The following is a 72,089-nucleotide window of genomic DNA, read 5'->3' as shown; positions in this document are numbered from 1 at the left end:
AATATATGGAGTTTTATTGACTTCTGATTAGAGTAGGGCATGCAGAAAAAAATAAGGAGAAGGTTGCTAATTATATCAGTGGGTTATGACCTAGCATCCTGGAGGAATTAAGTTTGGTAAGAATGACCAACATTTAAGAGGCATACCAATTTTCCCTACAAGTTGAAGAGAAGCTAAATAAAAAGTTTGAAGGGAGGCAAAGAGGGCTTGGTCAAGGAGATAGCAATAGTGGTAGGTCATCTGGAGGTCAAAATGAGACCCAAAGGAAAAATGAAGATGTGGGTACTAGCAGGAACCAGAGGAATGAGGATTTCAACTGCTCCCATGATCAAAACTTTAGAGATCAGAGAGGAAGAGGTAGAGGACATGGACAAGGTTAAGGAAGAGGAGGTTTCTATGGTACCTATTTCCATTGCAATGAACAAGGCCATCGTGCCTTTGAATGCCCTCATCGACAAGGAAGAACAGATAGGAGAGCTGAGAGCCAAGCTAGGCTTGCTCATATGGATGAGGATGCAGAAAGAGGAGAGACTGTAGTAAGTGAAAAGGTTTTACTAAGTGGGGAGATTGAACCAGGAAAAAGGAGGAGTCTATTTTGTATCAGGTGCAAATGTGAGAATAAATGTTGTGATGTGATCATTGATAGTAGTAGCACTAACAACTTGGTGTCAAAAGAGATGGTCTCTAAGCTGAAGCTCAAGAGGGTGAAACACCCCCAGCCCTATCGGATCACTTGGGTGAAGGATGATCCTAAGGTCCTAGTAAGTGAACAATGTTTAGTGAAGTTCAAAATTGGGAATTACCATGATGAAGTTCTCTATGATATTATTCCAATGGATGTCTACCATCTATTGTTGGGAAGACCATGGCAATTCGACAGGCATGCAGTACATGATGGTCATGCAAACACATACTCTCTAACAAAGGATGGAGCTCACCACAAACTAAAGCCCATGGTAAAGGAAGGTGAAAAAGTATGCAGCAGTGCTAGGATCTGTCTTGTTGATGGAAGAAATCTTTTAGATGAAATGAAACATTAGCGTATGTGCTATGTTTTGATTCCTAGAGAAGATAAGGAAGGTAGTAGTGAAATACCACTTGAAGTTTCAGATTTATTAAGTGAGTTTGGAGATATCATTTCTGATAATGTTTTAGAAGGACTATCACTAGTAAGGTAAATCAATCATCAGAGAGATTTAATCCCTGGAGCTAGTTTTCCTAACAAGGCGGCTCATAGGATGACTCCTACTAAAATTGAGGAGCTAAAAAGATAGGTTCAGGAGCTATTAAAGAAGGGTTTGATTCGAGAGAGCCTGAGTCCATGTGCAGTACCTGTAGTACTGGTACCAAAAAAGGATGGAGAGTGGAGAATGTGTACAGACTCTTGAGCTATAAATAGGATATCCATCAAGTATCAATTTCCTTTGCCAAGAATGGATGATCTTATAGACTTCTTGAGTGGAGCTCAGTACTTCACAAAGATAGATCTCAAGAGTGGCTATCACAAGATATGGATTTGAGAAGGATATGAGTGGAAAATTGCCTTCAATACCAAGGAGGGTCTTTATGAGTTGCTAGTCATGCCCTTTGGATTGGCGAACGCCCCAAGCACCTTCATGTGGCTTATGAATGAGGTACTTAAGAAGTTCTTGGGAAAATTTGTTATTGTCTATTTCAATGATATTTTAATTTTTAGAAAGACTTTGGAAGAAACTTTATTGCATATTCGTAGTGTCCTTGAAAGGTTAAGGGAAGAGAAATTGTTAATTAATTTGAAGAAGTGTAGCTTTTCTAAAAAAGAGTTAGTCTACCTGGGGTTTGTTGTATCACTTGAAGGTCTCAAAATGGATCCAGAGAAGGTAAAAGCCATCTTGGAATGGCCTACTCCAAGGTCTGCTACTGTGGTGAGATCATTTCATGGTCTGGTTAGTTTTTACAAAAAGTTCATTAAGAATTTTAGTGGCATATGCACACCCCTAACTGACACAATAAGAGGGGATAGAAAAGAGTTCAAATGGATTGTGGCAGCTGCAAGAAGTTTTGAATTGCTGAAGAAGAAGGTGACAGAACAACCTATGTTGGCACTTCTTGATTTTAGCAAGGTGTTCTAGGTGGATTGTGATGCTAGTGGCAGTACTATTGAGGCTGTATTAAGCCAAGAAGGTAAGCCTATTGCATATTTTAGTGAAAAATTGAATGATGCAAAAAAAAAGTATTTAATTTATGATCAAGAGTTCTATGCAATGGTTCAAGCCTTAAAGAAATGAAGGCATTATTTATTGCCAAAAGAATTTGTTTTATATACTGATCACCAGGCAATATAGTATCTAAATAGCCAAGGTAAATTGAATCAGAGGCATATGAAGTGGGTAGAGTTCTTGCAAAGCTATACATTTGTGTTGAAGCATAGAAGTGGAAAATCTAACAAGGTTGCAGATGCATTAAATAGGAGATAGTTGTTGCTTTCAGTAATGCAAGTTGAAGTAGTTGGGTTTCCTAAACTCAAGAATTTGTACCCTAAGAATCTTGATTTTGTTGAAGCATGGAAAACTTGTAAAGAACCTATTGTTGTAGATAGAACTAAGTGGTTAGACTATCTGATTCAAGATGGTACGTTGTTCAAGGGCAATCAATTGTGTATTCCAAGGAGTTCCATGAGGGAAAATTTGACTAAAGAGAAACATAGTGGAGGGATGGTAGGACATTTTGGTTGAGATAAGACCATTTCCATTCTTAGAGAACATTATTTTTGGCCTCAAGTTTCACAGGATGTGAAGAAGTTTGTACAAAGTTGTTAGATTTTTCAAGTGGCCAAGGGATTTAATCACAATACTAGACTTTATCAGCCATTGCATGTTCCATCAAAGCCATGGGAGGACATAAGTATGGATTTTCTTCTTGGATTATCGAGGACACAAAGGGGTAATGACTTAGTATTTGTGGTGGTTGATAGGTTCTCCAAAATGCACATTTCATTCCATGCCATAAAACTCATGATGTTGTCCATATTGCAGACTTGTTTTCCAGAGAGGTGGTAAGACTACATGGCCTCCCAAAGAGTATAGTTTCTGATAGAGACACTAAATTTGTGGGGTATTTCTGGAGAACATTGTGGAAGAAGTTGAGAATAGACTTGAAATTCAGTTCCACACATCATTCGTAGACTAACGGCCAGACAGAAGTGGTAAACAGGAGTCTAGGAAATTTGCTGAGATGTTTAGTTGGGGATAAGCCCAAAGGATGGGATTTGATTCTACCACAAGCAAATTTTTTTTACAATAACTCTATTAATAGGAGTACTGGTAAATCACCATTCTAAATTGTATATGGAAGTAGCCCAAGGACTTCACTAGAATTGAGGAAGATGGAGCAAGGGGAGAGGACAAGTGTTGAAGCAAACAAGTTTGCTGAACATATCAAGTGCCAACATGAGGAGGTCCAGGCACAAATTATCAAGATGAATCAACAATATAAAGCTAGGGCTGATCAAAGAAGAAGACATAAGGAGTTCCAATGAGGGGATCTAGTCATGGTACACTTAAGAAAGGAGAGATTTCCAATAGGTACTTACAACAAGCTAAAGATGAAGAAATTCGGCCCCTACAAATTTTTTGAAGAAACATGACTCAGGAAATGCATATGAGGTGGAGATGCCAAATGGAATTCACATTTCTCCTATCTTCAAAATTGTAGACTTGACAAAGTATCATGATGATGGTGTAGATAAGAGGCTAATGTTAGAGCCATGTCCAATTCCTACTTCTAAGGAGGAGAGAAAACATTCTTGATCATCGTGTGGGCAAGAGTACCAGAAATAGGTAGTATGAAGAGTGTCTGGTTAAGTGGAAAGGTTGACCGATCGAGGACTCAACTTGGATATCAACAGCTGAGGCTTCCCATTTGAGATTTCCTCTACCATCCATAAAGTGACAGGGTCACTTTTCAATCTACCCTGGGTGTCTAATGTAGGAGCATCTAGAGGTTAGAGTATTTGAGCACCTTGGGATACGTGTAAATGTAAAAAAAAAGGACTATATAATTGAGCCATAATTATGGTAGATTAGAAGGTGTAAATTGGAGGGAGAATTAAAATTGTAATTTAGAATATTCTAGAAAATGAATTAGGTCAAAAAGCTACACTGTTTGAAAGTTGTCAGAGTTTTTGATTTCTGGAGACCTCCTTAGAATGCTTCAAAGTTAGGTTCAGAGCATTAAATGACCTCATAAAGGGCTAAAAAATGGGAGAAGAGAAAAATTTTTCATGGGGCTATAGAGACCTTCAAGAGCTTTCCAGAAATGTAAACGTTTTGTCAATCAGAGCTATGATTCAAAAGTTATGCCTCTCGAAAGTTCGGTTACCATTTTTGGATTCTTCTAGTTTTGGGCTGACTTCTAATGCAACTTCTGGAGCCTTCTATTTGGTTGGTGGATGCCAACTAGCACTTTCTAGAATGCATTCCTAATCCTTAACCCTTTGGGGTCTATTTAAGGACATTTTTGGCATTGTAAAAGGTGGTTTGGAGTGGAGTTTGAGAGAAGGTACTGGGAGAAGAAATTATCTCTAGATTTATGCTATTGTAAGCCCATAGGGCATGTTTTGGAGTCTGTTTCTCTGCACTAAGTGTGCTAGCATATTTTCATAGTTAATAAAATTTTCCCTTTCCTATTGTGTCCATTCTGTGCTTGGGTTATGTCCCCATCAATAGTTTGTAAAATTACAATATGATTGATTACCTTATGTCCCTCTGGGTCCTAGGAACCTCAGGGACACATGTTGCAATGAAATGGGTCGAATGGGGTTCTAGGCTAGCCTACGACCCTAGATTCGACCCATTACATCAATTTCCCTATGTCCCTGGTGGTCCTAGGACCCCAGGGACACATGTCACAATACAACTTATGACTTCATTCAAACCATTATATTGATTACCCTATGTCCCTGGGGCTCCTAGGACTCTAGGGACACATGTCACGAAGAAATGGGTTGAATGGGGTCATAGGCTAGAATCATCAATTACCCTATGTTCCTAGGGATCCTAAGGCCCCCAAGGACACATGTCGTGATGTAATGGGTCGATTTGACCCGTTGCATCAACTAAATTACTATATAATATAATAAATATTAATATTATATGACTATATTATATAATAACAATAATATATTACTATGTTACATAATTTTATATTTCCCACACTAATTGATTTTATATACTAATATATAATAGTCGTTGATTTTGAGTACCCAATATCATATTAGGTATTTGATCTTGAATCGGATACCTGATATGGGATTAGGTACCTGAAATTTTTATTGGTAAACTTTTCCCAAAATATTCTTTGTCATTGTAGACCCGAATTTTTTTTTTTTTTTGCCATTTTCATGGGTTTGGAGAAAAATGTTTGTTTGGGGCCCATTCAACCAAAAAGGTTGCTACAAGATTTGATTAGGTGTCTGATATTGTTTTTTGAATGGGGAATAATAGTCATCGAAAGGCTAAATGCAAAAGGAAGGTATCAAATGAAGACATTGTAACATATAGGGAAAGAGATAGGGTAAATCACCAAAGGAAGAGACAAGGTATGTTAAATGTGAATCAAGTTGATGATGTATTGATTGAAGGTGAAATCATAGAGTCAAAAAATGAATATGTTCAGATGGGGAATGAAAATGTACCAATTGATAATGATAATGCTAGGATTTAAAATTTGGAGAATGAAAATTTACCAATTCATAATGTAAATGCCATGATTGACCATGTCAAAAATTAAAATGCATAGGAACATTAGATATCTCCTAATCATAACTGAAATGAAGTTCCTAGAACACTAAAATGGATAATTGAAATTGATGAAATGATTATTAGTAATTTGGAAGGAAAACAATCAAAAAGAACCATTCAATTATGGGCTTCAAGACTATATAAGATATTTTTTAGCAACAAGATAGTGGTGGAGCAATGTCAACTTTTTATGCACTTATTAAAGATGCAAAAGATGAGACCTATGTTTTCCAAATTGAAGATTTTTTAATAAGAAAATGGAAAGAAATGTCTTTATTGTGAAGAATCATTTTAGTGCTCTCAATAGCATTAGGAAAAATAGCACAGACAAGGATAAGAGAGTTGCTCAAATGGTTATTACAATCTCTTTGGTAAGTCATAATTTTAGAAAGGGTAACTATATGAGACAAACTTGTATTGACTTGAACCTAAATCATACTACTTTGAGAAGAGCACTTACTAGACGAGAGAGAATTGATGGTCATCTTGAAAATGATACATGGGCTTTTGGTGGGAGACTTCCACATTTTTATAAGAGGCTAACCAATGATGTGAAGTAAGAAATTATACAGTTTTGGCATTCTAGCTCAAGAGTCTCACCCAATGCTAAAGATGTGTTGAAGTTGAGAATTGGCATTAGAGATCGCATGCCACATCTTAAACATTATTTGGAGGTAAGTCAAACTATGTTGTTCAAATAATTTAGAGAGAGTCATCCAAGATTGCATATATCACAAAGAGCTTTTATTTGAATCCTTGAAGCCATTTTATAGTGTGCCACTTAAGAATCAAAATAAATGTTCTTGCAAATATTATGTGGATTTTTCTATGCACCATGAACTATTATGCTCCATCCATTCTATTATGCATAGTAATGATATGTTGAAGAATGGTGGTGCTAGTGGACTTCCAAAATCATCAAGAGAGTTGCTAGATCAATTTTTATGTCCTAGAGTTGATGGTTGTTTCTTTTATAGAAACACTTGCTTAAATGAAGTGTTCAGAATGTGGTGGCTTATCCAAGTTTGACACATGTTTCCATGAGGGGTGAAAACAAGATTTTGGGAGAAAAATAGTAAAAAAATGGTATATGAAATGGTGAAATACACATTGAAGAGTGGAGGTGAGGGCTCTAGATGTGAATTGGTTTCAAAAGAAATCAATGTGGCTAGTTTTATTTTAGATGTCAAGACAAATATTTTAGATGCAAGGCATAGTCATAGGTCTCAATGGTTGGATCAAAAATTTAGAATATGTGAGGATACTTTTTCTAGTGGCACTATTATATTAGTTGTTGACTTTGTGAAGAAATACACATTGTACCCCCAAAATGAGATAAAATCTTAGTATTACAACTCCATTTAGATTTGTATTTTTGTCCACATAACATACAAACATGCTCCTAATAGTGCGAAAGATAATCAAAAGATTATTAGAGGTACAATTTTTACATGAATGATAATAGATCTCACTCTCAAGATTTTGAGCAACATTATTTCAAGAATTATTTTGATTTCTTACAGGAGCATGACATTACTATGGATAAAGATATCTTTTGGTCAGATAATTGCATCGATCAATTCAAGAATGCTCGCATGTTTCATTGGTTGTATAGGATGCATGTAGAGAGGGGGATGCCTCATATTTGGAGCTTTTTTCATCTGGCCATGGGAAAGGGGAAAATGATGGAGCAAGGGCATGTTTGAAGAGAGCTCTAGTTAAGGAGAAATTGAAGATTTCAGGAGAAGAGCTTCTTGATGCTTCTAGCATTGTTGATTGGTGTAGTTCAACATTATCATAGAGGGAGACTCTTGATTTAGTAGTACATAGGTTCTTTTGGTTGGTTGAGGAAGGGTCCATCTATAGGTGATAGATCAGATTGTGCTATTGTTAGAGATTCATAAAAAATGCATTCATTCTAAAGCTCTGATTCTAGTACATGGACCATTTGGATATGACAACTAGCTTTCTTTTGTCCTAGTTTTTTTTAGTGTGATTGGGATCACTGTGAGTTGAGTGAGTTGGTGGACACATGGGCTCCATATTATCTTACTCCATTTTCCATCATACCCTCTATCAAAAATTATAACATAGAAAGTTCAGTTGAGCATAACCATCTATTAGAGCTTCTTCAGTCAAGACATGTCTTTGCATTGGTTGCACCATAGGGGAATGATGAGAAATCAGATTATTGGTTAGCATGTTGTGTAATAGGTAAAAAAAATCTTGCACAAATGATCATAGATGATGATGGATTCACATATTCTACTAGTTTAGTTATTATTGATGGAACATGGCTACAAACATACATGCTTAGAAGGAGTGGAATTCCCACATTCGAAGACTATCAGAAGTACAAAACAATTCTAATATATTCACATCTTATTATAGCAATAAACATGAAGTTGTTGAAGCATCAAGGAAGACCAAAAGTAAAATAACTATTTACTATTACTAATTTTGATCATGAAGCCCTGTTGGAGACCCCAAAATAAAGAGAGGACCCTATAAGAACACTCGACTAGGTATATTTACTTCTTATGTTCTTTTGTAAATAATGATTTGGTGAACTAGTGATTATCTTGTTTAATACAATTATTTAGTGATATTTTTTATGATATTGGAATGTAGGTACATCATGAAGAGTATTTGTGCATGAAGATAAAAACTAAACAAGTAGAATTAAAAAAATCATCTATTCTATATTCGATACTATGATTTTTTACACAAGGATTTTTGATACTACAATTTTTGACACTATGATTATTGGTAGTTAATATATGTAAGATATTATAAATGTTTACTTGTTGATTTAATGTAATAAAAGGATTTTTTCACTTATTGTAATTAATGTGGAGGGACCTAAAAAATGATGAATTTAATTAATACTAATAGAAAACTTACACTATGCCCAATGCCAAAAACTTGGGGGAGCTAATTAATAATGTTTTTTACTTAATACTAACCATAGTGACACCCTTTTTCTAGCCACAAAGAGCCTCCAACATTCATAGCCACCCTGTACCGAAGAGTCTCCAAGGTGCTTTAAGTGTGTGTGGAGGTCAATCTTTTGAGGGTTGTAACTTGGAGCTCATGGGGGCTATTGGCGAAACGTTGAATACAAAAGGATAGTTATGTTGAGGTCTAAAATAACCTATCTAATTTCAAAGAAATCACATTCATTTAGATTCAGCACAATGATCTCACTCAATGCCAAAACTTGTAGTATTATGCCTTAGTTCATAAGTGCATCACTATGTAACTTGGAACCACTAATCTTGGCATCAAATTGCTAGTGCCATTAGCTCTAGATGGATGGTCAAACCCTAGTGAAACCCTTGTTCCATCCATGAAGAGCCTCTAACATTTGTGGCCACCCCATACTAAAGAGTCTCCAAGGTGCTCTAAGTGCGTTTAGAGGTCGATTTGCTAAGGTTCATAACTCGGAGCTCATGGGGGATATCAGTGAAACATTGAATACTAAAAGATGGTCATGGTGAGGTCTACAATAACCTATCTCATTTCAAAGGGATTACATTTCATTTGGATTCAACACAACAATCTCACTCAATGCCAAAAACTTGTAGTGTGCCTCAGTTCATAGATGTATCACTATGCAACTTTGAAATCACTAATCTTGGCATCAAATCATTAGTGTTATTAGCTCTAGATGGGTAGGTGAACCCTATTGACACTCTTTTTCTAGTCACAGAGAGCCTCCAACATTTGTGGCCACCCCATACCAAAGAGTTTCCAAGGTGCTCTAAGTGTGTTTGGAAGTCAATCTTCCAAGGGTTGGAGCTCATTGGGGTTATCGGTGAAATGCCAAATGCTATAGGATGGTCATGTCAAGGTATAAAATAAACTATCTCATTTTGGAAGAGATTGCATTCCATTTGGAGTGGGCATAGGAATCTCACTCGATGCCAAAACTTGTAGTGTGCCTCAGTTCTTGGTGCATCACCACATAAATTTGAAACCATTGATCTTGGCATCAAATCATGAGTTCCATTAGCTCTATATGGGTATTTGAACCATAGTGACACCCTTTTTCTAGTTGTGGACATCGTCCAACATTCAAGGCCACCCCCTACCGAAGAGTCTCCAAAGTGCTCTAAGTGTATTTGGAGGTTGATCTTTTGAGGATCATAACTTAAAGCTTGTGAGGGCTATTGGTGAAATGTCAAATGATAAAATATGGGTCATGCCAAGGTCTAAAATAACCTATCTCATTTTGGAGATATCATATTCTATTTGGATTTGGCACATCGATCTCACTCGATGCCAAAAATTGTAGTGTTCCTTAGTTCATAGGTGAATCACTACATAACTTTGAAACTATTGATCTTGGCATCAAATCATCAGCACCATTAGCTATGGATGGGTGGGTGAACCTTAGTAACACCCTTTTTCTAGCTACAAAGAGCTTCTAACATTCTTGGCCACCTAGTACCAAAGATTCTCTAAGGTGCTCTAAGTGAGTTTGGAAGTCAATCTTCTAAGGGTTGTAACTCAGAGCTCATGGGGGCTATCATTAAAACATCGAATACTACAAGGCATTCATGTTTAGGTCTACAATAACCTAGTGATACCTAGTGACACCTCTATTTTGACCATAAAGCCCCAATAATTTTTGCAATCAGTACATATTGAAACATCTCATAAGACCAAAGATGGGCTCCTAAGACCAAATTGACCATGGATTTGGCTAATTGTAGACATCTTAAGGGATTGTAGAGATCATTTCAAATTAAACATTGCATCAAGTTTTGATAATAAATGTTGCTAAAATTTTCTTCAAAAATTATTGCATTTGAATCAAATATAACAAATATGATCAAAATGAATGATATTCCATAAACATGAACAATATATGTGATCCATGATAAATTTAACAATACTATACTAAATTAATATGTATATTCTTGTGCACATAAATTATATATATATATATATATATATATATATATATATATATATATATATATATATATATATATATATATATATATATATATATATATATATATATATATATATATATATATACATACATACATGTGTCCATAGACAAATTATGCAAATATTTATCAAAGTTCATGTATCCATAGAAGATTTATGAAAATATATATCAAAATACATAGATCCATATACAAAATGTGGTTGATCATGCCATCAAAATGTGTATAATATCAATGTTTCTATATACAATGTGGCATATGCCATCTCAAAATTTCTCATGATGCATCGTATGACAATTATGTTATCCTATGTTGTTGGTCGATCATCAAAATACAACCTCTTTTCTGAACTAGGTGGATGAGATGCCTCCTACATAAACAAAAAAGGAAACCCCACAGTTAGACTACTAAATTTATATTATTCTATGTATCTAACATTGAATTACTCAAATGTATAATGATCCTTTTTAAATTAAGATTTATAGTATTAAAATTTCATCATAAATACCTCTGGTTGACCTCCTGCAGTGGTCAAGAGTCCTCTCATATGTCAAGATTTATGGAACTTGGTTGGTTGTGGCATGTATATGTTAAAGTATGTTTGTCAGATAAACCTACAACTTATACTACATTATTATAATTCATATCATACTAAATTTATAATATATAATCAAGAAGTTAAACTAAAAATTACCTCTATTGATTCCTTCTCTAGATATAATGGTTGCATGAACAAAGATACAAAACTCTAATGTCTAGCCTTTTATGCACTAGGCGTTTCCTATGAGATACAAAAGCCTAGTTGTCAATATTATGGAAATTGTATTTTAGTTTCTTAATGAAAATAAGGAAAATAAAAAATAAATGATACTTATACATACAATGGGGATCTCACTATAAATGTAAATACAAGAGGGTCTATGATGTTGAATCTGCCTAGACTCATCACTAGTAGCCACACCTTGTACAATAAAGAATGTAATTAAATTTTATTAGCGCAAAATTTTTACTAGAATGTATCAATATTTAATCACTTAAAAAAAACCTAATTACCTTTCCCTTGTTAATGGGTTGTGCTCACCACCTGCACTCTATCCCCCACTAATAGGTGATACTGCAAGAGAAAACAAATATTAGAAACCATATATGTTCTAATATCAAATAGAAAAATAATGAGAATGTAACATAATGTATCATGGATTTCTTAAGGCCAAATGAAATAGTTGAGAGTATTACATCATCAACCTATTTGAGTTCCTCCTTGGTTATATCAACTAAACATGAATGAAGATCACATACATGTATAAGTCAATATGGGTTAAAATTACTCTATTATAAAGATTAACTTTAAATCACATATGTCATAACAAAAAAATGTATACATATACTAACATAGAAGGATCCCATGCCTCTTCATGCCCCTCCTCTCTAACATCAAGGTGTGTAATCTATGTACATGCATCTAGTGTATCATCCCCCTCAAATAAAAGTTGATACTAAGAAAGATCACCTATGGGACCCAGACAAATATTCTTGCATGTTATGCAAGTATGGGGGATATAAACATGTGATGAGCTCACCGATGATGAACTTGTGTCATCATCATCAAAACGAGAAGGAAACACTAACTTAGCCTAGAATATCAATAGGCTACTTAATCTATGGATGGATCTAATAGTCTAATAGATAGCCTCTGCAATTATATCAGGATGTCACACTAAAGGAGGGGGGAGACATTGTTAATCTCAAACTAGTTTTGACAAGGTAGTGACAAAACACTTAGTCATTATCTATCAATATTATAATGCAAGTTGATTGATTAGAGCAAGCCAAGCAATCAGTGCAAGTTGAGTGATCAAAGCATGTTGAGCATCAGTGGTCAAACAATACATGTTGAGTAATATATCTAGTATGTGTTGAGTCACTCATGAACTAAGTAGACTATACATGCTAAGTGATTTAGGAGCTGAGTAAATAGTATATGCCAAGCCATTTGGAAGTCAAGTTACAACATTGAGAATGTAGTGATAGTCAAGCATCTAAGCCTTTAGATGTTGAGTGAATGGTTTTGGACATAGTTATTTGTAATACCACAAACTTCTATGTAAACTATATTTGGACCAACTTAACGATTGTTTTATGATTCTAGAAGATATGTATAGAGGTATATCAAGAATCCCTATGTAGTACATGCAACCAATCAAATTTAGGGATGTTATAAGTGGCAATATGGATTATAATCAGCTATTGATTCTTACCTAACCCTAGCCCACCTATGTTTACTTAAGGAGACAAACCTTAAGGAGTTTGTAGAATGTGTGAATGCGTGGAAAGAGATGATTGTTAAGTGTACAAAGAGCATTCATGGTGGCTATAGAGGTTGTGATAATGATCTAAATTGAAAAATTAGTTAGAGAGAATAGAGGAAAGTAGAGAGAGAATATAGGAGACATATTTGATTAGAAGGATCAAGGATTTATCAAGAAAGAGAAGATTTGACATCTAACAGTAGAGTGCTAACCGAAGGATCATGCTACTAAATCATTTAAATAGGTAATGTGGAGTAAATATTTTAACAGTTTAGTCTTAACACACTTTTATAAATCTCTTAACCGAGTTCTTGCTTTATTATTAGTTTAAGTCCTCTAACAAGGCACACTTTTAGCAAGGTGTTGAAATCCTTTAACAAGGTGAGACCTAATAGTCTTTGTAAGCCTTTAACAGGGTAGATCATAGTTTATGTTCAAACTTATTGTAGCCTTAATTGGCTACACTTTACAGATGCAGTAGTGAAGATTTGTGGGTGTCATTCCCACCCTAGTTTTACCTTCTAATTAGAGAATTTATGGGTTACAAATTTATTATGTTATGTTTTATTTGTTTCATTCTATGGATGAACATGTGTACTTAGCTATTTTAGTTTACATGCTAAATGGTGAGATGAATGTGTGGTGAATTTTTTATGGTTAAAGTTTTGAAGTGTTGATTCACACACCCCTCTCAGAGTTTACTTTCTCATTTTTATTTCCAACAATTGGTTCAAAGCCTTGTTCTCTGGAAAGGAAAGCTTTATAGATTTGGAGGAAAGATCTTGAAGATGGAAGTCTACAAGTTGGGAAAGGTTATTGAGAACCAGATGATTAAAGTACATCTTGCCCTACACCAACTCAATGAAGTAAGAGATGAATAGTAGCATTCATTGAAGAGAAGAAAGGAACTAGCTATTGAGTTAAATGACACTCATTACCAAGAGGAAGACACTACTAAATTTTTTGAGAATAGAAACTCAAATGAGTTTGATGCAATAGTAGTAGATCTTATGGAAAAGAAAAATGCCCTAACTGAAGAGGTAAAAAATCTTAAGATAGAACAAGAATTCCAATCAATATTTCTATGTGAGCTGACTAAATAGAAAAAGAAAGTTGAGGAAGAAAAAGTCATGACTGAAGATGACAAAAGAACATTGACAACTAGACTAGAAGAGAAGACATCTGATGTGAAAAATCTTTCCAACATGAAACTAGATACAATGAATCAATTGATGATTGCAAAACATAAATTCAATGGAAAGGACATTGAGATCACAACCCTAAAGTTATAAAATGATCAATTAAGGAATGAATTGAAAATAGAAAAGGAATTTGCTAAAAGTTTCAACAAAGTGAAGCCATCAAATACTCTGAGAAATTGATGAGATCTCCAAGACCTAAAAATGATATTGTTGGATTGGGGTACACCGGTACTAAGGAAAGAGAATTATCTAAAAGTGGTGAGCAAAGAAAGAACAAAGGTAAGAACTACAAACCCACTTGTCATAATTGTGGAAGTTGGGTCATACAACAAATGTTTGCAAGAGGAGCAATGCAAATGAGAGCCCTAAGCATAAATTCAAGGGTTATTGTCATAAGTACAACAAGAAAGGACATCAAGCATGTGAATGTAGGACCAAGACCATGAGCACTTAGATATTTGAAGGATATTTTCACAATTGTCAAAAGTACAGGCTTAAAGCATATGAATGTAGATCTAATGCCAAGTGGACATCAAACAAGCAAACAAAGGTACAACAAAATGGAAAATCCTATGATTAGGATTACAATGCAAGGTATAGTTATCACTATTGTCAAGAGTATGGGCATGTTCTTGAGAATTTCATTAGAAAACATTTCAAAGGAAACCATAATAGATGGTGTAAGAATTTTCCTTAAGGAAAAATCACCCAAGATCAAGGAACTCAAGCACAAGTACAAAATGGACCAAAAAGGTATGATCAAAATAATATTACGATATTCAATTGATGTACATACAAACTAGGAGTGCCTGAATATAAAGGCCTCTAGAATGCTTCTAGAATGTTTAGGAGTTAGCAACCTGATAAGTCTTACAAAGGGGCACATGTCCACCCTGAGTGAATTATCCTTCATTAAACACAGGAGTTAGTGCAATGATGAGAGGATAAGCCTACAAATGTGTAGCACATAAAATTATGTTGTAGACACCATGTGCTAAAATAAGAGTGTGAATAACTATATTGCCAACATGACAACTCATAAGAGTACCCAAAATCCTAGGTTTTAAACTAATAAATAATAAAAGAATGCATTGACCTAAGTAAACTTAAGCAAATTTTAATAAGTAAATGCTTATTTACACCAACACCCCCCATTAAGTGCAACTTAGGGGAATGCACTTAAGCTTACATAAGCTATATGAAAATGCATAATGGGTCCTGACTATGAGGCCATGTTACATACCCATGTACAAATGCACTGCAATCTCTCATAAAGTGGAGAAAGTGGAAAAACCTCATGGGAAAAACCCTCCCCCAAAAAGAGAGATGAAAAATCAAGATGCATGGATGGATGGAGTAATCAAGACCCCCCTATTATACATACATCACGTATATACAATAGAGAAGTATGAGAAGAACATAATCCCAATAGAGGAAAAGGTCCCCCACATAAGAGACAAGAAGAATGGAGACAAGGTAGTCCTCCCCCCCCTCCAAAATGTTGAATGCCCATCAGTGATAGCTACTCCAATGTAAAAGCTAATCCATGACTACTGAATAATGTTCCTCCCCTTTCGAAGAAATAATGTCATAGGTACAAATGAGATGTTTCCCTAATGTGTAGAAAGAATCTTGATGATGAATGGTATCTCTAAAACCTTCTCAACTATCCCTATATCGATACTGACTGTCACCCCTTCCAACACTACTAAAAAGAACAAGTGCAAAACTAGTAAGGATGGATGTAGAACCTATCCCAAAGAACCAACTATCTCCTCAAATGATAAAGAGACCTCCTACAAATTTTGTACATAAGGATCCACAATCATATCAACCTGGTAAGATCGATCATGTAGAGAATGGACAAGAGGGTCAGAGTAGCCCTCGCAAAAATTGAAGAAGGACCTTCTTCATCAAAGAGAACATGTATATCATCAATGATGTCTCTAAAATCTACAATGTGTGACTCCACAAACAAACCTAAAATATCTATTATGTAGTCATCTGCTGATGCTAGAGTTGGAAGACTAGGTGTACCCTACTATGCTAAATGACATGGACCTATCACTATAGTAATGTATGAATGTGGAATTTGCTAATGTTGTGACCTCTGGTTGTAGCTGTCAATAGGATCCCACATATTTGAATCTATTGAATCACTATCATTGTTGTCACTATTAGTTTCCATGATGTATGATGTATGAAGAGGATTAAATGATAAGCTAGGTGAACTTTCCTCAAAGTGAACATTCCTCACTATAAAAATCTCATGAGTCTCAGGATCCATAAGTCTATATGCCTTAACATTGTCTTCATATCTAATGAAAGTACAAGGCCTTGGTGGTGGTGCCTTGCATTCCCTTGAAGATATGTTTTCCATGCTAGACAACCAAAGACTCTAAAGTGTTTCACAACTAGTTATTTGCCACACCATGCCTCAAAAAGAGTCTTTCCATCTAAGACATAATGAGGAGATCTATTAAGTATGTGATTGGCACCACTTATAGCTTCGACTTCAAGTGATGGATCAAGAGACTTGGCTTGAATAATGCAACTTGCCATAGACTTAAGAGTTCTAATCCTCATTTCTATAACATTTTTCTTTTGTGGACTAAATACTACTAGATTCTGAAGATCAATACCCTCAAGTTCACAAAAGTCTCTAGGTCTTGAGTTCACATATCTATTTTCATAGTCCATACAAAGAACCTTGATGGTTTTCCTTGATTTATTTTCAACATGACTCTTGAAGGCTAGAAATTTATCAAACACTTCATTCTTGTGATCAAGAAAGTAGACTCATGTGTAGCGTGAAAAGGCATCAATGAAAGTGAGGATGTATCGACCCTTGCTAACTGATGTTACTACAAAAGGACATGCTAGAACTGTGTAAACCAACTCAAGAGAAACTAATGCTCTCCAAGACTTCCCTTTGTTATACTTTCTTTGAGATGCATATCCATTGAACAAGTTGAACATTCACCCTTAGAAAAGCTTATTGTAGGTAGACCTTTGACCATATTGTTTGAGCAAAGTTGATGAAGACCGTAGAAGGGAAGATGTCTATACCACTCATGCCATAATTTTCTTTGTGATTAAGATTGTGTAAACAAGGCATGTCAAGGAGACTTAAGCACAAAGTGGGAGAAGGAATCAAAGCCTTCTATCATGATTGACTTTACCCATTGTAACCAATGAATCATCTTCAAGATTGTGCACCATTACTAAATATAGAAGGAACTCAACTTTATTGCTATTTCCATAGCGAGTGGTTTGGTAGATTGAAAGGAGATTAGAGCTAAGGTTGGGAGCATAGAGAACTTCTTTGAACTCCATATTTTCCATCTCAACTTTTCCTTTCCCTTCAACTTCCATTTTTGTATCATCTCCTACAAAGATGAGTGGTACCTTAAATTGCTTCAATGAAGAAACGTGTCCTTTTGGAGAACCCATATGATATGAGGTACTTGAGTCAAGAATCCATTCCCCTAAAGAACTTGAACTAGCCATAAGTGCTTGCCCTTTTCCTTTAAAGTGGGTGGAGTTGAATCCTTGGAAGTATTTGGAAAATTTATTTTGTTCTTCCTAAGTAGGTTTTCCAACTCATCAATTCTCTTAGTTTTGCAATGATGCTCATCATGATTCAGTTTCTTGCAATATGCACAAAATAGTTTATACTTATTGTCATTGTTTCCATTCTTGTTGGAAGAAGAATTGCCTTGTTGTGAGGTGGTAGATTTTTGTGTCTCTGATTGTTATTTTTGCTTCCACTTCTTCTTCTTGTTGGTAGAACTTTTACCTTTTTGATTTGATTGGTTCTCATTTATAGCCACCAATGCTTTGGTCTTTGATGACGTGATAATTCACATATCTGTCGATTTGGATTGTTCCAACATAAACATTTTTGCAAATGCATCAAATGAAGGCTTAGTGAAGGCACTTCCTATGGTCAACTTGTGAGTGTTGTAACTCGAAACAAAAGATGCATGCTCTAAAGGTAGCCTCTTCAAGATGTGATGAATCAATCGATCATCCTTCGTATGATTACCATAATCTTTAAGTAGTTCTCTCAATTTATTGGCTTTGTTGACATAGTCTTGAATTGTGTCAAAATTCTTAGAATCTAAGAGAAGTAGATCATCCTCAATTTGGAATCCCTTTTCCTCATCCACCTTACCATACAACCCTTCAAGTTTTTCCCAAGCACCCTTGGCATCCTTAAAGCTGGAAATGTGGAAGAAGAGATCTCTATGAACACAAATCCTAATAATACCTAAAGCCTGGTTGTCCTTAACTTGCCAATCAACTTGTGCATCAACATCAGTGGGTTTTACAATTGTACCATCAGGGTCAGTGTAAGAAGTTGGGTCTCACTTTTGGCCAAAAAGTGGAAGTGCTTTTCCTGTTTTTCAAATATTTTGTCAATTGATGCCAAAATTTGAGCCATTTAGAGAGTAAATATTAAAAAAAAATTAAAAATAAAAATTGTAGTGCCTGGAATTTTCTTTTTGAATATGTAATTTATTTGTATACCCATATGATGGATTATTTTTTTGATATGGATCTTCAAAAACCACTTTTTCAAAATGCATGTTTCAGGACCATACCATGCTCGTGTATGGACACCATAATTTGACTCAAATGAATGAATTTTTGTGAATCCTTTTAAATTGAGTTACTTGACACACCAAAGATTGATGAGAATATTTTTCTTGAATTTTTTAATGAATATATTTTTTTTATTAATTTGTAATTGGCTATAAAGGAAAAATTTTTAACCTCTCATGTACGGACACCATAATTTGATCAAAATTTCACTTTTTTCAATTTTTTTTTTTTTTTTAACTTCAAAAGAATTGAATGTAGATTGATGACATATAAATTAATTTAAGAAAAATTATAAAATAAAAAAGTTATTAAAGTTTTAGTGAACGTTTCTATTTTACATTTAGGTACCACCTTTGATTAAAAAATAATACAAAGATAGTAAATAAAATCGTAACACTATAAAATTTATATTTTTGAAATCAGGACAGTGAGAGCTCTAATGGGTTTTTGTTTTGTAAAAAAAATTGATCAGGAAGACCCTCTAAAAATTATGGCAAGGCATGAATTTGTTAGTTCAATGCCTTAGCCAAATCTTGAGAGGCCAAGGCATAGGCTTGGTCTCACCAAGCTTGTCCCAAACCAACATCCGAGGCAAGAAAAAAAAATCCCACCTCATGTTGTAAGAAACAGGCACCCGTTATTTGAATTTCAAAAAATGGGTACCCATTTTGAAAAGCTAAAAGAAACATGTAAAATCTACCGAAAACTTAAAAAATTGAATTTTTAAGAAACGGGTACTTGTTTTTTATTTTTTTTAAATGGGTGCCTGTTTTTTTAAAATTCAAATTTTTAATTTTTTGAGAAACGGGTACCTATTTTTTTTTAAATAAAAAATGGGTACCCAATTTTTAAAAATAACGGGTGCCCATTTTTAAAATTTAGGGTCGGGTGCCCCAGCCGAAAATGAGTGCCCATTTTTAAAAATTGAGTACCCATTTCTAAGAGGTATCATTCCACGGATTTGAATTCTGCGAAATTGCGACCCAACTTTATGCATTCACCCATCAACATATAGATTTAAACCTTTTTCCATTAATCTACTCCATACAATATATTTTGATGTAATATAATTGTGTGAAGTTATAAGTGGAGTTTTAGGTGAACCCATGATGTAGAAAATTAAAAGAGCACAAAAGAGAGACACAAGAACATAAGACAAACCCCCCCATTCACTCAATCAAAGAACCCCCCCCCCCCCCCCCCCCCCCACCCCCCCCCAAAAAAATGATGCTTTTGGCACTTTATATGTAGTGCGTTTACAATAGGCCACTTGTCAAAATGTATAAAGTAGACTTTTGATTTTTCTATTTACAACTACCTTTTGAGGTTGAAATCTAGTACTAAGAATTGTAGCTCAAATGTACAACAATTTTGAAGAGTAATCAAAGCAATACAATGTAGAAAATGACCTAATTTTGAAAGTGATATTTTTGTCCACACAACCACGGATTCAGCTCACTAGTGTTGGAATATGTAGATTAAACCTATTAGTGTATAGTGAAAGAATATTCCAAAATTTTAGTGAATATTCCCTGTGGGGGCCAGGATTTCATGACCCGGTTCCTGCAAAAAAATTCTCTACAAGCCTAGTAGGCTAAAAAAAAATTCAAGAAATTACTTTGAAAATGGTAGAAAAAAAATTGACAAAAATTACAGAGAAAATAATATTGATCTAAAAAATTAATTAAATAGACCTAATAAATGATCATACCAAATTTGCAAATTGAGCCTTTTGGTGCTGATTTGAACAAAAAATTGCCTCAAATTTGACTATGTCCTAGGGTAGGTGAATTTAAAGTCAAATTTTACCAAATCAACATTCTGAATGCAATGGCAAGGTCCACTTTGGCTCTAGATGCTCCTAATGACTGTGATACTCCAGATCTGGGTCGAGATCCTCTAAGAGGTGAAGCAAGAAAATGGTCTCCAATGGCTATGTGAAGAGAAATTACCTCAGCTCTAATACCATGTAATAATTTTCCTTAGGGAAACATCACTCAAGATCAAGGAACTCAAGCACAAGCACAGAATGGACCAACAAAGTATGATCAAAATAACAATATGATATTAAATTGATGTACATACACACTAGGAGTGTTTGTATATAAAAGCCTCTTGGAATGCTTCTAGAATGTCCAGGAGTTTGCAACCTGATAATTCTTACAACAAGGCACATGTCCACCAGGAGTAGATTATCCTCCATTAAGCACATGAGTTAGTGTAATGATGAGAGGATAAGCCTACAAAGGTGTAGCTCCTAGGTGTCAAACTAATAAATAATAAAATAATGCATTGACCTAAGTAAACTTAAGTAAAGTGTAATAAGTAAATACTTATTTACATCAACAAATGGTTGAGTGAGACTACATGCTTTAGTTGTCTCAAGATTGGTCATATGAGTAGAAACTATCAAACAAGGTCACTAGCACCGAGTAATAGAAACAATAAAGGAAAAGATAAGGTAAATGTTGAGAAGCTCAAAGTGTAGATGAACAAGACATGGAAAAAGATTCTAGCACATCAAGTTTAGATGAGGTCACTTCATCCAATGGATTAGGTGATCACATCATCCCCAATTAGGCAATCAAGAGGTATGTATGGGACTGATATTTGAAATGTTATATTATACATTAATTCCAAGAATATAAGATCTAAAAATATTATATATGCATGAATCAAGATGCAATGTATTGGTTAGAACCTAGAAGAAATCTTTAGTTTTGTTGTTTTCCATGTTGTTGTCGAGCATAGAAAGCTTTACAATTATTGCAAAGTAATGGAATTGTGATTAGTATTGACTGAGCTTGCTATGTTATGGAAATCATGTATAAGTTCAATGAGTGGGAAGTCCTATGATAGTTGAGCTTATAGTTGTGTAAGCACTGAGCATTTATTGCCAAATATGAAGTGTTATATTGTCAACTTTTGACTCATTTTCATTCATCAATGATTGAAGAGAGTATGAAAAGTGTGAAGGAAAATTGGAAAAGGAGATTCTAGTGTTTACAAACTAGACTTGACTGCTACTCAACAAAATTCATTAGATTGAAAGGTATTTAACTAATACTAAGTTACATTATTTGATTTTTCGTAAACCCTAAGTAGTCAATATGGAAGCCAGCTCTTCTACAAATGTTAGAAATGAAGGAAAGGAGGTTTTTCTTGCTCAACTAATAAGTAATGATGTAAGAAAACCATCTTTCCAAGAAATATCTGAGATAGCATACATAGGAGACCTGTCTAGTGTGTTATCGATGATACCACCAAAAGTTCTCATGATCCAAGATGTTAGGGCATTTCTACATGGGAAAGATAGGATACGTAGGTGACATGGAGATAAGAGATACATACAATAAAATGTGTGATAATGGAGTCTTTAGGGAAGATTATAAAACTATTGAACGAAAAGGGTTAAAGTGTGCCCTAGATTTTCCCCAAGTATGTAAGACTGAGTGGATATGAATTGTTTTGAGTTGCATACATGACAACTATATTTAGTTAGAAGGTGGACCAATTAAGCTCACAAAGAGGATCATAAGCTGAGTATCAGGGTATACTATCCTTGATCAACCTAAGAGCATGTGTAGTGATCCAAAGGAGGTGATTGAGAGGAATACAGGTGTAGTATAGAACAAGAGAGGAATGTCTATTGAAAAAATCTCATATCCCTTAATTTCCTTTCCACTGAGAGTGATTGCTCACAAGTTCTTTCATTTTAGCAAACTTAATAGTGTTTCATGTATGGTTATTGATTTGGGCTATAAGACAGTAAAGAGGGTCCATACTTATGACCTTGCTGAGTTGTAACTACAAAAAATATCAGAAAGCTTGGAGGCTATAAGGAAAGTAAAGAGTGCATCATGCAAATTTGGCTCTTTACTAGTTTACATATTCTTCTATGTGCAAAACAAATTTCCTACCTTTGGCACAGTTTCTTGGAAGACCAACTGATCTATTGCAATACAAATTTTAGAAGTCTATGAAGAAGCCATGCTAGAAGCCTATAGTACCTACTACTAGGTCTAGTACAAGGGCAACCATTGCTCAAGAAAAAGAAGTTACAAAGCCTAAAGGCAAGAGGAAATCTAACACAGTAGAGCCAAGTGAGAATGTTAAGAAAACATATAAAAAACTAAAGAAGTAGTCAGAGCCTAAACCAAATTCAGATGAGAAGAAAATAGAGTCAAATGACATAAGCCAATTCAAAGTGGCAAGCCACAGTCCCTCCTTTCATTTGGACAATTTGTACGAAAATATTGTTACAAATGCAAAATTGTTTGGGTTGACACATGTAAATTTTGATAAGCTAGGGAGTGAAGATAAAAATAATATTGAAGAAGCTATAAATGATATGAATGCTACATTCAAATCCACTCCACCAAAATTTTCCAACTCATTTCCTAAAAGTCTATATGATTGAGTTGAGCAAAAGTGGAAATTTAGTTTTACACAAAAAGGCAAATAAGAGAGGCTCAACTAGCTTGAGTGATGTCTACTTTGAACAAGTACATGATAGCTAAAGACATGAACAAATATAAGGGAATATTTTCCCCCAAATATTGAGATTTTGAGATTTTGATGAACAATTTAGAAGAAGTGGTAACTCAAAGAACATCTCTTTGGAAGACTATCTATGGGATACCTAACAAGATAGTTGAAAGGATGAAAAATGAAGGAATAAAGGAACCTGAGGAAGGTGATGCAAATAAAGATGTATACAATACTAAAGTTCCAGTTAAAGAGGCTGATGTGGAAGTTACTAAGGAAATTTTAGAAGAGGCCATAGCTAAGTATGAGTAGAAATATGCACAACTGTCGAGTAACAATCCACCACATGTATCACAGGAGAGTCAATATGACTTAGTGATTTTAATCAAGGATGTTGCTAATAATTTGGCACAAAAAATCAATCCTTTAACTAAGGAAGATTTGAAGAAGATATTGATAGATTTCACTATGGAAATACACTTGTGTAATAATCCTATATTGGTGAGAATAGATGAGATTAAGAAGGAAGAACTTACATCTGTAGAGGAATAACCAAAAGAAACATCCAATGTCCCCTCTCAACCTACAGATGAAAAGGATAAAAAACCATCATCTACAAGTAGATCAAAGTGCACAACTTAAATAGACAACAATTACAAAAAAGACACAATCTATAATGCCCACAGTTACATTTCATATTAAAGAGGCTAAGGCACAAAAATCAAATATACTAGTGCCTAGCTTACATCATTTAGGTATGCTAGCAGTAGTGACAATTGAGAAAGATGGAACTAAAGTTCATACAAGTCAGAAAGCAAGTATTATACCTACTCCATAATCACAAGGTGAAGCATAGAAGGAAGAGAGTAAAGATGATATAACTAAAGAGTTGAAAGTTACTACTATGCCCGAAGAAAAAATTTCCATACACACACTGGTTATCCTACTAGCTTTTGTCACTCCTCCCAATAGTCAAACTTTTTAGATGTCTAGAATACATGCTACACCTTTCCAACTATCAAGGCTAAGTTCTAGTACATGAAGGAGCAAAGATAATACATCTTTTGTGGATGTAACTTTAGATGAGGTGATTGAGTTGCCCAAGTTTGATTTGGCAACAATTACAATTGAAGAGATGAGCATTCTATAGGAAGCTTTGTAGAGAAAGAAGATACAAGAAATGATGAGAAGGGAGCATAAGCAAAAGAAAGTATTGCATGAAATAAAAGACATATTTTTTGATCCTTTCAATCTCCCTAAGATGAACAAAGATAAGCCAATCATTGGATAACTTGTCACCATTGTTGACAAAATAAAGGATGAAGACCTAGACACAAATGTTAAACTTTTAGAATGGTCTAAAAGGAAATTTCACACTAAGGTACTTGAGAAGATATCTAGTGTTATTGCACTAAGATAGGTTGACTTAGCAACCAAAATGGAGAGTGTGAAGGAGGTGTTAGAGAATATTTTCTCTCTCTACACCAAGCTATCTAATGTGAATCTTTTCACATAAGACATTCAAAGGGCTATTGACTAGATGTAATGATACTTACAAACTACAGGTACTACTCTTAAGTTATCTCCTGGTCAAGGCAAAGCTCATTTTCAAAGATTACTATCCACTCAAGGTATGCTTTTTAAGCTACCCTGATCATTATTCAATCCATGTTGACCCCACACATGGAAGTGTTTCATAAGGAACTAGCCTATTTTGAGACATTGATGAAGAAAGATAACCAACTTTCAACTCATGATGGCTTAGTTGACATTGCTGCCCAACTAGACATTCAATATCAATCTCTAGAGGTAGCATGCAATAATTGGGATGCAACCCTAAAGATAACACTGGAGATCCATAAATCATTTTTGGATAAACACACTATCAGTGTACCACCCATGACATAAGTTTCAAAAAGGAGGATTATGAAGTTTTGGCTGATAAAGGGATAGTGAAGTTTTAAGTAAGGGGGAGTAATAATGTAAAAATAGGGTACAACAAATCTACTAAGCAAGAGTATCAAATTCAAATACAGAAAGAAAATATTTACTTAAGCAGATAAATGGAGAAACAAGGTATGATAGTTAGCCATCCATTTTACAAAATTTTGTATGAGAGTCGAGTCATAGATATATATTGTTGGAGTTATGCTCATAATAAGGATTGTACATACATGATAACATATTTTTTCTCCTCATGTTAAAGGGGGAGATTGTTATTCTTAGATTGGTTTTGACAAGGCAGTAACAAAACACTTAGTAATTATCTATCAGTATTACACTACAAGTCAAGTGATCAGAGCAAGATGAGTCATCAGTGCGAGTTGAGTGATCAAAGCATGTCGAGCATCAATGGTTAGACAATACATGTTGAGTAATATATCTAGTATGTGTTGAGTCACTCATGAACCGAGTAGACTATCAATGCTAAGTGATTCAGGAGTGAAGTAAATAGTGTATGTCGAGCCATTTGGAAGCTAAGTTACAACATTGAGAATGTAGTGATGGTCGAGCATTTGAGTCTTCAAATGCTGAGTGAACAATTTTTGACATAGTTGTTTGTAATGGCACAAAATTCTATGTAAACCATTTTTGGGTTGACTTAATGATTATTTAATGATTCTAGAAGATATGTATGGAGGTATATCATGAATCCCTATGTAGTACATGCAAGTAATCAAATTTAGGGATGTTTTAAGCGATAGTATGGATCAATCTCAATTGTTAATTCTTACCTAACCCTAGCTCACCTATGTTTAATTAAGGAGGAAAACCCTGAGGAGTTTGTAGAATGTGTGAATGTGCGGAAGGAGACAAATGCTATGTGCAAAGAGAGCATTCATGGTGGATATGGAGGTTGTGATAATGATCTAAATTGAGAAATTAATTAACGAGAATAGAGGAAAGTAGAGAGAGGATAGAGGAGACATATTTGATCAAAAGGATCAAGGATTTATCAAGAAAGAGAATATCTGACATCTAGTAATAGAGTTCTAACTGAAGGATCATGGTGCTCAATCATTTTAATAGGTGATCCCAAAATTTCACATGCATAGCCTCATTTGTGCACCATTTAATTGATAATTTGGGCCTAAAATAGAGGCAATGCATATCAAGATGTGGCCACAAATGTCCAATTCATTCTTGACTTTTAAAAAAAAAAATTCTAGCCATAAATTTCCAATATTCAATATGATATCAAGTATCTGGCCCATTATTGAGTACCCGATAGGGTTTGGCCCAATGTTTTTACCTTGGTATCAGGATGGGTGAGAAAAAGTCAGAGTAGATTTTGAAACACTTTTAGACATTTTTTAACTCTATTTTTTCACATCACCACTTTTTGGAACACCATGATCCTTCACATACCCAACCCTAGGATCATAATGGAATGCATGGATGAATGAAAGTGTGTATGCACAAGTGAAGCAGTGACCAATGATAGAAAAGAGAAAGAAAGGCTAAGTTTGAAAGGAAATCAAATAGATAAATCCAAGCAATGAAGGATAGAATGGAGACATCATATTAAGAGATCAAATTAAGACATTGAATGGAGAAGATCCCAAATTATCTTAGAGAGAAATTTGAGGGTTAGGTAATAAATTAGTTTTAACATATGAGTCAAGGAAAATCTCATAATTGAGTGATCCTAATAGGTCTATGTAAATCTCCTAACATAGTCCTTACTTAATTGTAAGTGTAAAATCCTTTAATAGGGTAATACCTAATGATCTTAATAGCTTTTAATAGGGTAGACCCCTCACAGGGTAGATCATTTATTATGGTCAAATATTGTAACCATAATAGGTTAACTGTATTGTTACAATAGTGAAGATTTGTATATTTCATCCTAACCCCATTTTTACCTTCACATTGAAGTGTTTCTGGGTAACCAAATCATTTTTGTTATGTGTTGAATCTTTTCATGGATGTGATGTATTCATTTACAACTTAACATTATAGTTTTGAAGTTAGATCAAAGATATGAGATGAATTAGGTGTGAATTCAATAATTTGGTTTTGTAAGTAAAATTTTGAGATCCTGATTCACCCCCCTCCCTACCCCTCAGTACATTATTTCCCATAAATTCTTCCAATAATATGTACATATTATATTAACAAATTTGTATATTGTAGCAAAATTTGAATCTACAAAAGCATTCAATTGGTTAGCAATGCAACATAGTACTTGTCACAATGTTAAGTTCATTAGGAACTTTTTTAAAGTGGACATGCAAAAGGAGAGCATGATGGAGCAGGAGCATGTATAAAATGTGCACTCAAACAACATGAAATTCAAAGTAGAAAGATATTGGTTTCACGTAGCTCATTTGTGTTTTTTTTGTAGGTAACATGATAGGGTATTCAAATAAAATTAATGAATTTTGTCAATCTCATTTTCCTAGTCAGGACACGAAATACAACAAATGTTATTTTTGGGAAGTGAAAGGTAAAAAGTGTTGAATTCATTTAGATATGTTAAAGTAAAATTTCTACTTTTTTATGAATTTTAACTTTGTATATATGTAAAAAAAATCTTCTCTATTGTTGATAGATAATTTAATATCATATTTTTATGGACATGCTTGACATATATTGATCGATCTAATCCATGTAATTGTTAACCCATTGTTGGAATAATAAATATGAATTAATTAATGACTAGAACACAACATAACCCTCCATTGATTCAAGTAAGAGATAAACCATGTCTTTATGATGACTGTGATGAAAATAATCCAATGATTCAATGCAAGACCATTGCAAATGGGTATGTTTTAGGATGGGATTTGAAAGAGATAGTTAGATATTCTCATTTTGAAAAAGATGATGAAAAACTAGATATTCATGATCCTATATATGATGTTGATTATGCACATGTCTCTAATTTAGTTTTCACACATATGTTATTGTGCACACACACACACACATGTGTGTGTGTGTGTACATACATATATATATATATATATATATATATATATATATATACATGCATTTGTGCATGTATTTGACTTTTTTTATTAAAATATAAATTTATTTATCATGCACAGTAATGAAGCTAAAATAATTTATGTATATCTAATCTAGATTCATGTGTGCATGTACATGCAATATAATCTAGAAGGTGTGGACTACTATCTTCTTAGATACACTAAAGAAAAATACAAGTTTCCAAAACCTACCGTAGATGATGATGGGCAATCTTATCCAACTAGTTCATTTGTTATCAAAGGAACACATTATCAACAAGAAAAGATTGACAAAAATGGAGTTCAATTTATTGAATACATGTCTGGTAAAAAGGTTCTACATTACACTCACTTGGTCATAGCGACAAAACCAGAATTTAATACATTGCCAAGAAGAGGATGTGGAAAGAAAAAGTGCAAGTTGCCTATTGAAGAGCATGAAAATGTTTTAGAGATCATAAAAGATAGGGAGGATCCAAACTATGTGTATGAAGAATATTATACTATCTAGATTTGTTTTTGTAGAGCTTGACATTACATTTAAATTTGAAGTTGAATTTGAAAGTGAAGTTATATGGCTTTGATGGTTTGATGGTTCAATGACTATATTATTTCTAGATGAGTTTTTTTTTTTTTAAATGAATTTACATTGTTTTGAACTATATTAACATCTAGAGATATATTATATACATGTGCATGACATGAGTGAGTCCACATTGCTTTGATGATTCAATAAGTATATATTATTTGTTGTCAAGAATTTTTTGTTTTGAAATGAGTTTACATTATTTTGAAAGTTTTTTTAAATTTTTGAATGATTTTACGTTGTTTTGAAAGTTATATTGAGATATAGATATATTATACATACATGTAAATGAGTGGATATGCTAATTACAACTGCCTAGTTCCCCTTAAGTCAAACATGTATCTGTATTACCCTATTTGTACCTAGATGTGTGTCAAAAGCAGTCCCTATGTGATGATACCTAATATAAGACTCCTTATTACCTTATGAAACCTATTATACCCTATTAAGACCCATTAGGACCCACTATGTAAGCTACAACATACATAATGACCTAGTATACTCACTAGGTCCCCTTAAACCAAATATATATCCTAATTACCTATAAATATACCAAAAGGGGTCCTTGTGTGATGAAACCTAATATAATATTTATTATTACCTTATTAGACCTATTACACCCTATTAAGACCCATTAGGACCCATTATGTAAGATATAACACATATGATGACCTAGTAGACTCACTAGGTCCCCTTAAGCCAAACATGAATCATAATTGCCTATAAGTGTACCAAAAGGGATCCCTATGTGGTAAAATATAATATAAGATTTAATTTAATTACTTATGAAATCTATTATTCCCCATTAATACCCAACCCATTATGTAAGCTATAACACACATAATGACCTAGTAAACTCACTAGGTCCCCTTAAGCAAAACAAGTATCCAAATTACCTATAAGTGTACAAAAATGGGTCCCTATGTGAAGAAACCTAATATAATACACATTATAACCTTATGAAACCTATTACTCCCTATTAAGACCCATTACAACCCATTGTGTAAGCTATAACACACTTAATGAACAAGTAGACTCACTAGGTTCCCTTAAGCCAAATGTGTATCCTAATTATCTGTAAGTGTACCAAAAGGGGTCCCTATGTAAAAAAATATAATATAATATGAATTGTTACCTTATTAAATATATTATTCCCCATTGAGACCCATTAATGGCCTACTGTGTAATCTATAACACACTTAATGACACACTTAACTTAAGGGGATATAATGAGTCTACTAGTTCATTAAGTGTGTTATAGCTCACACAATTGGTCCTAATGGGTCTTAATAGGGAATAATAGGTTTCATAAGGTAATAATTTATCTTATATTAGGTTTAAATACATAGAGACCCCTTTTGGTACACTTATAGGTACAAATAGGGTAATTAGAATACATGTTTAACTTAATAGGACCTCGTGGTTCTGCTAGTTCATTAAGTGTATTATAGATTACACAATGGGTCCTAATGGGTCTTAATAGGGAATAATATATTTAATAAGCTAATAATTCATCTTATATTAGTTTTTTCCACATAGGGATCCCTTTTGGTACACTTATAGGAAATTAGGATACATGTTTGACTTAACGGGACCTAGTGAGTCTACTAGATCATTATGTGTGTTATAGATTACATAATGGGTCCTAATGGATCTTAATAGGATTTAATAGGTTTTATTAGGTATTAATAAATATTATATTAGGTTTTGGCACATAGGGACCCTTTTTGGTACACTCATATGTAATTAGGATACATGTTCAGCTTAAGGGGACCTAGTGAGTGTAGTAGGTCATTATATGTGTTATAGCTTACATAATGGTTCCTATTGGGTCTTAATAGGTCATAATGTGTTTCATAAATTAATAAGAAGTCTTATATTAGGTTTCACAAGGTAAATATTTTTAATTGGACTTTAGCAACCAACATTACTCAAAAATACAAACACTTATTAATACATATGATAATTGTTAACAAATTAGGTATACAAACAGCTAGAGACCAAATACTACTTTGATAAGTAGATTTGATGATCTCATTTTTAAAATGGGATATTGACTTCATTTTTTTTTTTTTTTTTTTTGGTTAAAAGACAAATCCAAGATTCATCACAACTAGTATCTAATTTCTAACAAGATAGATAGAAGTTAAATTGATAAGAATTTATGCTATAAAGAAAACAACTAAATTTATCTAAAAATAAAATCATTATACCATTTAAATACCCTCTAGATATCACTTGTGATATCTAAATTCTTATAAATTCTTATCAATTAGACCATTTTTTGGTTTCCAAAATTGTTGTTCCACTCCCTATAACTAAACTTACAAGGTTAGGTCATCATATAGGTAAAATTAGATCATCAATAGAACATAAAGGGTTACAGGTCAATTCTACAAGAGTAGGTTTCATCTCTTCGTTAATGATCTTATCTTAGAATTAAGAGGTTCTATTGAGAAATTTTTCAAAGCATGAATGCTGATGATATTCCTATGGGGGAGTATTGTAGATATGTTACTATGATGATATGTTACATTCATGACTAAGTTTTTCATTGATGTCAACATAGTAGTTTTCTATGATATCTAAAGAAGAACAGCAAAAAGATCAAGTTGCTATGGATGGCTAGTTGAGTATTCTAACAATCCAAGGTTATGATAAATACTTATGTGTATCTAGTATATGTAGTTAACATTGAAAGAAGAAATGATAAGTTTGGAAGAAATTATGTAAGTTTTGGTGATGTTTGTTCTGAGATAGAGTTTACAGAGGCATGTTCTAGTAAACTTGTTATATCTATTAGTAGAATTATTATTCTAAGAATAAAAGTTGAGAATATGAAGAAGACATGTTGGTGATGATGTGGTGAAGTTTTCTTGTCATAATATTGTGTGTATGGAAAGTTATTCAAGTTGCAAGGTGGAAGATTAATGTTATAGCTAAGTGTAATGTTAGAGTTGACTCAGGAAATTGTTTTATGGACTCAATATAAAGGAAGGACATTTTCCTTTATCATGTATGAAAAAAAGAAGTATTTTAAGTAGCACAAGAGAGAAATGTGAAGTTGGTCAGAGCAAAGTGGAAGTGAAGGAAACTTCATTACTAAGGTTTTGCTAAGTGATTCAAGGTTTGATATTTGGATCCGAGGTTTGTGACCTAGTCTACAAGGTCTAATAGTGATTGGTTTGGTTGACAGAACAAAGGAAAGAAAAACATAATAGTAAATTACTATTGTGGTTCCACAACACATGCCCCATTTTGATTAGAAAATGGGGAGCCCCTACTTTTTTTTGAGTTCAGGCCAAATCTGAATCTACATCCTGACGTCAAAAGTCAAAAAACCAAAAAAGTCAAAAGTCAAAAAGGTCATAAAAAGTTGAAAAATTAAAAAAATTGAAAAATTGAAAAAATAATAATAATTAATTTTGGAAATTGCCCATCAATGCACCTAACTTGGTGTGCAAGTGCACACTAGGGAAGGTTTTTGCACCACCAAAGGGGGTGGGGTTATATAAACCCTTGCCCCCTCCCAACTTTCCACTTTGTCTTTTCTATTTTCTTCACACATCTTGCATTCTGGTGCTTCGTGAGACACCACACCTTTGTTGAGCTCCTGTGACTATGCACCTAAATTTGGTGTGCCCCTCCTCTTCCTCATGTTCACCAACATAAGCATGATGCACACCTATGCACCCCACTATGTGCAAGCTTCAAAATCACATAAAATCATGTGCATCACCTCTGTGCCACTGTGCACTTGTTGATACCCATGCCACACACATCACCTCTGCACATGCACTCATGCGACTCACCTACACTGCATGCACCTTTGCATTGCATGCATCACCTCCATGCCACTACACACTCATTGATACATATTCCATGTGCACCTCCATGCTATGTGCATCACCTCCACACATGCACCCACACCGCTCACCTACATTATACACACCACCCACGCCACGTGCCACACACACACTGCACTCCACTACATCATATGCATCTCACCTCACCATGTTCTGTACTTCACCATGCCACACATTATCACTGTGCCACATACTTTACCACACCACACTATGCACTTCATCTCACCACGCTATAGTCCACACCTCGTTGTGCCACACCCTGTGCCACGTGCACATTGTGTCATGTGCATCACACTGCTACACGCATCTCACCGCGTGCATCAAGCCATGCACACCATTCATTGTCATGCCCCATAAACCCCATAAAATCAAACCCCTATACACCTTGAAAAAGCACAAAAAATAAGGTGTGGGCACTTGGTCTGGTGTACAGTGTTCGCCTTATTTTTATTTTTATTTTTATTGATAAATAATCAAAGGAGAATTGAATGGTTTTTTTTTTTTTTTTTTTTTTTAGGTTTTTTATTCTAAACTAATAAACATTTTTCTTTGTGTAGATATAATGGCATCTACATTTGGTGAGAAGATGGCACCTAAGCCTGTGGTTTTCAAGTTCCAATGGGTCCCATCCAAGTCAAGGTTTCAAGATGACTATTCTAAGATTAAAGACACTGACTTGGGACACAGAGACTTGGGTGAGTTCCCTAGAATTTGAAACAAACCCACAAAGAGATCAACTCTGGTATCTGCTTTGATTTGATTAAGGTTGGTGAGCACAGCTTCACACCTAACATCAGTGCAATCAACAGAGTTAATCATGACATTGGCGTAGCACTTTCTTCTAGAGGAAAGAGTGGTGAAGAGTATGACAGGAGAAGTTGTATGGGACCTACAACCCAACAATATTGAAAGGGTCTTTCATTTCACAAGGGTGGATCAATTCATAAGAATCTCCTATGAAGCAACAAAGAGGTGGTACAGGGAACACCTGAAAGAAGCAACAAAAATCATTCAATCATTTTACCTCATTGAGAAGACTCCTCTAGGGAGGATAACAAGAAAGGTGGACATGACAAGAAGATACATGAAGGAGGATATTGGCTACTCTATCATTCTTTTGAGTAGAGTCATGGGTCTACCAGTAGCTGGGCACCTCAATGTTTTCATGGTCAATTTCATCGAGACAATGAAGACAACAAAGATGCCATTGGACTAGGCCACCACATTAAGTGAGAACTTGTGTGAATAATTGGGGGCAGTCAAGAATAAGAAGTTTTATATGATTTCCTACATGGTATATTTGCTAGTGGCTAGGGCCACAAATGATCCTGGATTGTACAAAAGAGGCAACATTCAAGATCCCAATGCTTGGCCTTATATTGTTTACCCTCAACTGGTGAGGAAGAAGCTCTTAGCATAGAGCAAGGAATATAGAATCATGAATGGTGTGTTCGTATTCACAATCATCTGATTCATAGAGGGAGATTATGCAATGAGGTTATCTAACAAGGAAATTACATAGGTAATAGCTCTTGGGGCCTACTAAATCTAGTTCAAGACTTTCACATATCTACAAGTAGCTAGTGCCTCTATCAACCCCAAAAAGCTCCCTAGATATCCAAGTGATAAATTGGTGTTGTTAGAGATTGCACAATAGATTGAGTCTGCATATGATAGGGCAAGGAAACAACAGAGACCATGTTGGACATGGCCCTTGGTCATAGGACCATACTAGGTGAAATGGAAGCAAGATATTTTTTCTTTTGAGTGGGAGTGGTAACATTATCCCCTTGAGAAATACAACTCTCCCCAGCCCTATTTTGATAATATTGGGAAAGTTGAGAGTCTAGCCAGTAGAGAATTCCATCACGAGAAGGCCATTGAAGATCATTGGATGAATGCAAAAATGACTAAAATGTTTGTATAAGGGACTATTGTAGGATGCTTTTTATTTGGAAAAGAAGGCTCTAAAAATAAACATTCTAAAGGAAATAAGGCAGCAAGATTTTGGGGAGCTGCTAGATCCCTGATTCAACTCAGACAAAATTAGAGAGAGACCCATCATGAATGTCAAGGTTGACAAGGAGGAGGGCGATGATATTAATCATCGGGTGAGGCATGTAGTCAGAATGACAAAGGATTAGATCAAGAAACCTATTGGCGCTAAAAATTGCATGGTCAATTTTCAGCACCATTGAAAAAATTGAGCCCTATAAATGCTTTTTGATGCCTATATACCCGGCTATCAAGTTGAGACCTAAGAGGTGTTCAATGCTTCTAGCACCTTCCATTCAGCCTGTCTAAGTGTTCCTTGAAGTTAAATTGCCATTCTAAGCTATTCTGTAAGATCTCGTTTTGAGCAATTGTCAAATCTACAATTTTACCCAGTGTCAAACAGTGATAGGAGGCCCTGTTTGCATCTGAATAACTTACACCCTGAAATGTTTTGTGATTCACTGCTTTGATAATGTTTAGTGTCCATACCTAAGAGCCTATGTTTCAAATTTTGAGTCATTTTGAGTCTATTTGACTAGGTTTTGAGTCCCTCAAAGTCTGTAGTTTATTGTTTTCATGCTTATGCACTTCACACACATTTCTGGGAAACCCTGTTTGACTTGTAATAACTTTTGACCAGTTGATCAAAATGCTAAATTTCCTTTTGCGTTATATTTTAGAGGTCAAATACTTGATATGTTCCAATTTTGAGATCACGATGAATCCATTTGGTCAGTGTGCTAACATGATTAAAAACTCAGTTTACATTGTTTTGTTATGGCTAAGGTACCCAGATTGATCCATACCCCTATTCAGCACATTATAACTTTGATCCTATGATTGGATAGCCTAAATGGATTATACCATCATGTTGTGTCCTAAAAATCCTTCAAGTATGCCAATTCTCAAGTCATGAAAAATCCATTTGCATACTTTCATATGTTCGTTTGTTTGCCAAAAATTACTTTGACATATTTGCTTGTTTAAAATTACCAAGTGCCTGTTTTTGAAAATTTTCCAAATGCGTCCTATGATTCTTCATGAGCCCAAATCATAGATCGATAATTTCCTCGTGATAAAGAACCAATGCCCTAAGTTTCATCTGCCCAAGTGTCCATTTACCCAGCTTTCCAAGCCAAATCCAAAGCCAATTTATTATTTTTTGACATGTTCTTGTGCAGGCAATTCTGAAGGGGTCACTTTGATGGTAAATATCTTTTGACCCTGGATTCATTATACGACGAGATCTGATAGGGTGCAAGAATGTGGTACAAAGAGTCAGTGTGCCAATTTTCAGAGCATGGTCAGAGGTTTGGGTCAGTTTTCAAAGGCAATCAACAGACCTCCTAACGCAAATTTGACAAGTTGCAAGAAAGTGATAAAATGAGTTATTAATGACAGAGAAGTGTTTGAATTTGTTTCAACTTGGTATCAAATTTTCTATGGATCAATTTGAGGAATCAGTTGTCCAAAAGTGGAAAAAAATTTAGTCGGACCCACACTCAGGCCCGACTAATGCCATCTGCATGAATAATAAATTGTGGTAAGTTTTGAAAAGGAGACATTAACTTGTCATCATCTAGTGTTGAGGTTTTTTTGTCAAAGAGAAAATCAAACTAGAAGAAGTTAATGGGATACTACCACCTTCTCTTTTAAAATTATCATGTGGAAAGTTTTAAAGAGCAGTTAGTGCTTTAACTGTAGCTTTGAAGGCCATGCAATGAATTGTGTGAACAGTACACCCAACACTCGCACATCATTGCTAGCATGTTAAAATATAGCAAGACAAATCTGCAGAAGTATCAACATAGAGGAGTGCAAAGATCACACATGGACACATGATCAGTAAGAAAGTCATCTCAAAAATTTAACATGTTTTTTCTAGAGATCCTCATCTAGATACCTCAGGGAAAAGTTACAGAACTATATGAGGATAAATATAAATGGTCAAAAGTTGCTTAGACACTGAGTGGGATTGACCTAGATTCCAGAATTAGAGATCTTGATGACACATGCAAGTTATCAAAGTGTGTTCAGATTGTTTGATTATACCTTGACAATGATGATGCTATTAATGTAGAAATATTTATAAAAAAGGGGCTTCATTTTTGGTAAGAAATAGCCATGATGAAGCATTGAATTTGGAATATAAGGCTTGTTATGCATGCATTTGGGATATGAAACGTAGATTTCTGGAAGCTGCACTACGCTATTATGAAATATCACAGATGGAGAAACACCAAATTGGGGACAAGCGTATAGATGAGGAGGCACAAAAACAAGAACTTAGTGTTTCTATGGCATGTACGATTATTGCTACTAATGGTCCTCAATGTTCAAGAGTTCTGGCCACATTGTATAAGGATGAGAGATGCTCCAACTTGAAGACATATCTAATTTTGCAAAAGGCATATGAATCCTGACACCAAGAAGTCGCCTGCAACAAGCTTCCCCACTGGCCACAGACTTTGTGCAAATAAAAAGAGGAATCTACACATTAAGAAAAGACCACACAGCATATTTTTAAAGGAAAAGAAATGAACAGGGCAATCAAGCCCATGTTTCCCAATCTGCCACATAGTCAAATAGGGGAGACGTCTCATGACAGAGATCCACACATTAAAAGGAGATTCAACACCATGAAGAGGAAATCCCATACTGGAGCATATTGGAAGATCACACGTGAACATAGATGGAGTCAACTAGTCAAATAGCAGGGGAAGTCAAAAAGAAGAGCAGAACATGCAACTAAATAAAAAGGAGGTCTATGCCAAGCAACATAAAGCATCCATGTTGAAGGTCAGAGAGTTCACATAGGGACAAAATATCATTCCAAGCTCAATTGGTGTTGCAAAGGTAGTTGGAGAGATTCTTCCAGCATTGAATGGGAAGCTAACTAGAATGGATTTCCATGTTCCCATGCCCATGTAGCAGACATAAAAGAGGAGAGTTGATTTTTAAGAAAAATCCACGCATTTGAAATAGGGGAATTCACTGCCACAAGGAAAGAGTTGGGGAATTTCATGTATGTTAAAGGGAATTTCAATAAACAAAAGGAGTTTCCCACGCCAAGTTCAAAGCAGTAGATGCTAAACACAAATGAGCAATCAGCATTAAAAGGAAAGAACACACAACATGAGCAGATGAGGGCTAAAGACATTGAAAAACCAATATCTAACATCGCCTGCATAAAGGGATTTTTTGGTATTTAAATAATATTGCACTCCAATGTATTAATGTCTATAAGCCACACGCTTTTGAAAGGAAGCAGCTTCATGGCAGGCAAGTGGTTGGTCATATAAATGTTGTCAAAGACATAATTTTAAACAAACATGCTGACATCATCACCATAATTACTAGGAAAATGGACTGCCAAAAAAGCAAAGATTTTCGATGGTCGCTATGTGGCCACCGAAAAATGGTAGAAATTTTGGCTAGCGACATAGTGAGTCATTAGAAAAAACTCAGAGATCCAGTGAAGACAAGAAAGTTCAGAAGGAAGGAAATGTTGACATGTGTCCTCATCATGTGGTCCTCACTATGTCACCAAATGGAAGATGCATGCGATTTACCATAGTGACATGGCGAGGATTGATGCAGTGATGACACATGGCAGTGGGTCCAGGAGATGGTGATGTGGCGAGCAAGTTTCTGAGATGCACAAGATTGTGACACATGGTAGATCATGTGGTTCTTGCTATGTCATTAAGGGAGAGATGCACGCTAGTTAGTATAGCGACATAGTGAATATGATGTGGCGGCGAGTAGGCATCCAATCAAAATGTGCCACGTGGTGTTCGATCAAAGGAAGTTTGACCTGGGTAGAAAAATGAAAGGAAAATTGAGAATTTTCAATTTTTAATGTTCATTTATTATTTTTCCTTCAAACTCATGTCAGGTTCATTTAAATAAAGTTTGAACTTTATATAGTAAAAACTTTATAGAAGTTTAAATTTGCAAAATATATGTGGAAGCCATGAACAGAGGGCCAATCTTCAGAAGGCCATAACTGGAGTAATTTTTAGGAAAAATGGGCGCTCCAATATACCATCAGAACCAAGAAGAGCTGAATTTTCAATTTCTTGAGTCAGATTATGCACAGGTGTTCACTGGTTCATGTTGTAGGTCAATTTGTAAAATTTGAGGCATTGGCAATAGAGCAGAATGAGTTCTTCATTGATGATTAGAATTGGTAAGAGGACAGTTTTAAAGGTTTGTTGCAATCTGAAAGTGAAGAAAATCAACTTGAGGTTGTTTTCTTGTCTTCTCAAGATCATACTATAACTATTTTTTTTTTTCACTTTTACCAAGTTCATTTCAACACAAAAATCAATTACATCCTTTCATCATCAAATTTCTGAGATATTTTGATGCCTTTGAAGGGTAAAATGATAGGGATTTGATTTTTAGTTAGAGGGAAAAGATAAGAAAGATGGTTTTAACCTACTGAGAAGGTTTTTTGGGTGGACAAGTGTCATATTCAGATTTAATCCAAGAAATTGCTTCTTTCCTATATCTTTCATTCTTCTTCTCATTTTTTGTTGTTGGTAGTTTGCTCTAGGTAATACCAGCAGGGTTCCAGTTCTACTATTGAAACCAAGATTGTAGATAGTTTTGCTTCCTAACTTTGAGTTGAGCTATAGCAGTAAAGGGCACACATCCACCCTACGCAGATTTTCATTTTCATGTTATGCATTGTTATTCTAAAGTACTGGATATTGATGCTAGATCATATGAATTATCTTGAGTTTCATTTTGTGTTACCAGTTACTTTATTTAATCTTTCCAAGGATAAATACAAAAGGGGGATTTAAGGAATTATCTGAGTTTTCTAATTTTGTCTCCTAATTCTTCATGTGTCATTAATTTTGTAATTGAATGGATAATGTTCATTTGGTTTAAGACACTTTGGATGAAGTGTGTATCAAATCTTTGTTGCTTTTGACTCAAGCAGTTAAGTAAATGCTTCATCATTCTAGTAGGGTTTTTGGGTGTATGAAGGGGATATTGCATAAGAATGGGATTAGGGAATTTCACTTGATAAACTTGATTGTAATTCAAGAAAGTTAGGTCATCCTACTGGTAATGACTGTGTTTCAATGGATAAGGCACTGATCACTAAATCATATGCAAGCTGATATGAATGGCATTTGCACAAATCTTTTATTCAAATAAATTCAGTTTTTCATGTTTGAAGTGGGCATAAAAGTTGAACCCTAACTCAGCTTCTGAGATCCATAGATCTGCACCTAGCTATTATAGGTCCATGTCATTTCATAAGTCTTTAGGAGAAATAAGGGTAAAATCTACTTAATAGATTCAGGAATTTTTTTTTGCACTAGTACACTATCATTTGAATTTGAGGTCTACCCACCTGGGTTTAGTAGAGCCTGAAGTAGAAGAAGGGTCGTGCCTTATAGTTGGCCTATTGTCAGAAATGACATGTTGAAAATAGGAGTTAGCTGCCCCTAGATGTGTCAATTTCTTAGTGGGATAATTGAAAACCCTCCAACATTTTTAAATGCCAAAAAAACTTTTTCAACTTGATCCAATACCTAATACCATGATATTTCACACACAAGCCCACCTAGAGAAAGGTAGAGGAAAGAAAGTTACAATTCCTACCTTTGCAACCCAGTCTCCCATCAGGCCAGAGATAGTATACCAATTTAACTACCCAGTTGGATACTATCACCCTCCAAAGAGGAAAGGAAAGAACAAGAGAAAAAGGAGCTCTCCTAAAAGGATCCATACACAAGAGGCTGAAGTGCAAGCACCTCTCCAGTAGCAGGAAGAAAGTGTACAAGGGTCTGAGGATATTGGAGCTGCTCAAGTCTAGGATGACCCTCAATTGCCTCCCTTTGTGCCTAATCGGTAAAAAGAAGGAGAGATTCAGTAGGTTTCCATTTCTCGTCCACAAGAAGAGCCAACATCCCCTTTTGCCTCCATGAAACATAAAAGGATTAAGATCCAAATGTAGAAGAGGCAAAGGGTGACTAAAAGAATGGTGCCTTTCCCATCTATCCCTAAAACTATTCTAGAGGGAGAAGAGGAGGAAGAAGAAGAGGATGATGAAGAGGAAAAAGTGCCTTTACAAAGAATAACCTAGCTAGCTAGAGCCGCAAAGCAAAAAAGCAGGAGTGCCATAGTGACATTGCCATCTGCCCAAGCAAAACCCTTGGAAGTCTCTTATTCAAAAGATGAAGTACAATAGTGGGTGGATGAGCAGAATGAAGAGGGTGATGATATTTTCAAAATGTTAGATTTTGATTTTATAACTGTGGGAATAGAATCAGTTGGGGATAAGATGATGGATACCCCTATAGGTGAACCCCAACAAGAAGACTAGACACAAATGTTGTTATATTCACAGGGTCCTGATCTTACTCCCCCATCTCCACCACAAGTCTCAATGGTAGAAAAAGGCTCGGTTACTCCTCTACCTCCAAGTTTAGAAGAGGAATAGGTTTAGAAGGAACCTTCACAAGAGGAGGAACTACAACAAATGGTGACTGATGAAGTGTTGAAGGAAGGACAAATGGTAGAATATTCTTAACCAGCTTCCCAAGACACTGAGGTGCAAGCTGCAAGGTCTACTAAAATAGAGGCTATAGAAGAAGAGCCCTCACAAAGGGAAAGTACTTTGAGGAGGAGTGATAAGGGAAAGGAGGTAGCAGAACATACTCCTTCATCCTCAAGAGGTAGGTCTTTAGCTAAGCACATCCCAAGATGGCTCAAGAAAGAAATAATGAGGAGCAAAAAACCAATTCCATGCTGATGAGGAAGACATTTTTGAATTGGTGGAAATTTTGAACAAACCTGAGTCTCTTTTACATGAGGCAAGGCCATTGGAATTTTTCAACAATACATACCATCCTAAAGATACAAATGCAGAAAGCCTTAGTCTTCAAGACTATCAAATCAAAGAGGTCGTGCTTGGGAGGCCCACACAGGATACAACTTGATTGATGGTGACCATGGGGATTAAGGAAGTCTTTAGGAGTATGGAATAGGAGGAGGTCAAACTTCAAACACTTCTATGGAAAAATGAGATCCTAAGGGGATATTTGGCTGAAGTGTTGGTCCTCTAGATCCTGAGCACCCCGAGGAGACATTGCACAACATACTCAAAGAAGGGGGAGCTATACATGTAGATCCATTTTTGAAAGCCTGTCAATAGTGGCAGGAAATTTTTGAAGATAAGGGTATTTTGATTATCCAGGGGAACCTAAAGTTATTGCACGCTATGCAAGAGAATGTGAATAAAACATGGAATTTTTAAAGTAGGACTTCAACATTATGGATGAGGTAAGGGCCTGGAGTATGGACTTGCAAATTTTGCAAGCAATAAAGGGGCAAAGATACCAGGTTTTGGTAGATGTATATACAATGGAGGAATTAGATTTGCTTGATTATTGGATAGAAAAGATCACTAATAGTAATAAGGTAATGGAAACATTACATGTAGAGATCCTTAGGCTCAAGGATCAAGCTCAAGAGTTAATTTTGGAAGTAGAGAGGCATTACAGTGATGCATGCTTAGATATTTTTGAAGATGAGGAATGGGAGAAGTTGTTTCCTATAGAGGCAATAGTAGAGAGTTTTAAGAAGATTTTTGAGGAAGCTACTAATGATGAAGATATTTAGCAAGCTTTTAGAATAGAAGAAGCCTTGTTAGAATTGGACACCAAACTGGAGGATCTTGCTAACACTCAAATTGAGGTAGGCAATTATAGATAGAAGGTCAAAGATAAATATGAGGCTCTAGATTTACTAGAAGTGGCCAAAATTACTAAAATTATAGAGAAATTCAAGGGCAAACATCCATACATACCTTTGGGATGAAGGGGAACAAAACCCAGATGCCAAAATTTCAATTTTCACACTTAGTGAAATTTTGAGATTTTAGACCATTTTTAGGTGTGCAAGTATGCAAGTCTATAGCTCCACAGGTCCATAGGGGCACATTTATAGAAGTTCCAATTTACCAAAAGTGGCCAAAATTACTAAAATTATAGAGAAATTAAAGGGCAAACATCTAGACATAGCTTTGAGATGAAGGGGAACAAAACCTAGATGCCAGAATTTCAATTTTGACACTTAGTGAAATTTTGAAATTTTGGACCATTTTAAGGTGTGTAGGTATGCAAGTCCACAGCTCCACAAGTCTATAGGGGCACATTTCTAGAAGTTCCACCAATAGTTAACTACCAGTTCTAAAAATAGAACTTTCCATGCATTAGAAACGCATTCTGGTGGCAATTTAACTCCAACAAACACCCAGTGAAGGATCAACTTCCATTTTTAGCACTTCCAGACACTTCCACTTTGATTGAAAGCTTTCTCATTCTTTTTCACTCATAATTATTATTTCTTAAACATGTAAAGGCTTATGCATCCAATTAATGAATAAAAAATGGATGGAGTCTTGTTTAGCACCAATTAAATGTTAGTTTGTATATAATTAGTTTGTTTTATTAAATTCAAAGCATTTTATTGCATGAAGATATATCTCACTTTCAACACAAATTAAAGAGATAATATCTTATAAATACTCCATTGTAATGTGTAATTAGGGCCGCTATTATTTTTCAATTTGGAGCATAGTAATTCTTGCCTAAATGTGTCATTATTTTATGAATTTTGTTCATGAAATTGTAATTGAGCCAAAGGTTTATTGCTTTTTTTCTAGTTTTGTGATTCATTAGTTCTGGTGTTTGCTACGGTTTTTATGAATTTCGCTAATGTAACTAGCTTGAGAAGAAATCATTGAATTGTGCCTACATAACTCTCTATTTCACATGAGTGCACTTTTGGCCTTGCAATTTAATGAAGAGTGAAATATCATATGATTACTAAGGTTCTTACCGACGATTGCATCAATGGAATTGAGGAAGCACTACTCCTACTTTCATTGGTTACTGACTGATTTCTTTGAAAGATTAACTCATTAACATGTTGTTTTCTATAGGCGCTTATGTCTGTTAGGATTTTAATTTCATCTTATTTGCTTTAAAGTTCTTGTTATTCTCTTTACTAACCCCTTGTTAGAATAGGACTTCATTTTAGTTGCATCATTAGATTGCATTCATAAAAAATACAAAAATACAAAAACATAGTTCTTTTTGTGTGTTTTATTTTGAAGTAGTGTGCAGATTCTTCATCTCATCTAAGATCAAAATGAACCAGCAAAAGAACATTCACATTTATCTTCAATTGAATGGATTCCAGTAGGTTGCAAGATTGCCTAAAACCTTGGAGTCGATTCACAAAATTAGTTGTTCAAGAGAGGAGTTCGCAAGAATTCCTGTCATTTAGCATCATGTAAAACAATAGCTCAACAATTACTTGTGTGGGTACTGAGCTCTTCTTGTAGTTTAAATTGCATGCTTGGGCAGTGGGCTCATCTTACATACATTGTACTACAACTCCTAATAGGGTTGGAATCTCCTAATAGGGATTCAAAGTCTCGTAAAAGGGACTCATATGTACTAAATATTGTAATAGAATCCTAATAGGGTCCATCCTCTAACAAGAAATATTTATATTAGTACGTCATCTTGTGGGCATCATTCCCACTAGGGTTTTCCCACTGATCAAGGGTTTCCGTAGTCAACATATCTAGTATAATTGTCTATGTGCATCTTTGTACGGTTGTTGTTTACTTTGGTTGAATGGTTAAGTGTATTTAAGGAAGATAAATGTTTTAATTATTGGATAATTGATTCACCCCCCCTCTCTCTCAATTATCTTGGTGGAATATTGTTTCTGACAATTAGCATCAGAGTAGCGGGTCCTTGAAGATAAAGTTTAACAACTTTGGGACATCCATGGTTAGCATATTCAGGAAAGATAGTCTAAAGTTCAATGGAAAAAATTATGATAGGTGGAAAGAAAAGATGAAGACACATCTATTGTGTATGGGTCTAGAATATTGGATCTTGAAAAAATTAGCAAAGAAAATCATTGTTGAAAAGGATTTGGAAACTTGTACTAAGGTAGAAAGAGATATTTTTATGTGTGACATGAGAGCTAGAGAAGCATTATTGACTGCACTTCCTGAAATTGAATACAATCAGGTAAAATCTCTTGCTACTTCATATTTGATTTGGAAAGCTTTGGAAATAGTTTTTAAGGTGATGAACATTCTAAGAAATTGAGGCTACAAAGTTGGATTTGTGCATTTCAAGATGCTAAAATGATGGAGGATGAATTTGTACGAACATTTTTAGGTAGGATATTAGATATTACTATAGGTATTAGATCTCAAGGAGGAACCAAAGAAGATGATTAAGTTATATGGAAGATGTTGAAGAGCTTAATACCACCATTTAAGATAGCAATTCAAATGATACAGATGTTGATATCTTGTACCAAATATTTCACAAAGGAAACATTGCTTGGAAGACTTGAAGCAGTTGAGAATGAGCTTAGATAGTTCAAAGAGTTGACGAGAACAAAGATACCTTTCAGTGTCTTGAATATTCAACCTAGTTTATCAAGAAACACAAGTGCTAGATGAGACTTTGCTAGTAGTAGTAGATCTAAAGATGATATAAAGATTGAAGAAGGAGTAGCCCTTCTAGTAAGAAGAGAAAAATGAGGTAAGAAAATCTTTAAATATTGGACTTGTGATGAATATGGTCATTATGCATCCAAGTGTTCTAAAAGAGAGAAAAAGTACAAATGAAATTAAAAACATAAAAAATACAAAGAGTTTTTGTATGAAAATGAAGAAAATGATTATGATGAACAAGAAGCAAGTGCTAGTGATGATGAAATTGGATTTGTGAAAATAAAAGAAGAAAGTCCAGAAAAAGTAGCATTTGGTATCACAAGTTGAAAATAAATCTAATTGGATAATTAATAGTGGATATGCACATCATATGACTGGTGATATGAACAAGTTTGTTGACTTTAAAAGTTAGGATGGAGGCATTATCAAAGTTGGAGACAATGCAGCATGCCATGTTAAAGGTATTGGATCTATAAGTCTTGATGGTAAAACTAACACTAGAGATGTATATTTTTTTGATGGTTTGAAGCACAATCTTTTGAGTGTTGGACAACTAGTGGACAGAGGTTATCAGTTGCAGTTCATAGAGAAGAAATCCATGATCAGAGACAAAGATGGAAAGGTAATTGGAATAGGAACTAGATCTAAAGGTAATGTATTTCAATTGAATCCTACTAAAATGTCATGTTTGGTTGAAAAGGTATATAACATATGGCCATGACATAAGAGATTTTTTCATATAAACTTTGACAACATAGTGAAGAATAGTAGTATGTTTATAGTTAGAGATTTTCCTAAGATTGTAATGTTAGGATTAAACCATGGACAGAAATAACAATTACATGCAAATATAACCAATAACAGAAAATAATAGATCACACAGAAAAGAACACAAGGCACCAAAATTTAATGTGGTTCACCCAATCCCTAGGCCACGTCCACCAAATAGCAAGTCCAATATTCTTATAATCTAGTGGATACAACCTGATTGCAATCTATAATCCCTTACAGCTCAATACTACCGCAAGAACCAATTTTGCATCACACCTTATAAAACAATCCCTAACCCTAAGCCCTTTTATACAAGTATTTTAACCACTTTAGGGTTATAATTAATAGTTACATGTCAGCCTAAAATCTCAATAAAATAGGGCCCAATTTTTTTTTTTTTGGGGTGATGCCCTGAATGCCAAAGAATTATAAAGTATGTACAGTACTTTCTTGATCAGTCACCATAATCTAATAATCTCCCACTTGGGAGCTGATTAGGCTCCACACTAAAGAACATGTAAAGCCTACTAACACAATTTCTAAGGAGTGTGTTTTGGAAAAGCATAATAGAACTTATTTTCCCTAAAATTTTACTACTATAGAAATGTTGGAGATTGTAGGCATAGATCTTAGTGGTCCTACAAAGACTAAAGGATTATATGGTGAAAGGTATTTTATGATCTTAGTTGATGAATTTTCTAGAATGATGTGGGTTGCATTTCTTAAAGAGAAATATGAGGCATTTGATAAATTTAAGATACCCAAGAATAGAGTTGAGAATGAATCTAGTATGAAGATTAAATGTTTAAGATCAGATAGAGGAGGAGAATTTACTACAAATGAGTTTAACATGTTTTGTGAAGGAAATGTAATCAAAAGATAGTTATCAACTCTAGGAACCCCTGAACACAAAGGCATTGCAGAGAGAATGAACAGGTCAGTTATAGAAGTAGCAAGAGCTATGTTAGCTAAGAATGCTGTATACAAGATGTTTTGGAGAGAAGCTGGGAATATAGTAGATTACACTATGAATAGAATGCAAGTTAGGAAAGACACAAACAAGATCCCTTATGAACTTTTCTTTGGTTACTCACCTATAGTTAAGTATTTCAAAAAATTTGGGAGTAAGTGTTATATCAAAAAAGATGATCATATTGGTAAGTTTGATGCTAGAAGTGATGAAGGTATGTTTCTTGGTTATTCATTGAAAAGCAAGGCTTATAGATGCTATCATCTAAGAACTAAGACTATTATGGAAATTGCAAATGTGATAATTGATGAGAAATTTAGGATACAAGAAAGAATAGTTTATTACAATTTAGATGATGATGTTGTTACTAAGCCAAGGAATGATGAAGTATTTCTTAAGACTAACAATAATTTGTAGAATGAAGAAGAGCCAAGGTATGAACAAAGCTTAGAACCTTTATTAGAACCAAAAGTTGAGATAGCAACTCCTACTTTAAGAAAGAATATGGTAAAGAATCACCCATTCAAGAAGATCATTGAAAGCAGAGATAAAGGTGTAATGACAAGAAGCAGAATCAATGAAGAATTATGTTTGATATCTCAAGGAACTTAAGAATGTAGATGAAGCATTTAAAGATGATTATTGGAAACAAGCTATGAAAATGAATTGGAACATATAGTAAAGAATGAAACATGGGAATTGGTCCATAGACTAGTGGAAAAGAATGTGATAGGAACTAAATGGGTATTCAGGAACAAGATAAATGAGCAAGGCGAAGTTGTAAGGAACAAGGCAAGATTCGTATGTAAAGGTTACTCACAACAAGAATAATAGACTAGGATGAGACATATGCTCTTGTGGCTAGAATAGAAGAATTAAGATTATTCTTAGCCTATGCAAAAAAAAAAAAATTCAAAGTGTATCAGATGGATGTCAAGTTAGCATTTCTGAATGGAGAACTTGAAGAAGAGGTATTCATTGAGTAGCCTAAAGGTTGACCTTTGACAAATGATAAGGACATAGTATGCATACTGAAGAAAGCATTGTATAGCTTGAAGCAAGCACCTAGAACTTGGTATTTAAGGTTGGACAATAATTTGAAAAAGCTTGGATATAGAAAAGGTATGGTAGATACTAATCTCTATTGGAAAGAAATTGATGATAGTTTGCATTAGAGTGGGGTTGTTGTTACACCAAAAGACTGATCTATTAATACCCAACAAAACCACTCAACTTATAGTACATAGGAGGTAGTTAAGCCCTTGTCATGAATCCCGAGGGGAGTGCTAAACAAATTTCCAACAATCTCCCCCTCAGCATTACTCGAGGGTCTAAGGATTCAAACCTGTGACCAAGCTCTAATACCACTTGTTAGAGTGGGGTTGTTGTTGCACCAAAAGATCGATCTATTAATACTTGATATAACCAATCAACTTATAGTACACAGGAGGTAGTAAAGCCCTTGTCATGAATCCCAAGGGCAACATTGAACAAATTTCTAACAGGTTTGATGATTTTCGTAATGTTTGTTGATGATATCATATTTGGAGGAAATGATGAAGAAAGTGAGAAATTTGTAGAAGAAATGAAGAAAGAATTTGAGATGAGTATGATAGGAGAAATGAAATATTTTCTAGGATTGCAAATTATACAGAATAAAGAAGGAACCTTTATTTCTCAAACTAAGTACTTGAAGGATTTATTGAAAAGGTTTGATTTGGAAACATGCAAGCCCATTGGAGAACCTATGGTAACTTGATACAAGTTATCTACAAAAGATGAGACATGTACTATTGAGAAAAAGAAGTACAGATCTATGATCAAAGGGTTGCAATATCTGACTCAGACAAGGCTAGATATAAAAAATGCAGTTTAAATTGTTGAAAGATTCCAAGATGATCCCAGAGAAGCACAATATGTAGTAGTCAAAAGGATATTTAGATATCTAAAAGGAACATCAACTTTTTTTATTTTGGTATGAAAAATCTAATGATTTTACTCTAAGTGCTTATATTGATGCTGATTAGGCAAGCAATATGGATGACAGAAAGAGCACCAGTAGTGGAGCCTTCTTTCTTGGAGGAAGAATGGTTTCTTGGCTAAACAAGTAGGATTGTACATCACAAAGTAAAATAGAAGTAGAATATATTGCAACAACAAACAATTGCAATCAATTTGTTTGGATGAAGTAGATACTGAAGGATATAAGGATAGAAATTAGTGAACCTAGTGTCATACATTGTGACAACACAAGCATAGTAAATATGTCTAAGAATCCAATGTTGCATTCGAAGACCAAGCACATTTCTATTAAGTATCACATGTTGAGTGAGAAAGTTTGAGAAAAGGAAATTAGATTGGAGTATGTGAGTACAAAAGAGTATATTGCAGATACATTCACTAAGCCTCTTCCCAAAGAGACTTTTGAGTATTTGTGAGGTATGCTAGGGGTTATGCCCTTCCTACATCATAGTAAATGATGCAAGATTGCATCAATCCCATGTAACAAAACACCATTATTGTCTAGATTGAATGTTAATGCTTCCTATATGGGGGAGTATCTATGATGGACAGAGTCATCTATGACTCTTGTTGGTCATTGTTTTGAATAGTGTCTTTGGACACTTGAGCTGGTAAGAATTAGTTGTTAGAAAGTTTGATGGTTATTGAAACCTTTGACATTGATGCCAATGGGGGAGAATTTTGGCATGAAAAACATCATGAGAAGACAATGACAAAGAACAACATGTTTGAAAGATGTACAACATGGAATGACAGTTTGACAAAAAGAACATTGAGGTATATCAATGGGAGAGAATGATTGATGAAGATGATTTGAAAAGTAAGATGAATAGTCTTTTGATGGTATTCTTGGAACTAGATGTTTTTCATCTATGTTGCCATCAATGAGAAATGGGGAGATTGTTGAGAGATTGTTGAAAGCATGAATGCTAATGATATTCCTATGGGGGAGTATTGTAGATATGTTACTACGATGATATATTACTTTCATGACTAAGTTTTTCATTGATGTTAACATAGTAGTTTTTTGTGGTATTTCACAAAAGAATGGCAGAAAGATCTAATGCAGGAGCATCCTAGGTTGAAGGCCAATCTTGCATCACCCAAAAAATATTTTATTTTTAGATTTTTCTATTTTAATAAGGACTAGTAGATAGGATGGTTACTATTTATGGGAATTTACTAGTAGATTTGATGCTCATGGTAGTACAATAGAAGTCATGTTGAACTAAGAAGGTAGACCTGTTGCTTATTTCAGTGAGAATTTGAATGATGCAAAAAAAAATATTCTATTTATGATCAAGAATTTTATGCCATAGTTCAAGCATTGAAGAAGTGGAGAGACTATCTTCTTCCCAATGAGTTTTTTTTGTTTACTGATCATCAAGCTTTGCAATATTTGAATAGTCAAGGAAAATTGAACCAAAGGCATTTAAAATGGGTTGATTTTTTGTAGAGTTATACATTTTTTTTGAAACATGAAAGTGGGAAGTCTAATAAATTTGTAGATGTTCTTAGTAGAAAACAACTTTTGTTGGTAGAAATGCAGATAGAGGTGGTTGGGTTCAAGGAAATTAGTACATTGTATATAGATGATCCTAATTTTGGTGAAGCATGAAAGGCTTGTATAGAACCTGTAACACTTGATAGGACAAAGTGGTTGGATTTTATGATCCAATATAATATGTTGTTCAAAGAAAGCTAGTTGTGCATTCCAAGAAGCTCAATGAGAGGGAACCTCATCAAGGAGAAGCATAGTGGAGGATTGGCTGGACATTTTGGCAAAGATAAAACTATAGCTTTGGTTGCTGAAAATTATTACTGGCCATAGTTACAGTAAGATGTGATGAAGTTTGTACAAAGTTGTCGAGTATGTCAAATGGCGAAAGGAGTGAAGTAGAATGCAGGGTTGTATCAACTATTACCTATACCAGAGAAGTCATGGGAGGATGTCAGCATGGATTTTGTTCTTGGATTACCGAGCACACAATGTGGGCATGATTCTATTTTTGTGGTGGTTGACAGGTTTTCAAAGATGGCACATATTATTCCTTGTAAGAAGACTAGTGATGTTGTTCATGTAGTAGAGTTATTTTTCAAAGAAGTGGTGAGATTGCATGGTCTACCAAAGAGTATAGTTTTAGATAGTTGTTGGGTATTTCTGGCATACATTGTGGAAGAAGTTGAAGAAAAATTCAAAGTTGAGTTCATCACATCATCCACAGACTGATGGGTAGACAAAAGCTATGAATCACAATTTGGAAAACTTGTTGAGATGCTTGGTTAGAGATAAACCAAAAGGATAGGATATGATATTACCATAGGAAGAATTTGCATATAATAATTCTATCAATAGGAGTACTGCTAAATCACCATTCTAGATTGTATATGGGAGTAGTCCTAGAAATGTTTCTAAATTAAGGATGTTGGATAAGGGAGAGATAAATAGTGTTGAAGCAGAATATTGTATTGAACATTTGAAGAACATACATGTGGAGGTGAGCAAGCACATCATAAATATGAATACATAGTATAAGGCTAAGGTAGATGTGAAAAGGAGATATAAGAAATTTCATATTAGAGATGAAGTCATTGTTCATTTGAGAAATGAGTGTATTCTAGTAGTTACCTATAATAAGCTGAAGATGAAGAAGTTTGGACCATGCAAGATAGTGAAGAGGCATGATTATGTAAATGCATATGAAGTGGAGTTGCCTACTAAATTGAATATTTCACTAGTATTTAATATTTCAGATTTGACTGAGTGTTATGAATGAGGTGATGGAGATAAAGTTGTAGAAGTGCAATGGAGCATTCCAGTAGCTAGTTTGGCTACCAAGGAGATTGAGGAGATACTAGATAGTTGTATTGGAAAAAGCACCAAAAACAAAAACTTATGAGGAATATGTGGTCAAATGGAGAGGGAGACCAGTTGAGGATTCATCATGACTAGCAAAGGAGGAGCTCAACCATCTTAGTTTTCCTTTGAACACCTAAGACATGATGGGGTCACTTCTCAAATTACCCTGAGTGTTTGATGCAGGAGCATCCTGGTTGTAAGGGAAATCTTGCATCACCCAAAAAATATTTTATTTTCAACCTTTTCTATATTAATAAGGACTAGTAGACAGGGTGGTTCCTATTTATGGGAACTTACTTTTTTTAGTAGATTTTTCATACAAGCTCAGAATGTTCTCATTTTCTATAGGAAGGTTCATTTTAGAGTTTTAATCCTACCATAAAAATCACATTGCTCGAATATTAGTATTAGAGAAGTTATTACAGATTTTTGGTGGAAAAATTTATAGAAAAATCTTCAGGCTCATCGTTGGAGGACTTAGAGTGCCCAGATGAGGTCGGAAAACTTGATGGAAGGGTGCTAATACTATTTCAAGCCTATAGATTAGGAGATGGCATTTTTGAAAAGTGGTTATAATAGCCAATCGAAGCAATGGTCCATGAGTTATGGCCTTCAGAAGTTAGGCTATCAATATTTCTAAAATAATTTGTCAAAGATTATTTGGCCGACTCTATGTGTATTGTTAGGGTTTGTCAGCCCAAGGTATAAAGTTTAAGCATCTAGAACCTTCTCAGGTAGCATAAAACTACCTATTTAAGAAAGGCTCAAAGATTTTCTAGGATAGCTCTGGGTGATAGTTCGCAACACTATCTTACAAATTACTATAATGAAGGTGCCCATTTGGGTTAGCATATTGTAATTGAGAATTCTATAATAAGGTGTTCATATTTTGTTCTGACATTTTTTGTTGTTTCTTTGTTTTGGTTATGAGTTTATGGTATTAAGGGGAGTCCCCTGCATCAAGATCAAGTTGGTATGGATGGCTAATTGAGTATTCTAACTATCTAGGGTTATGAGAGATACTTCTATGTATCTAGTATATGCATTTAACATTGAAAGAAGAAATGATAAGTTTGGAAGAAGTTATGTAAGTTTTGGTGATGTCTATTCTAAGATAGAGTTTATAGAGGCATATTTTGGTAAACTTGTTATATCTCTTAGAAAAATTATTATTCTAAGAATTGAGGTTGAGAATATGAAGAAGACATGTTGGTGATGACATGATTAAGTTATTTCATCATATTATTGCATGTACAGAAAGTTATTCAAGTTGCAAGGTAGAAGATTAATGTTATCACTAAATGTAATGTGTTCTTAATGTGATCCTAAAATGATTAATTGAGAAGGTCTAATAGATGACTTAGGAAATTTTTTTATGGACTTTATATAAAGGAAGGAAATTTTTCTTTATCATGTATGACAAAAAAGAAGTATTTATAAGCAAAACAAGAGCAAAATGCGAAGTTGAGCAGCCCAGAGCAGAAGTGAAGGAAACATCATTATCGAGGTTTTTCTAAGTGATCCAAGGTTTGATATTTGGATCTAAGGTTCATGACCTGGTCTACAAGGTCTGATGGCGATTGGTTTAGTTGATAGAACAAAGGAAAGAAAAACATAACAATAAATTACTTGTTTAGGCAATGAGCTTTTCTTGTAGTTGAAATTGCATGTTTGGGTAGTGAGCTCATCTTGCATACATTATACTACAACTCTTAATAGGGTTGGAATATCCTAACAAGGATTCAAAGTCTCCTAACAAGGACTCATATGTACTAAGTGTTGTAACAAACTCCTAATAGGGTCCATCTTCTAACAAGGAATATTTATATCAGTATATTGCCTTGTGGGCATCATTCCCACTGAGGTTTTCCCTCTGATAAAGGGTTTCCCTAGTCAACATACCTAGTGTAATTGTTTGTGTGCATCTTTTTATAAATTTTTTAATTGTTGGATAACTAATTCACCCCCCTCCACACCCCCCACCCCAAAACCAACTTAGTTATCTTGGTGGACTATTGTTTCTAATAGGTTTTTCATAGGGGTATAACCTAATATGTATTTATAAAAAAAAAAAAAAAGGGAAGTGGCATAATTAAAGCCAAACCAAACATATTTTCATTTAACCTAGAACAAATAGCTTTCTCAAAAACCCTATGTAACTAATTTTTTTGTGCAATCGTGATACATAATAATATCTATTGAATGCTCAACTAATAATAATTATCTGGTAATATAAATACTCATGTATGGAGATGAAGTGCCTTCTTTATAAACTACTAATTAATGTTTTTTTTTATATGATTTGATATTGATATATGGATCTAGATGTGTGTGTATTCATAGGCAACAAATTCTTAGCACATGAGACACAAATGAATTGAAATTAAAGAATGATTAAATCTATGTATTTGTATATAAGACAAATTTATGAATTTTTTAGTATAATATATTATTAATCTATAAAAAGTGCATACATCTACAAATAATATGAAAGATACTATTCAAAAGATTGCTATATATCCAAAGTGTTAGTATACTTATTGAACTCAACATTACATCCTTGTTAGCAAATGTTACATGGAAAAATCTCAAGTTACAATAATAATTTTTCAAGATACACAATATAACAAAACCCACATGTAATGTAATTTTTTACCTAATCCAAAAGTACTATACTAGCATCTAAAGATGCCTTCAAAAGCTTTCAGCATACTTAGACATCTACAAACTACCATTGAACCCACCTCTATAAATGATCTAAAACTATTCTTTAACAACATTAGAGATATTTAGAATTTGTGATCCCTATACACCCCAACCTAAAACAAGCCCCTATTGATGTTGATGGTTCTCTCTAGCCATGTGGATCTTTTATAACTATTGTTGCTCCTAGTTTACATTTATACAACATTGTTAGAATTTTATGTAAGCCCAAGAGATGGAATTTGATTCCACCACAAGATAATTTTCTTATAATAATTCTATGAACAAGAGTACTGGTAGGTCATCATTCCAAATTGTGTATTGTAGTATTCTATGGGCTACATCAAAATTAAGGAAAATAGAGCAAGGGGGCAACACTAGTGCTAAGACAAAGGACTTTGTTAAGCATGTCAAGAACCTATTGTTGAAAACAATTGATTAACTATGTATTGTCTTTCATGTTACACAAAATGTCAGATCTTTAGTAGTTAGTGTATGCCAAGCTCACTTGGGTAATTAAGACATTTTCTTATGTCTTCCAAGCATTCTAGTATTTTCCAAGTTCAAAAGGCAATGACTACTGAGTTCACTCAGGCATCGAAGAAAAGATCACAGAAGTTGAGTGTTAACCAAGTTCACTCGAGTAACAAAGGAAATGTTGGATGGAACCAGTGTTAATCAAGCTCACTCGATTACCAAAGGAACTTTGTGAAGATGTAGTATTAACCAAGTTCACTTGGTTAACACAAGAACATTGTTTCTAAGTTAGTGCCTACCAAGCAAGGTCAACTAACAAAGGATTTTCTTGTTGTGGCATACTAATTTCAATGGATTTATTTTTTGGTTCTAACCAATTGAGGAGATGAATATTAATTATTCTAAGTTATATTCAAGCCAACTTGACAATGCATAAGGTATAAATATAAGGTCAAGTTGAGGATTGAATGTGTGCAAGTGTATGGAAGAATAGAGGATGCTTAGAAGAAGTGAATTAGAAGGATAAGTAGAATATCCTTGAGGAGTTGCAAAGATACATTCGATCATAATGGATCAAGTATACAAGCCAAAATTGAGATCTATAATCAGCAATTCAATTGCATTAGAAATCAATTCATCTCATTTTTACTCTTTAACCATTGTAGTAGTGATCTAAATCTCTTAACAGAGTTGGATTAACAACTATTTGTCAATCCTCTAACAAGGTGGAATTTCTAGATTGAAGTGTCTAAACACCTCTAACAAGGCCACTCCTAACAGGGTGATTAAATCCTCTAATAGGGTCACACCTAATAGTGGTTTTGTAAAGTTTAACAAGGTTGGCTCCTAACAAGGCTCACTTTAGAAGAGTGAAAATCAATAACTAGTTATAATTGGTGGTTTTCCTAAATTGGGTTTCCACATTAAATCTTGGTTCCACTTCTGCTCATGCTATTTCTTCCATGTGTATGCAACTGAGTTAATTAAGGTTAATCACATAAAATGTCATAAGATTTTCATGTTAAGTAGTTACCGAGTTTTAGCATATTATTAGTATTAACCAAGTGCCTGTGTGTTTACTAAGCATCAATATTTTTAGTAGTGTTTATGTTTTGAGCTGACATCTAAGGGATATGGGATTTATTTTGGTGGTAACTAATTCACCCCTCCCCTCTCAGTTACTCCTCTTATATTTCCAACACCTACATGAGGAGGTACACAAGAATATCACTAGGATGAAGAAGTAGTAGAAGGCTAGGGCAGATCAAAAGAGCAGACATAATAAGTTCCAAGTTGGAGATTAGGCTATGGTGTACTAGTTAAAAGAATGATTTCCAGTGGGTACCTAAAAAGAGATGAAGAAGAAGAAATTTTCTCGCTAAAATATTTTGAAGAAATGTAATTTAGGAAATGCATGTGAGATGGAGTTGCTATATGAAATCCACGTTTCTCATTTTTTTCCAATATTGATGATTTAATATATTATCATGAAGATAGTATAGGGGAATTAGTACTTGAGCAATGACCAATTCCTACCTTTAAGAAGGAGCAGATTGAATAAATCCTAGAAAGTTGTGTGGGAAGGAGTACTAGAAATATGCAATATGAGGAGTATCTTGTGAAGTGGAAAGGATGACTTGTGAAAGACTCAACCTAGTTATCTAAAACATAGGTTGACAATTTGGATTCTCAACCAATTGAGATGTGACAAGGTCACTTCTCAAATCACCATAGATCTATGATGCAGGAGCATCCAATGATGTGGGTAGATGTGTATAACTGCAAAATATGTTTAGAGATAGTTTTTATTTGATATGTTTCATTTCTAGATTCCCATTTGGGAAAATTATAGATTCCTTCTCTCATATTTTTATTGTTACTTTATTGGGCAATCATTTTGGCACACCTTGAGATACATGCAAATGGATAAAATGGGTTGTTTTCTTATAGAGCCATAATTATAAAGAGTTAGGGGTGTAAGTTGGATGGAATTTTGTATTGAAATTTTAAGAATTCTAGAAAAAGAATCAAGTCAAAACATTTCTCAATTTGAAAGTTATTGCAATTTTAAGTTGCTCAGAGACCTCCAAGAAATGCTTTGGAGTCTAGTTTGAGGCACTAATTGGCCTCGTATGGACCCAAAAGATGTAGGAAGCCATAAGAAACCCATAGGGACATAGAGAACTCAGATAGCTTTCCAAAAATGTAAATGGTTCATTAGTCAAAGCTAGATCAAAAGTCATACCTCCCAAAAGTTGGACTACTTTTTCTATAACCTTTAATTTTTGCACCAATTTCTAATAAAATTGTAGATCCTTCTATTTTGGCACCAAATTCCAAATGGTAAAATTTAAATTGTATTCCTAACCCTTAACCTAAGACAGGCTATTTAAGGCCCATTCTTGAGGTGTACAAGCAATTTTTAGTGGAGTTTGTGTAGTGCTACCCCATTTTTCTTTTAGTTATATTGCTAAACACTTTTAGGCTTGTTTCCATGTTATATTATTTGATGTAGTGGTACTTAGTTACCTAGTTGGTTGATATTATCTTCATGATTTGCTTATATATTTGATCAGCTACTTCATACCTGATATATTTCATGTGTTATTGTGATTCATGGTTATTCATGTGGTGATGTTTGGATGCTTTAACATAATGATTTAAGTTATATTCATGATGATATTTATATAGATTATGGATACTTACCCCATACTTGCATGTGTATGGTGTGTTGACATCTAAATTTGCAGGTGTCAATTTGATAGGGAAGTACTTTTTAGCCTAGAAAGCTTGATTATTTCATTAGAAATTATATTCTTATATTTAATTATCCAAAGTTTGAAAAAAATTTTACCCTTGTCATGCAAATGAGATTTATTATTAGGATAAAGTTTATTAAAAGGAAAAAAATACATGTTATGAAAATGTCAAATATTATGATTTATAGCTCATATTTGATTAATTATTCCCTTTTTAAAAATAAATGGCTTTTACAAAAAAAGATGGGAAGACGGAGTTGAACACTCAACTTCTCAACCCTATCCTAACTACCCCATCTACCCTAACCAGTTGTTCTATTATATTTTCTTTGAGGAAGGTTGTTAGAAAAGAAAGTTCTAATTGCAATGATTTTTGTAAAAGGGATATTTAAATCTTTCTTATGGGTTAGTTAAAATAATAATAAAATTATTCACATTAATACTTGTTTTGAGGGAAAAATAAATTATAGTTTAATGTGAACATTTTCCATGATATTTCACTTACCTATATTATTTCTAGGTGACATATATTGATGAATATCATTATAAATAATTTTTTAATTATTTATATTTTCCTACTTTTAAAAAAATGAATATTTCCATCTCATGCTTCATGTTAAGGAAAGGATTTTTAAAGTAGAATTATGTATTCCTTAAAATGAAATACTTATATAGTAATATCTTTTTGGCATAGAGATATTATTTTACCTTCATGTAAATGTGTTAGGGTTTTTACTAAAATGGTTGTTCACTTTGTCAAATTTATGAAAATATTTTATGTGCCTTTTATAATATTCTTTAAAAATGGTCTAGGGAAATATAAATTAAATATAAAACCTTAATTTATTTATTTTATTAAAATATCTCATCAAGTTATTCTATGTGTGTAGGGTTTATTCATTGAAATTATTGAAGTATTGGTCAAGAGAATCAAAAGGGAGATTAAATGTGCATTGAAGATTTAATTATTTTCTCAAATCCAATAGACATGATCATTTATCAAATGATGATTAAAGTTTTTGCATTGTAAATAAAGCTTTTTAGTTGTATTTAGATTTTTTAGGAAGTGTTATGATGATCTAAGGCTTGTATGCATCTTTTTAACTTCTATAAAGGATACCAAGATCATCGAATATAAAAATCATTCACAATCACCGTATTTATAACATACATTTTGTCAATTGAGAAGGGATTCTTTTGATCATTCTAGATTCTATTGTTATCTGTATGCACTAGCAACACAAAATTTTATGGTTAATAATATCGAAAGAAATGCAAAGATTTGACATGTCCATTTGATCTTTTGGTGATATCATCTATCTATTGTTTAATTTTTTCCTTAGATTAAATTTTGAATTTTCTTTAATTGCTTTTAGATGTGAATGAATGTTTTAAAGTTCTTCAATACTTGTTAAACAAAGTTACTATGTTGATTGTTCAATCTATATCATTGTATTATTGGGTTCCTAAGGGGAATTAAATTCAATAGGATTTAGTAGTGAAGCTATTTTAATTCATTTGTCAATTTGAAGTATCAAAGTGATAAAAGTGGTCTTAAAAAAATAATTGATTTTCTCTAAGGGTTACTTTAGCATTTTAAGTAATTGATAGTAATGTGATAAATATTCCATTAGTTAAGGTACTAGTCTGTTGATTACTGGTTAAGTTTTCATGTTGATTGCAAAAAGGGCACAGATCCAAGTGACGAAGATCCTTGATCATTGTGCATCACACACACACACACACACACACACACACACACATATATATAACATAAATAAACTTTTATTCATCTTAACCTTCATTTATCTCTTGTTGAACTTTTTTATCAACATCCAAGTTGCCCAAGTTATCAGCACTAAAAATCCTCTAGGGTGTGAGGTATAGGCCTACCAACCTTGGTTCTACAAATCTAGAACTATAGAGGTTTGCATTCATTTGAGTGGAACCTGTCAACTGGAAAATTTCTATTAGGAATTACTATAATTGTATTATCATTTCATAGGAAACCTAATCTGCTAATTTGGGCACCAACGAATTGGCGACTCTACTAGGGAGTTGTCTACACAATCTGGGAGTTTGAAGTATCCCAAAATATATTAGGTTTTAGAATATCAATAATATCGAGTAAAGAATATATGCACTCTGATAGAGGCATAACTCAAAAGATTAGAAAATTGATATGTTCCTCTATAAAAGAGGTGGTGACTCTACTTTAAAAATTTCTAGTTGATAGCTCTACTAAGGGAGAAGACTCAGAAGGAAATGGTTTAAATTGTACTATGATATGGAACCAAGTCTATATTACACCATGGAGGAAGCACACAAACACCTTTAGGATTCATTTTTCAATTTGAAAATATATGAAGGAGAGTCCTCAACACATTTTCTTATAAGGATGACAAATATTTTTTGGAAAGAACCTTCAAGCATCATGCCTTCATCCAAGAAATTTGCAAAAAGGTTTTGTGAATTGGGAATCTCAATAGGTGATCCTAATTTGAAGCTTCTTTTTCAAATATTACATGAAGATGATGAAGGACCAAGTTATATATCTCCTTTGGGTGCATTTTAGAACTTAGAAAAACAAGAGGATGAATTTGCAGTACAATTCTTTATAAGGATGTTCAATACCTATCAAGTAATACCTTCAGAATGAAAACCTCCATCCTCTTCTCTTATCAACAAAATCCAAGAAAATGGTCTCTTATGTGATCAACAACTCTCTACTTTTCTCAAACTAGATAATGAATTGTTTGTAGAGGATAGTGAATATATGACTAAAGCGATATATGATTCAAGAGAAGTTTTAGACTTAAATAAAAATAAAATATTGTAGATATTCCAAGGAGGAATTCATCCATGATGAGATTTGTATGACACCAAATGATAGTGAATGTAAAAATGATGAAGATGATTCGCTTAGTGTAGAAGAAATCTCAGCATTATTATATATGGAATACAAAAAACATGTTGAAACAAATAGTCCAAAACTTTTCTCATATCACCATGTTGAGTAGATTGATGAATCGATGCATTCTAAAGAGGTACTAGATGAAAGAGATGGTCATTCATAGAAATCATATAGAGAAGATAAAGTGGAGCTACATACAATGTATGAACATGAGAAGGTTTGTAGAGAAAAAGATAATAGTCTTGTTAATGAAACATTTAATGATCCCGATGAAAACTCTCATGGAGATATGCCTAGATTCTCTATGTTTATAAATCCATTGTTTGAAGAGGAAGTGGAAGGAGATATGTCTAAATTCTCTATGTTCCTAAATCTTTTATTTGAAGAAGAAACTTGTGAAAATGTTTATTATTTTTCTATGTTCTTGAACCCATTATTCAAAGATCAATCCTTATGCAATCAAATCCATATGTGTCATGATGAAGATAGAAGACTTAGTCATCATGTGAGTAGGAATTGTTTCAAACTTGTGAAAATGGTATGTGTTATTAGTAGAAAATTGAGGTAAGTATTTCTGAAAATCTTTTAGAAATGCCTTTGTGTAAAATGTTAAATGAATTTTTTTATAATAGGTTTAACATTGATTCTTCTATTTTTTCAAGTTTAGTAGATACAAAAAGAAAAATACCATATCAAATTTGTTCTCAAAACAAAAGATTATTCTCAGATTTTAAGGAGATAGATAAGTTTGATATTTTTAATCCTAATAAAACATTTCTTTGGGACATTAGAGTTGATGATATTAATTTAAGAATGACTTGTTATCAAAATTTGAGGTTTTTTGATGGATTATTTTTTAAACACAAACATGACCTTTTTATCATTCATAAGTTTCAATAGAGATTACTAGAAAATATTGAAAATTTTATACAAAAATAAAATTATAATAATTTAGAAGGATTTGGAAATCTTAGAGAATATTTGATTATTAATATCAAAATAAGTAACCTGGATATTTTTAAATATCTTGCTTTGTTGCATGACAAAAATAAGATTTTTGATAGAGGGAAAACCAAGCATTTCCACTTGGGGGGCTTGGGGCCTCCTTATTTTATTCTACACCAGATTAGGTTCCATAGTCTGCTTCAAGGTATGAATAAGGATACATAAAGGTATCAAGGTTGTGATGAACTTGGTATGCAAAAAATATTACTTAATACAACATTTATTTGATATTGGAGTCATAAGATAGAAGTTGTTCTTATAACACATGGTCATGAGGATCATATAGGAGCCCTGCCTTTGATTGAATTGATCATTGATGAATAAAATTATCTAAAGAGAAATCCTTGGCTAAGTTTATTCTAGCATTAGATCCCCATACACCATTTTTCTTATCATCATTTACAATGGAGCTAATAAAGAGACGATTAACACAGTTTAATATTCCAACTCATTGAAGATTTAAACTCTTTAATATGAGAGAGAAGTTCTATGCTGGGTTATTTCAAATCGAACCTATACAAGTTACACATTCTATTCCTAATTGTTGTGGATTGGTGCTTCAATGCAAAGATGGGAAAATTTTCTACACTAGAGATTGGAAGATTGGTGAGTCACTAGTAGAAGGAAATACTTTTGATTAGATGGCTATAGAAGAACTAGCAAAGGAAGGTGTTACTTTGATGATGAGTGACTCCACCAATGTACTTTCACCTACAAGAACTATTAGTGAAATGGATGTAGCTAAGAGTTTCCTAAGGTGTATTGCAACTACAAAGGGAAGAGTTATAACAATATAGTTTGCCTCCAATTTTCTTCACCTTGGTAGTGTGCAAGGAGCAACTACACATATTGGCCATAAGATGGTCTTTATTGGCATGTCATAGAAGGAATACATGGATGCTACCTAGAAGGATGGAAAAGCACCATTTTATCCTTCTACCTTGGTAAAACCTAAAGACATGGATTCTTATGCACCACAAGATCTTCTAATTGTGACAGCAGGTTCATAGGAAGAACCTCACATTGTATTAAATCTTGCATCATTTGGGAGTAGTCACTCTCTTAAGCTCAAAGAAGATGATTTAATATTGTATTTAGCTCAAATAATTCTTGGGAATGAGCCTCATGTGATTGAAATGATGAATCACATATTACAGCTTGGTCCTACAATAGTGATGGGAAGAGGGGAGAGGTTACATACGTTTGGCCATACATACCATGGGGAACTGGAGGAAGTTCTTAGGATCATAAAGCCCCAACATTTCTTACCTATCAATGGTGAATTTTCTTTCCTCAAAGAAAACAAAAAACTTAGAAATTCTACTTGGATTCAACATACAAGTGTAATAAAAAATGAGCTTTGCATTGATGAGAGGATGAAAATAGCATTGGACAACATTGTAATTGTCAATTTTGAAGTAATGTGTTTTCATAAAACCCATTTTTACTTAGGTGGAAATGGAAAATATGAATCACAAGGACTGCTAAAAGGAAAAATTTGCATTGCAACTCATTTCTTATGGGTTGATAATGGAACACTTCTTGACATGTTGCAAAAGGCTACACATGTGGCATTAGAAAGTTGCTCACCAAATTGTCCACTTGTAGAGTATATGTTGGCTACGGTAATGAGGAAGGTTGTTAGGAAATACATAGAAGACCAGAAGTAATTGGAATGGATATGGATAATGTAAGTGAAATTACTCCCAAGAGTTCCAACAATACAAAACTAAAAGGATCTACAAAAGGCTTAAATGTGCCTTGAAACCTAAATAATACTCCGTCAAAAACTTCTTCTCACAACAAGTACAAGAGCCATTCAATCTTATATGATAAAGTGATAGATCTATATCAATTGATGTAATGGATAAGTTGTGAGCCAAATGAAGGGAGGAACTAGTCCACTCCCATAGGGCTATCCCCTTCTATTTTTGTAGCCTCAACATAAGGTTGGTCAAATCTTGCTGCTATAAAGAAATGGACAAAGAAATGAACTAATCTCTTAAATGCAAGAAAGCTATGGATTCCAAAACAAGCTATGGTACAATGTCCCTCAAGTCCATGCATTTGACATCATTAAAGAATTAATGATTGAAGAAGCAATTAAGAATCCCAAAGAAATGACATGATTGGACTGACTTGCACTAGGATTGAGTTCTATCAATCAATAGAAACCCTAAACCTAATGTGATCGCTCATTGAATTTGAAGAAAATATGAAATAGAAATGAGAGATAAAAAATTTTCATATTGCTATGTTATATAGCGATAGCGGCAGGGGTAGTGATAAAAGTTTGAATTAACATCGCTATAGCATATAGTGATCAAAGTCCATCATTATGTAGGGAATGCATAGAAAAGATATAGGGATGAGCAATAGAGGAGATGATTGTTATATTGTGCAGTAATAAGGTAATAATATTTTAAAAGGGGATTGCTATATGTTGTAGCGATGGCTTGGGAGTGATCGTGCATTGTAGTTGGAGAAATAGAGGCATAGCGATGAGCAATAAGAAAAGGCCAGATCATTGCAGCAATAGCGGTAATATTTAAGGTGTGCAAAAGTAAGTATTTCTTAATGTTTGATTTTATTTATTTTTATAAAGAATCTTTATTACAATTAAATTATTTTTTTGATATCAAATATTAAGAGTTGGTAAAGCTTTAAATGGAGGTTTGGTATGATTTTATTGGATATATTTTCTTGACGAAGTATTGATCCAAATATTATAAAAATATTTATAATTTTCTCTTCTGTGAGATAAACCATAAAACTAAAGTCATTGGGGATCAAAATACCATGTTTTGTGCTTTCTTGATGATGGTTGCTATGATGATGAGAGATCAAGTGGGGCCAAGCTTTTAAGACTTGCACATGTTGGAATTCTAATAGGAAAGGTAAACTTTTGAGGTGGAGGTGTAAATCAATAGTTCAAACTTGGACCCATAAAACTTTCACCATGTATCCATCTCATGCATTCAATGAGTAAACTAAAATAACATATAAGGAATATACATCTAAATCATATAAACATGTAAGAATTCACACACATAACACTAGATATGATTACCCAGAAACCCTCCAAGTGAGAAGGTAAAAATGGGGTGGGGATGACATCCACAAATATTCACTACTATGGTAATAAAGTGTATCCAATGAAGGTTACAATGTTTTGACCATGAAACATGATCTACCTTGTGAAAGGTCTGCCCTATTAAAGGCTTACAAAGATTGTTAGGTCTCACCTTGTTAGAGGATTTCAACATGCTATTAGAAGTGTGTCTTGTTAGAGGACTTCAACTTACAACTAAGCACCCTATTAAAGGATTTCATACAACCTATTAAGACTACTCTGTTAAGAGATTTGACTGAAATCACCTATTAAAATGTTTTAGCATAGATCCTACAGTTGGCACTTATTTATCTAATAACAAATCACCTCTATACTATGTCTTCTAGATCCTTATTGATCAGATATGTTAATTTTGTATCCTTTTCTCTATCCTCTATTCTTCTCTAATTGATTCTACAATTCACTCTTTCTTCATAACTTCTAAGTCACCTTGAATGTTGTGTCTGTGCATGCAAACTATCCTTTTTGCTCCTTCAATTCCTTACACACTTGATAGATGATTTAGGATTTTTGTCCTCCTTAAGAAGACATTGGTGGTTTAGGGTTAGGTATGAATCTACAACTAAGATTCATCCATTTTTCCATTTAATCCTCCCCTTTTTTTGATTGGCTGCATGTAATTGCATAGGGAATCTAGATAGAGATTTGTCCTTATCTCAAAAATATTATAATTTACCTTTAAGTCAGCTTAAAAATGGTTTACAGAGTTGTTTGTGCTATTACAAACAAATATGTCAAAATTGTGTCACATGGCATATGAATTCTCTAATGGTCGGGATGCACTAATCTTTATACTATGACTTGGCACCTACATTGCTCGATATCCACTATTTACTCAGCTCCTAGATCGCTTGGCATGGTCTGTCTACTCAGCACTTGAGTGACTTGACACATGAGTGGCTCAGCACTCACTGTTACTTGGCATGGTCTAATATTTACATGTTGTGCTCAACATGTATTACTAGTTTGGCATGAACTAAGTAAATAGCTTAAGTGTGTTGACACTCACTTATCAAAACCAATCTGAGATCAACCTCCCCCTTTGACATGAGTGTCAAAAACACTTGAATATACATTAATATCCTTGATCTCTCAAGCATAACATATCCATGACTTGGCTTAAATACAAAACTTCAAATTTTCAAAAAAATTGCAATAACTTGTATACCTCAAAATTGGATAACTCCCCCTGAGTTGATATGTCTATTCTAAAACCAAAATTTTGTGCTCCTTTTGAGTAAATATGTGTGTGCTGATACATTTTGACTTCAATGTTCTATTTTACTAATACTTGTTCATCTAATATGCTCTCATACTTTGATGCTCTCCCCATTTCTTACTTTCCTTATGTATTCCCCTTTGTTTTATACTTCCCAAAAAATGTATATCTCATTCTTCTCCCCCTTTTTGACACTTATGTCAAATGGGCTATACACTTATTATGTGTTTTTCCAAAGAGGATTTATGGACATCCAATATTATCTTGAGAGTTACATCCCAGTTATCACATGCAACATCCAATGACTTGATTTGGATTGAAAGCTTGGCTACAAGGTGGACTAGACCATCTAAAGTAGAAAGATTGGGGTCTTTCTTCAGTAGAGTTTCAGCATAGCCTAGCTCCTTGTACAAAATTTCCATATGTGGAATGAGAGTTGCTTGTATGATGGTCAGTTTGGCTCTTATGTTAGCCTCATGTACTGTCAATACAACTAACTGACTCTATGTTTGAAGTAGTATCCTAAAATGCTTCTCACTCTGAGCTAGATTCATTGGTAATCTTGCACTGGATGTAGAAATTTGGCTCTCTAGGCTCAGAATGTGACTCCTAGTCTCTTTGGTGAAGAGTGTTGAATTGCATAGTTTTGTGTATAATGAGAAGATGTTCTCAAGTACCTTCTTCACATCCTCAACCTTAGTTTCCAATGCAACTTATTATAGTGCTATCTCACTAGATATTTTCTCATTGACCTTGCTTTGAAACTTCTTTTCAGACCATTCTAAAAGTTTGGCATTTGTGTCAAGGTCTTCATTACTAACCTTTTCCACTATTTTTGTCAATTGTTCTATTAGTGGCTTGGTCTCTTCAAGAGTTGGCAAACTAAATACATCTGGAAAGATGTCCTTAATGTCTTGAAGTGCTTGCTTCTACCTATGCTCTCTCCTAAGCATTTCTTGATGCTTTTTCCTTTCTAAGGCCTATTTTAGTATGCCTATTTGTTCTAATGTCATAGTATCATAATCATATTTTGGTATAACAATTTCTTCATCAATGCTTATATCTCCATAGTAAATTACCTTTTCAACCTTTAATGAGCTTGGGCTTGGCACTAAGATCTACAATGGAATATCTTCTCTTCTTAGCTTTTGAAGAGTTTGTGTAGAAGAAGTGTCAGATGTTGGCAAAGCTACTAGTGCTTGAATGACCACTTGTTCCTTCACCTTAGGTGTCTGCTCACTCTCTTTAAGCTTTCCCTAGTCTACTACTATGAGTTGACTAGCACCTTGTCCTTGTGTTATAGGTGTAGATAAGTTCATTTGACCTATTTCTTTTTATCCTACAATGGTGGCCTACTCTACTGGCTTCTTCTCAACAATATCAATCTTGACATATGTATCAACCTTAGTAGTTGTAGATTCAAGCATTCAAACCAAAGGTTGTACATTAGTAACTGAAGGGATGATAGAAGGTGGTTCTTGTGGATTCACCTTTTCCCTTGTAACATCAATTACTGAATTTTGTAATTCAATTCATCTACACTTACCAAAACTAGATTGCCACAAAGTTTGGCCTACAATGTAGATTAATCCAATATTTTCTTCAAATCTTCTTTAGTGAGAGTATTGATGTTCTAAGTTGATAGATTAGAGACATCCTTGATAGTTATACTTTTAGTTTTCTTGGTTGTGTCATGTGGAGGACTGACACTCGGCAATTGTGTGTCATGCACACTTTATTCTCCTTACTACTCAAGTTTAGTTATTGCCTTGTCATCTTCTTTCTTAATTTCTCTCCTCCACCTATATTATATTTCTCATCATCTTTAACCTTTGAGGGTTCAACTTCTCCTTTCATAACTATGGTTAACCCATAAATGAGTTTCCATATTTGTGTAGATTTCTTAACATCATCCTCAATATTATTTTGTAGAATGCTAAAGGCTCTGCATTTAGGTGTGTACCTAACTACATATTTCTTTATAGCCTTTGCAATTTGTCCCTTATTCAACTCAAGAATTACTTGGGTTAGTCTAGTCTCCCTAATTTTTCTTTCCACATTTAGACAGTGATGCCACTTTTACTCAACTATGTCATATAGATTTTTAGCTACTGAGTTGGCAAATTCTAAAACTATTGTCTTAAATTTTGACATCATAGCATTTAGGGCCTCTTCCACTTGGTTTTTCTCCTCTTTACCCAATTTGTCAAAATCAACATGACTAAAACCTGATAGATCTACATTGTTCTTAATATTTTCACATAAATTCTCATGATCTAAGATATGATTTTGATTCACTACCTTAAATTGTCTATTGTCATCTAACTCTGTCTTCTCTTTATCAAAATTTGGTTGTGCAACATATTTCCTTCTTTATCTTTTCTGCTCCTAACTTCCTTGTTCTATTTTCTTTTTCTTTTCCTTGGTCGTTTGTGTTGTAGCATGTGTTATGGCTCTTGTTATAGGTATAGTGGGATTTGGCTAACTTGGTTTGACAAGTTTCTTGGTCATTTCCATAGGTTCTTCTCTAGCCTTCCTCTTCTTTTTCTCGATAGGAGTAGGTGCTTCCTTGGCTTCTTCTTCCTTATCACCTTTAGTCTCCTCCTCTTCTTTATCTTTTCCCATGCCCTGTGCCAGTGCTAGAGGTTCTTGTGCTTGAGGTTCTTGTTCCTCTTCTTCTTCTTCCTCTTCCTCCTCAGAATCCTCTCCAAATTTTTCTTTCAACTTCTTTACCAGCTTGTCCTTCTTCTTGATTGTAGAGGTAGTCTTCAATTCCATGGAAATCTTTGATTTTACCATCGAATAATTTCTAAAAACTTCCTTTCCTTGAACATTCTTTGAACTAGACATCATTGTGTGAAATAAGGGTTTATGAAAATTAAACTACATGGCTTGGCTCTCGATAAATACCTTAGGAAATCTAATGAATTAACATGATATCACTACTAGAATCTTTTGCAAATGCTTTGAATGGATTTCCAAATCACCTTCTTCTCTACTTGCTCTTTCTCAAATTTGAAATGATGAAGAATGAGCTTAAATCAATCAAATACCCTTTAAAACCCTTGTAGTTGATGTTAAGTGCTTATAGAGATGTAAGCTTGGCATCAACCAATTTTAGGTTCACTTGGCATTCATTAACATTTCCATCACTCAAAAACCACTATGAGCTCAGCATCAACTAGCTAGATTGCTAGCTAAGCATCTTCTAGTATTCCACTCAGCATACATAGGAGACTTTTCATGCTAGGAAACAACATAAAAAACTTAAAGATTTATCTCAAATTTCTAACAATATCTTGCATCTTTATTCATGCTACTATAATATTTTCAATACTATACCCTTTTTGGAAATGATGTATGATATAGCCTTTAAATATCAGTGCCACATACCTCTTGATTTTTTAGTTTGATGACGTGTGATCACCTAACCCATTGGGTGAAGTGATCCCTTCTCCATTTGATGTGTTGCACTCATCCTTTCTCTTCCATGTCTTGTTCATCTTATCTCTAATGTGTTCAACATTTTCCTTGCCTTTGCCTTTATCAAATTCACAATTTGGTGCCTTTGACCTAGTTGGACAATATCTATTGATCTGACCAATCTTCAAACAACTGAATGTTGGCATTATGTTGTATTTGTCACTAGTGACAACACTTATTCAATTCTATATGGTTACTGAGCTCATCACTCAGTCTACAATTTATACCGAGCAATCCAATGTTAATCATGTTTCTTAGTTTACACCGAGTGTTCCTGAAGCTACTAAGTGTGTGTGTAGTTTAGCCATATTTACCAAGCTTACAGTGTTTACCAAACAAGTAGTGGTCAACAAGCTTCTCAGTGTCTATCGAGTCATCAATTTTTGTGATGTGACATCAATGTTTATTGACTGATGGATGCATAGTATTTACCAAGTAAATGCAAGGTAAATGAAGAATTCAGTATATGTTGAGTAACATTATATCTACTAAGTCTCCAATGGTTACCGAGTTCCAAGCTACATTGTGTGACTAGTATGGACCGAGCTTCTACTTCTACCAAGTGCATGACGATGCCGAGTAACGTAGTGGATGTCGAGTATCAGAAGTTCACCAAGTTAGCTTGAAGAACCTGAGTTTTCTACTATTTTGCTAACTTAGTAATATTTTGTTTACTTTTGTTTTAGCTGACCTTATAATTGTAAATATTGAAATGGTATATATGTAATGTACTGTATCATTTGCATTGTATGAATGAGAATATCAAGGAATGGATATGTAATGTATTGAGAAGAATGAATGCAAACCAGCAATAGAGCAAATTATTTAGCAAGGTCTACAAGAAGTAATAAAGATATATCAATCACAAGAGGTGATCTATACTTCAAGGATCCAATCAAAAATCAAGTTGTAAGTCAGATCTATTGTTTCATCCTGATAGGTGAATTAGTTTTTCAAAACCTTTAACAGAGTAGACTTAACATTATTTGTATAAATCTCTTAACAGAGTGCATACTTCATTGTATGTTTGTAAAACTTCTAACAAGGTGGATCTAGCAATCCAAAATTTCTCTTAACAGGGCAGATCATCAGAAGTGGTCAATGTAAGCCCTAATAGGCCAACTTTATACTATAGTAGTGAAGTTTGGTGGATATCATCCCCACCCCAATTTTTTTTTCTATTTGGAAGGTTTTTGGGTCACCAAAATACTATGTTCATGTGTTATGAATGTTTATCTTTTTCTCATGCATGCAGTAGATTAGATGAATGAATGGCGAATGATTTATATTGTTAAGTGCTGAATTGATTTAAAGTTTTTAAGGTTACTTATTCACCCCTCTCCTCTTAGTAACCTAGCTAGTCTTGATTATTTCCAACAATTGGTATCAGACCTGTGTGGTTCTTAGGATAATGTTTGACAGCTTGAGCAAAGATCAAAGACAATGGAGATATTTAGACTTGACAAAGCTATTGATAATGAAAAGCTAGATCTAGAGATGACTGTAGCTCAACTCAAGGAAGAAAAAGAGCATCTTTCCCAATCCCTAAAAAGAAGGAAGGAACTTGCAAAACAAATGAATGACCATTAGTATGTTGAAGAAAAGATTTAAGACTTTTTCCGCTGAAGTAGTTCAGATGAAGCAAATGAGGCAATCAAATAACTTCTAGAAAGGAATGGCTCCCTGCAAGAAGAGGTAAGAAAATTGAAAAGAGAAAAAGAAATTCAGTCAATAAGAATGTGTGAAATCTTGGAACAAAGGAATAAGGCTAGTGAAGACTTGGAGGCAAGGAACAATTCAAATCAAAATCAATCCCTTCAACAAGAAAGTCTTATCAGTTAGCTCTCAAATGCAAATGAGAAAATCATGAATTTGAGATCTGAAAATTAAAGTTTAAGGAATGATCTAATCACTAAAGGACCAATCAATGAAAGATTGAAAGCTGATATAATATTTGAAAAGCAACTCATGAAAGGATGATGAAATCTCAAGCAGATGTGGATCAATTAAATCAGCAAAGTAAGAAAAATCTTCATAGGCAAAAAGGAAAAGCAGGACTTGGATACAAAGAAGAAGGTGAATCTTCCAAGCAAGGTGCCCAAAGGAATCAAAGACCTACTTGCAATCACTATGGTAAGTTAGGTCATACATCAAAAAAATGTTGGAGCAATGGAAAGGAAAAATTTAATGAAAAATACTACAATTGCAGTAAACATGGTCATAAAGCTAATGAATGCAAGGAGAAACCAAAATTTGAAGGTAAATGTCATAAATGCAAGAAACAAGGTCACAAGGCAACTGAATGCGAATCCAAACCATTTAATCCAACCGAACAACTTGTAAAAGAAATATTTGGTTGGGACTACAATACTTGGTGTAGATGTCACTATTGTGGAGAATATGGACACATTGGCATAGACTGTACAAGGCACCACTTGAGAAAGAGAGATGCAATAGTAAGATGTTATACATACACTGAACTTGGTCATATA

At 34.1% G+C, this 72,089-nt stretch overlaps 1 pseudogene; it reads left to right on the top strand.

Annotated features, from left to right (window-relative positions):
* The first annotated feature begins 36,942 nt into the window (after nt 1-36,942).
* Nucleotides 36,943-63,527, top strand: LOC149575422 (ribonuclease J pseudogene; annotated as a pseudogene).
* Nucleotides 63,528-72,089: the final 8,562 nt, after the last annotated feature.

Source organism: Cupressus sempervirens, chromosome 2 (assembly GCF_028749045.1).
Source record: "Cupressus sempervirens isolate cs-2001-9-10 chromosome 2, ASM2874904v1, whole genome shotgun sequence".
Classification (NCBI taxonomy): Eukaryota; Viridiplantae; Streptophyta; class Pinopsida; order Cupressales; family Cupressaceae; genus Cupressus; species Cupressus sempervirens.
The sequence above is the reverse complement of the archived record's forward strand: the minus strand, read 5'-3'. Positions and strand labels throughout refer to the sequence as shown.